Source organism: Rattus rattus, chromosome 11 (genome assembly GCF_011064425.1).
Source record: "Rattus rattus isolate New Zealand chromosome 11, Rrattus_CSIRO_v1, whole genome shotgun sequence".
In the NCBI taxonomy this organism is placed as follows: domain Eukaryota; kingdom Metazoa; phylum Chordata; class Mammalia; order Rodentia; family Muridae; genus Rattus; species Rattus rattus.
Genome location: NC_046164.1, coordinates 21,796,938 through 21,868,809, shown reverse-complemented (window position 1 = coordinate 21,868,809; position 71,872 = coordinate 21,796,938). Strand labels below are relative to the sequence as shown.

The window sequence follows — 71,872 nt, the reverse complement described above, 5'->3', positions numbered from 1 at the left end:
CAAACCCATAAAAGAGTATACATGTGGGTGATATATTTCAGCCTTGGGAAGAAATATATCTTACCCAGAAATCAATAAAAGGCTCCTGCATCATCACAGTTAAGTTTTAATGTTTTTCTTTTACACCAGCCATCTGGCTTTACATAACACAACCAGCCTTTCCAAATAGTGACCTGGTTTACATGGCATTTTTCACTAAGGGGTCTTTTTTTTTAATATTAGAGTCAGGGTGTGTTCCTGTCTAGTCTGTTCAGTTCTAAGGATCCATTTGCCTCCACTACCCCTGTATATTATGAACAAAAACCTAGCTACACGGAAGTTGAGTGAATCATCACTCTTATGAAAAAAATTAAACAAAAACAATAAACAAAACAACTCAACAAAAACAAGACAAACTGAAGGCAAATCAAATAATAAACCTAGCAATAAAACCAACTCAGGACATTTAACACCTTTGTGACATTTCTGAGTCAGAACAAGGCATTTTCCCTCAATGATAGCTCTTGAGTGTCTGAGAGGAAAAGGGGGGACTTTGGAATAAAGAAGAAATCTTTCCTCTTCTCCTTCCTCCTCCTCCTCCTCCTCCTCCTCCTCCCCCTCCTCCTCCTTCTCTTCCTTCTCCTCTTCCTCCTTCTCCTCCTCCTCTTCCTCCTCCTCTTCTTCTTGCAAAGAGACTGTGGGCTGCCTGGCATGCAAACCTGGTGACCTGAGTCCTATCCCCAGAACCCATTTAAAGGTAGAAGGAAAGAATCATTTCCGTAGATCTGTCCTATAACAGGCACAGGGTGCACTCCTCAGCAGGTCATCACACACTCTCTCATAACAAACAAAATAAGATTTAAAATAAAAATTTTAAAAGTATTTGTCAGCTTGAAAAGAAATTGAGAAGCTAGACTTTGGGCAAGACCAACCATGAGGAAGCCACAGAACAGAAAACAGTATGATAAAAAGGAAGACATTTTATTGTTTTGAATACTGACTTTCATTGTGTAACTTTACTAAATGTGTTTATCAACCTTAAAATCTGTTTTGATGGCATAGTTAGTATCACACATTACTTTTTTAAGTATAAAATTATGTTATTTACAAACATGGATAATTTTACTCCTTCATTTCTGTCTTAGTTAGGGTTTCTATTGCTATGAAAAGACACCATGAACATAGCAACTCTTCTACAGGAAAACATTTAATCGAGGCTTACAATTCAGAGATATAGCATCATGGTGGGAAGCATGGTGGCATGCATGGTTGAGGAAAGGTAACTGAGAATTCTACATTTGGAACTATAGGCAGCAGGAAGAGATTGCCACACCAAGTATGACTTGAGTAAGTGACACACTTGCTCCAACTAGGTCACACCCACTAGCAAGGCCACACCTTCTGGTAGTGCTACTCCCTATAAGTCTATGGGGGACATTTTATTCAAACTATCACATTTTCCAAGTTGAATATTTTTCATTTCTTTCTCATGACCTTCCAGGGCTTCTAGTATTCATAAATAAGAATACCGAGTATATACCATCTTGTTTTGTTTCCAATCTTAGATAAGAGGCATTCTTTTGCTGTTAGCTAAATTCATAATAGTCTTCTTTATGTTCTCATACAATCCTTCTATATAAGTATTTTTCAAGGCTTTTATCACACAGATAAGTTGAATTTTATCAAATTGTTCTTTGTTTTATTGAGATGTTCATATGGTTTTTGTCTATCATTCTGTTGGTATAATGTATAACATTTATTAATTTACATATTATGCTGATTAGATTTTTGTCAACTTGACAAAGACCAGGGTCATCTGGAAAAAAAATCTTTAAAGGAGAAAATACTTCCATGAGATTGGCCTGTAGGCAAGTTTGTGATGCATTTTGTTGATTAATGATTGTTTTGGAAGAGTCCAGCCTGCTGTTGACAGTGCTGGTTGAGAAGTAGTCCTGGATTGTATAAAAAAGCAGACTAAGGAAGCCATTAAGCATTACTCCTTCATGGTCTCCTGCCTCTAGGTTCTTGCTTGAGTTCCTTCCCTGATTTTTCTTCATGATAGACTGTGATCAGGATATATAAACCAAATAAAATCCCTTTTACCCATGGTGGTTTAAATAATATGGTTCTTGTCCCACATATTCTTAGGCATTTGTATTCCTGTTCCCTAGTTAGTGACACAATTTGGAGAGGCTTACGAGGTGTGCCCTTGGGTAGTGGTTTGAATAGGTATGTCCCCCATAGACTCATGTGTTTGAATGCTTGGCCCAAAGTGAATGACTGTTAGGTCTTGTTAGAGTAGGTGTGGCCTTGCTAGAGGAAGTGAATGACTGTTAGGTCTTGTTAGAGTAGGTGTGGCCTTGCTAGAGGAAGTGAATGACTGTTAGGTCTTGTTAGAGTAGGTGTGGCCTTGCTAGAGGAAGTGAATGACTGTTAGGTCTTGTTAGAGTAGGTGTGGCCTTGCTAGAGGAAGTGAATGACTGTTAGGCCTTGTTAGAGTAGGTGTGGCCTTGCTAGAGGAAGTGAATGACTGTTAGGTCTTGTTGGAGTAGGTGTGGCCTTGCTAGAGGAAGTGAATGACTGTTAGGTCTTGTTGGAGTAGGTGTGGCCTTGCTAGAGGAAGTGAATGACTGTTAGGTCTTGTTGGAGTAGGTGTGGCCTTGCTAGAGGAAGTGAATGACTGTTAGGTCTTGTTGGAGTAGGTGTGGCCTTGCTAGAGGAAGTGAATGACTGTTAGGTCTTGTTGGAGTAGGTGTGGCCTTGCTAGAGGAAGTGAATGACTGTTAGGTCTTGTTGGAGTAGGTGTGGCCTTGCTAGAGGAAGTGAATGACAGGTCTTGTTGGAGTAGGTGTGGCCTTGCTAGAGGAAGTGAATGACTGTTAGGTCTTGTTAGAGTAGGTGTGGCCTTGCTAGAGGTAGTGAATGACTGTTAGGTCTTGTTAGAGTAGGTGTGGCCTTGCTAGAGGAAGTGTGTCACTGTCAGGTGGACTTTGGGGTCTCAAATGCTTGAGCTCAGGCTCAATGGCACACAGTTCTTGTCCACCTGCCCATGGATCAGGATGTAGAACTCCTAGCTACTTCTACAGCGCTGTGTCTGCACGCTGCCATGCTTCCTGCCATGACAATAATTCACTAAACCCCTGAACCTGTTTTTTATTTGTTTTGTTTTTATAAAAGTTGCTGTGGTCATGGAGTTTCTTCACAGCAATAGAAACCCTAAGACATACCAGCAACTGGGGTTTTGCTCTAATAGGCCTGGCCATGCTTTTTTTTTGGAGGGAAGTAGGTTTTGAGACTTTGGATGAGTAAAGTAATTGAATGCTTTAAGTGGGGCTTAATGGACCATACTAATAGGAATGTGGAAGACAGTGGTGTTGAGAGTTGTATGAGTTGTGGTATCCCAGCTCAAGAAGTTTTGGAGGAGAGGAATGTTAGTATATTGGCTCCTAGAAACTGTTCTTATGATATTTTAGCTAACAACGTGGCTGCTTTTTGCCTTAAAAAGTCTGCCTATGACAAAATTGAAGAGTTTTGGATTAACTCTGTTGGCAAAAGAAATCTCAAAACAGCCTAGCATTGACTCTGCCCTGTGGTTATTAGTGTTTACTCTGATGAAGATCTATAATCAAAAGGATGAACAAGGGAAAATACAAGATGTACAATTTGAGAAGAAAATGGGTACCAGGAAGTATAATAGAGCTAAATCCTCTGTTCGAGGGGATAAACAGATTAAAGAAAAGCCTGATATTAAATGGAACAATAGGAGTGGTGATCTCAGGGAAAGACCACACTTGGTTAAGCTTCCACCGTGTGAAAAGGAACTAAGGACAGCTAAGGTCCAGGTGTGGCAGTACATGCCTTTAATCCTATCACTCAGAAGGCAGAGGCTAGTGAATCTCTAAGTTCAACCCCAGCCTGTTCCTCAGAGTGACAACTGTTTGCAGTGAAGACGACCATCAAAACCAGAAAGCTGATGAAGATGTAGTTGAACAAGGGACCATGCTCCAGCCCCAGCAAGCAACAGAACTTGGCAGCTTTGGCCACATGGTTCTGGCTTTAGAATCAGGAAGAGAAGAAAGGGGTTATGTAATCCCTCTCAGCAACTAAAGAAAGCTATTGAGGTCAGGTGTGTGTCAGGGGTGTCCCTGCATGGAGCCCTATATATTCCATTGTGTGAAACCATGATGGTGAAGCCTGAATTGCCTTGGAGAGCCCAAGCATTTGGAGATGCCAGAATCGTGGGATTCCTGCCGAGGAAACCTGCTAACAGGGATTGAATCCAGCTGAAGAGAAACAAGTGTGTTTCAGTCAACAAAGGATAAAGGAATTGGAGATGTGAAAACCATTGGGACACCAGAGGTGGAGAGTCTGGCATTTGCCCAACTGGCTTGTGGTCCCTTTTTAGTACAGTATTTCTTCTCTATGCTTCCTTTCCTTCCTATGTTTACTTTCCTCCCTAATAAAATGGTAATGTATATTGTATGTTGGGAGTATGTGATCTCCTTTTTATTTTGATTTTATAGGAGATTACAGTTAAGAGATTGCCATGAGTCTCAGAAGAGACATTAACAAGGTAGAAACTGTTACAGACCATGGGTACTTTTGAAGTTGGACTAAAGGCATTTCTTCATTATGTCCTGGTTACAAGCCTATTGGGGCCAGGGAGTAGAATGTGGTGGTTTGAGTAAGTATGGTCCCCATAGATTCATGTGCTTGAAGGCTTAGGCCGTAGGGAATGCCACTATTAGGAGCTATGGTCTTGTTGCAGTAGAAATGACCTTGTTGGAGGAAGTGTGTCACTATAGTGGTGAGCTTAGGCAAAAGCCCAGGCCAGTGGCTCTTGGTCTTTTCCCTGATGCCTGTTGAGCATCTTAAACCTACTTGTGCTTTCAGATGTGAACAGCTATCTTGGTGCTCCAGTTTCCATGATTGTCTGCTGTCACATTTCCCAGCTGTGATGATGTTGGACTCTTACCCCACCTGAACAGTGAGCCTAAATAAACCCTCCCTCGTATGAGTTGCCTTAGTCATGGTGCTTTTTCTCAGCAATAGAAAACTAAGACAGAAGTGTTACTGTGAGTAGGAATGCTTCTTTGAAAAACCTGATTATGTAGTTAGTGGAGGAATGGAGAAGACTTTGTGAGTTTAGACAAGGAAGTGATTGAAGGCTATATGAGGAACATAAAGGTACATCCTGGTGGAAGCTCAGGAGACAGTAGTGCTGAGAGCTGTATAGAATGTGAAGATGAAGAGGTTTCAGAGGGAACAATATTAACATCTGGGCTAGAGACCATTCTGTGAATGTGGTTGCTTTCTGCCCTTGTCCTAAGAAATTGCTTGAGGCTACATTTAAAAGTAAATAACTAATTTCTTTGGAAGAGGAGATTTCAAGATAGCCTAAAATCACCTCTGTTACATGGTTATTAGTAATCACTCTTATGCAGATCTACCACAAAAATTTTAAAAAGTGGCACAAAAAGAAATACAAAATTTACAATAATTTGAAGAAGAAAAAGCATCAGGAAATCCAATGTTGTCGCCAAGGCTTGTGATGAAAGAGATAAAAAGATAAAGGAGAGGCCTGATCTGCAGTGGAATAAGGAATGCCTTCAGGGCAAGATCCCATCCAGATCAACTTTCAACTTCTGAAAGAAAAAGATGCAAGGACCTTTTCGCTTCTAGAAAGGAGCAACAAAAGCATCTGAAGGTGACTCCAGCAGACTAGGGTCTATCCCAAGCAGCAGAACTTGGCCATGTCTTCTACATGGTATTAGTCTTATCGTCATAAAGGATGTAAAAGTTAAGAGGTTGTGAAATTTTCCCCAAGGTTTTAGAGAGCCATTAAAACCGGGCAGCACGTGACAGGGGAGTCCATACATGAAGGCCCTAAGAGGGAAAGAGGCCACTGTATGAAACTATGGAAGTGAAGTCTGGGTTGTGTTGGAGACTCCAAGGTACCAGAGATGCCAGCTGTAAGACATCTGTCAAGGAGAATGACTCAGGGAGTGGGATTATCCCCCAAAAACAAGAGTATGCAACAGGCAGCAAAACTGGGAGACTGGCTCTATCCAAGCCCTTCACTATCAGACATAAAGTTATAGTCTACTCAGTTTCAGTCTTGCTTTGGTCCAGTATTTCCTCACTAAATCCTCACTTCTCCTCTTTAGAATATTCTGGGCCATTATATTTTGAAAGTATTTTGAAAAAAATTTCTTTTTTGGTTTTATAGGGAGTTATACTTTAAGAGATTGTCTTGAGTTTCAGAAGAGACTGGCTTGAACTTTTCAAAAAACTTTTTATTGATTCTTTGTGAATTTCATGTCATGTACCCCAATCCCACTCATCTCCCTGTCCTTTCTTACCTGCCCTCCACCCTTGTGACCTCCCCACCCCAGTATAAAATAAAATAAGGTAGAATTAAACACACACACACACACACACACACACAAATAAAAGCATCTTGTTGTGAAAGCTGTACTTTCACAGTGTAACACAGTATAACCCTTTTGTCCACACATCTTCACTTACAAATGTTCATTGCAATGAGTCATTGGTCTGTTTCAAGGCCTCTGGCTTCTGCTACTCTATCTATACTGGATTCCCACCAGGATTTGTCTTGGATATTTTGTTGTTGCCATGTATCATGGAGACCGTGCAGCTTCGGATCTGCAGGACCAACCCTTTCACTCACTTCAGTAGTTCACAGATGCAATAGATATTAATTTGAACCAAATCAAAACTCTGGATCTGGGTCTGGGAGGTAGCTAAGTTGGTCAGCCTGCCAGCACTCCTGTGTCTGTACCACCAGGATTACCCTAGTTAGCTCACCCAGTGCAACAGCCTGCAAGGGGCAGGGTTAGTTCTCCTGTCCTCACGCTCTCAGGGCTGGCTCCTTCACCACGAGGACCAACTCTACTGTGCTGTTCAGAAGAGGTGCAGGGCCCACTCTCCCAATTGTGGTGGCTTGTGATGGGCAGAGCTAGCTTAGCACAGTACCTCAGGTGGTAGTACAGACCAAGGGCATCTGTATGGCCTTTGATGGTAACATGGCCCTGAGACATAACATAGACCCTGGTTGCCATAGGACCACAGGCCCAGGCATGGCTCCAGCAACAGCATGGACAAGGATGTCTCCATGGCCTCAGGTGGCAGCCCCGGCTGTGGACATCCGCTAGGCCTTTGGTGGTAATTCAGGCCACAAACTTTGACACAGACCCCAGCTGCAGCAGGACCTATAACTTTAGTTTTTTTTTTTTTTCAAAATCTATTTTTAATGATGGTTCTTAAACACTTTAACCTCCCTTCTTTAACCTCCCTTCTTGCCCACCACCCACCAGAGGTAGTGGGGAAGGAAGGGTACAGGGAAGTAGACCTATTTAGAAATGGTTCTTTGGAACAACTTCCATCTATGCTGTTAGGAAATCAGCAGTTCAGTTCACAAGTCAGTAGGAGCGGCTAGATCCACTAGAAAACACTTCATGGATACACCAGCAGTCTAGTTTGGTAGTCTCAGGGCAAACACAAATCAGCAGTGGTGGCACTACCTAGCAGAGACAGCCAGGCCTTAGCCTCAGCACAAGTCAGCAGGAGGGAGGAATTCAGACCAGCAAGAATGCCAGGAAAACTCTGAGCTGTCTTTCTCAGTGAAGCAAAAACCATTGAAGATGAGAGATCAACAAGCATTTAGTTATGCAAGCAAACAGCTCTGCCGCTGTCAGTGTCCATGGAGCCTATTGATTCTCCCCTCCGAACATCTCATGTCATCCACGGGACTTGCCCCAGCACTTGTCTTGCCTTAGCACACAAGTCTGCCTTAGCTGACATCATTCTGTCAATCGTCCAAGTCCCTGGAAGCTGCAAGAAGCCACAGCACACCGCCAGAATTTTTTAGGTGCACTTCTCATTTCTCTCTATGGAGTCTTGTCTTAGTTAGGGTTTTACTGTTGTGAACAGACACTATGACCAAGGCAAGTCTTATAAAGAACAACATTTAATTGGGGCTGGTTTACTGGTTCAGAGATTTAATCCAGTATCGTCAAGGTAGCAGCATGGCAGCATCCAAGCAGGCAAGGTACAGGCAGAGCTTAGGGTTCTACATCTTCATCTGAAGCTGCTGGTGGAAGACTGATTTCCAGGGAGCTAGGGTGAGGGTCTTAAGCCCATGCCCACAGTGACACACCTACTCCAGTAAGGCCACACCTCCAAATAGTGCCATTCCCTGGGCCAAGCATATTCAAACCATGACAAGTCCCAACAAATGGAGCTCAACTATGCAATATTAAGCAGACCAATAACATGCATGTTGATAACGAGGAACCCTTCACTATGTGTCCTTTCACGTCTGCTTAGGAAGACATCCTCTCACTTGTGTCTGCTTCAGGTACACACTCCCACATGTGTCTGCCCCATCTGACACAACTGACTTTCCCAAGAACACTTAAGTTTCCACTTCAAGGACCCTTGGCAGCAACTGAGGCCAGGACTTCCTTATGGCCTCCTCATATCTGCCTGCTCTTCACCACCTTTCTCCACAGCATCCTTCTCTAGCCTCCCCAGGCCACCAGGACCTGGGTGTCTTTCTTCAGGCGGTCCCAAACCGTTAGGGGAGACCCTGGGCTGGACTTTTAAACAGTGTTGTGATTATGAAAGAGTTTGGAACTTTGAAAGTGGACAAAATGAATTATGCTAGTATCTGAAGATTATAGGGACAGTCAGTAGAACATGGACATTGGAATGAAGTGTCTTTTACATTCTTGGCCATTTGAATATTTGGTCTCCAGTTATTGACACTGTTTTTAGGGAGACTAGAGGTGTGGGCTTGCTAGAGGAAATGTGTCACTAGGCGTGGGTATGATGTGAGGCTTCAAAGTCTCTCACCACTGCTGGGCTGCTCTTTGGTTCCTGCCTGTGGTTTAATATGTGAACTCTCGGTCTGCTGCTCCAGCCTCCGCACTTGCCTCCTGCCATACCTCCCAGCTGTGAAGGAGGTGGTAGATTCCTATTCCTCTGGCCCATAAGCCTAAACCAGCACTTCCTTCTGTAAGTTGTCTTGGTCACAGAAAAGTAGCTAAGACACTTCCCAAGTTGGCTTTGGTTGTGGTCTTTGTCACAGCAACAAATTGAAACTAAGACACACATACTGAGCCTGCACACCCTTGAGATTCAGCCAACTTGATCATGGCAAATTCTCTTTTTAATGAGCTATTGGATTTAACCTGGCGATGTTTTGTTGAGACGTTTCACCCCTGTGTTTATCAAGCTTTACGGGGCTTTCCTTTGCTGTGATGCCTTCATTTTCATTTGCTGCCAGACTTTAACACTAGTAGGATGAAATGAGTTGGGAAAGCCATGAACCACTGTTAAGCCACCGTTAACATTAGCGTTAAGCTTTTAGTACAATCACATCTTTCCGTGTTTATTTTCCCTTTTAAACAGACAAACACACTGGGGACTGGAGCGGTGTGATTCCCTAACAGCTGTCAGACCCTTCCCTGGTGCCCCAGCTGCTTTGACGACATGACTGTTAGGCAGGCAGCCAGCTGAGCTGCCCTCTTTGCAAGGCAGCCCTGTTGGACACTTCACAGTCACTCTGAGGACACTCCAACAGCTGCAGCGGACCACTACAAGCCACAGCTGAAGATACGTTCCAGACAGCCTGCACTGGCCAAGCTGGGGGCCTTATTGAACTTTGGATGACCCTCAGCCATTTTTATCCAGGCCAGAGAGGGGAGCACTCCATAAAGAGACTCAACAGTAATTCTGTAACTTACACCAAAGGCCCCTGCTTCACATGGAAGACAGTGCCATGATTGCTTCAACTACATGAAAGCTCCTATGATTGGCGCAAGCACATTTGCCCCACTTTTCTTTTAGAATACAAGCAACTCGTTTGGTGCATTGTGTGTGGTACCGCCATGGTTGTCAGGTCTATAAGAAAGTGTGCTGAGCCAGGGGGAGCAAGTCCCTTTTCTGGCTGCCTCAGTATCAGGCATGTACCTGGTGCACAAACAAATAGGCAAGCAAAATACTCACATACACAACATAAAAAATAATAAACAATTTTTAATGCAGGTCCCAATGGTGATGTGAGAGAAGCTGATTTGAGTGACGGTTGGGAGAATGGGTTAAGATGATGTGCTATAGTGCGTTCTCCCTAAGCTTGCTATTTAAGGCCAGCTATTGGCTTTTGAAGCAGGATGTAGGTCTTCTCAGGAGCAGACAAGCATGGCTTGCAAGCAAGCTCCCAAGAGCTCCATATCAGAGTTCTTCGCATGCAGGACACTGGGTTGACAGAGGTTCTGAGTGCTCAGAGAAGAAAGGAACATTGGATACAGTGAATGTGTATAGTACGAAGGACATAGTCTGGCAACAGATGTGTGCATGTGTCTCAGGGCATTTGATCACACTATGAACCTCAAGATTATGTTATTTATTGAAAAAAAACCTCAGTCCTAGCACACAGCTTTTATCTAAGCGCTAAATAAAGTCAACCCTAGGTTAAGGGGTGGATCAAGCAACCAAGCTGATGGGGAGTGCACATAAGTAAACAGAAAGGAGGGTCTTTGAAAGGAAGAGCATTTAGGATATTGTGGAGAAGGAGCTTTCTTTTTCCTTCCGGAAGTTGGTGGAGTAGGAAGGTCAGCTGGGTGCTTTCTCTGCCTTTCTGAGCTAGCAGACTTTCAGCACAGTACCTGAGTCTACAATGGTAAATCTTGAACGTTTGGGATTTTGTTTTTCTTTAAACAATATGCACACATACATACCATGACATAGGTATCCATCCCTACCTTCCACTTATAGTTTCTCTTTTGCTGCTGCCTATTCTGGGCTAGCTGGCTTGTGGACTTCTGGGAACTGTCCTTCCCTCCTTCCATCTTGCCCGAGGATCATTAGGATTACAGAAGTACTCAAAGCCATTGTGTCCAGACTCAATGTGACTCCATCCACCAAAGGTTATACATTGCACAATAACTCTCATTTTCAGCAGGTAATTATCAGCTGGGACTGTGGTCTGTACCTGGTCTTTTATCCATCTTAACATGGATGGACTCATGGAGCTGGAAAGATAACTCAGTGGTTAAGAACACTGGCTGTTCTTACAGAGGACTTAGGTTCAATCCCTAGCATCCACATTATGGCTCACAACTGTCTTCCTATTAGAATGGGACATCTATAAGAAATACAGTGGGAAGACTTCAGCCATTCTTCTGAACTCATCTAAGCAAACACTCCACTAAAATTTAGCAGTCTTATCCAAATACCTTGAACTTGAAGTCAACTACCCCAGCTTAGAGCACAGAGAAGTTCTCTGGAAAAAAACACAAAACAAAACAAAACAAAACAAAACAAAACACAGCGGAGAGAGTTCTAAAGACTGGACTCAATATTCTTCCAATATCATTCCAGCCTCTAAAGGAGTCCTCTGGTAGGTGGCGACTAGATATTGTATGTTTTTGTAAGAAGTAGTCTGGGCTGTAGGTAACTGCTGGTATCTAACAAGGTAATATCTTACTTTTATTTATTGTTATGGTTTAATTCGGCAATGACCCTTATAAACTCATGCTTTGAACCCTTTGAGTTGTATTTTGTGAGACTCTTGAACTTTTAGAAGTTGGGGCCTAGCTAGTGGAAGTGAGTGACCAGAGGCAAGACTTTGAAGGTTAGACACACCTTCTGGTTCTAGCCTTTCTCTGTTTCCTGGTCCACTGTGATGATAGTACATGTCTGCTGTTATGAACTCTAGTATTTCTTCCTCATTATAGTGGACCCAAACCTTCTGGATTCATAAGTCAAAAGGAATCATTCATCTTAATGTTTTTCCTACCAGGTAATTTCATCAGCAATACAGTAACCAATAAAGAAAATGGTACCAGGGAATACAGTCATTGCTGTGATAAGCCTGGCCATGTGATTCTTAAGCCTTTGGGACTGTTTTCAAGATGAATGAATAGAGTTTGGCGGTATGGGCTAGAGGTGCCCATATGTTAGCTTAAAGTGTAATTTTGGTGAGAGTTTGGAAGACTCCAATTTGTCTCCATTTAGCAACTAGGCCATAGACCATTTGCTACTCATCTTAAATGTAAGGTACTTTGCTTCTGCAGCTGATTGGGCTGTCTGGGTTGCTTTGAGGTGGAGAAGCTGTGGTCTCTGGTTTAGCATTTCATAGTAAAACAGCAGGCCTTTGTTCTATCTCTGCAGGGAATTGTGGTTCTCTAAGTCTCTGTAATAAAAGGGGAGGGAAGCCTGTCTCTGCCCTTTGCTCTCAGCGCTTGTATGACTTTCAGAGTGTGTGTTCACATAGCAAAAAGTTCACTACAAGTTTGCACATAAATTCAGGTCATAAATTGAATAAGAGGTTTATAACAGAGAATGTCTACATACATGTCTACTAGGAGTAATTACCTGGCTCAATAATCATCATTTGTTACTAGCTTACAGGTTCATGAAAGTTAAAAACATAACTAAACTGTCCTTGAAATTTTGTATAGATAAACCCAGTCAATACCCCACCTCCCCAGTCAATATTTTATCTTCTGTTTTTGCACCTGTGGTGTAGACCTTCTTTATGACCTTCAGTTAATGGTTTTAGAATGTGTTCTAAGTTTTAGAAGTCTGTTGTTATCTCAGAAGCAATTAAGCAGTTCTGTTATAAAAAGGGCTCAAATGTCTTTGTCTATGTTGCCACTCTGAAATGATGGTGTCCCTATCATGCTAGTTGTTTCTGCAGAATAAACTATCTTTGTTTTTGCATATCTGAGTCTGGTGTCTTCCTTAAGTGATTTTTGGACCCTTACAGTATTATACAGTGAAAGTATATAACTTCTTCATTTTATAGCAGTTCACAATTAAAAACTTCCTCTGAGTATCAAAAGATATTTTTGGACTTTTCTGACTGTTGAAACTGTTAGGATGCCAAGACCTCTTAGAAGTTGGATTAAATATCTCATGTATTATGAGATGGTCATGAGCCTTTAAAGATGAATGGTTTGAATCTGTTATACCTCACAGGTTCATGTTTTCAACATGTATTTTTTATTTGGTAGCCTTATTTTGGGAGGCAATAGAATCTTCAGGTAGTATAGCCTAGCTGGAAAGATTCAGTTACCAGGCATCAGCCTTCAGAGTTTATACTTGAGTTCCTATTCTAGCTTACCCTGCTTCCTTCTCCCATCCATCTTGTGATAAGCTTCTGCTACAAGCTTTTACCTACATGAACTGTCATGCCTTCCCCATGAAAAAAGAACTGAAACCCTTGAAACCATGATCTAAAAGAAACCTGTCTTCCCCTCGGTCAAGTACCCTACAATGACACATAAGTAACCAATTCATTTGCTGTGAAGAGAATGGGAGAAGGTGGGAGTTATTATATTTTGTCTTGAACAAAAAGAACTCTAGGGCTGGCATGGTGGCCCAGTGCTGACAATCCTGACAGCCTGAGTCCTCTGGATCCACATAGTGGAAAGAGATCCAACTCCTTTAAGTTGTCTTTTGATCTCCACAAGTTCTCCATTGCATAAGTGTATGCATACAATAAAACATACAATAAAAAAAAGTTTTAAAGAGCTCTAACCCCTCGTCAGAAACCATCTGTTGTTCTTATGGCATGACCACTGAAAACTTGAAAAATCATGTTTATTCAGATTTATGTACTTCTATGAAGCTCTTACTGTCTGCTCCTGACATGCTAAGGTATGGACCCTATTTAATTGTAGATAAAAAACTTAGGGCAGGTGAGATGGCTCAATGGGTAAAGGAATTTGCCACCAAACCCAGTTGCCTTGAGTTTGATCCACATTGTAGAAGAAGAAAACCAACTCCTGCAAGTTGTCCTGGCACCTCCACATGTGAGCATTGTCATGTATATTTACATACACAAATACATATATGCACATTAACAAAATATTTTGCAACAACTTTTCTTTTATTTTGGAGATTATAATTATTCAAATCATCATTCCCCCCCCCCATTTCCTTCTTCCAAATAAATTTATTTTTTAGAAAGTCCTAGTTTCATTTTCTGTTGACACAACACAATTCCTGGGTCTGGGTTTATAGTTTATAGAATCAAAATTTAGTCTCACAGTTCTGGAGGCTGGGAAGTCCAAGATAAAGTGAGGGCCATGTGCAGCCTCTTAACATGGTGCCGAGTTGAAAGAGGAAGAGAAATGAACCTTTGTAAAATACAAAAATAAATAAATAAATATAAAAAAAAATCCAAGGGATTGTTTCAGGTTGTAACCTCTCAAGATAACCAATCCTGCCCTGCAAGAACTAACCCAACACACAAGAAAGGCATTTATGGGGGAATCCGACTTCATGACCCAAGTATTTCCCATTATGGCCCATCTCCAACACTGTTGTATTGAAGAATTGTTCTCTAGCACAAGAACTGTCTGGGGAACACACTGATAGTGTGTTGGCTAGTTTTTTTGTCAACTTGACACAACCTTGAGTCGTCTGAGAAGAGGAAACCTCAACTGAGAAAATGCATCCCCACCAGATTACTTGTAGGCAAATCTGTAGGGCATTTTCATGATTGACAGTTACTAGGGGGTAGGATGTTGGGGAAGGGGAGGAGTTAATTCATTGTGAACAGTGCTGCCTCTGGGCAGGTGGTGCTAGATGGTAAAAAAAAAAAAAAGCAGGCTGGGGCTGGAGAGATGGCTCAGTGGTTAAGAGCACTGACTGCTCTTCCAGAGGCCCTGAGTTCAATTCCCAGCAACCACATGGTGGCTCACAATCATCTGTAGTGAAATCTGAAACCCTCTTCTGGTGTGTCTTAAGTCAATGACAGTGTACAGTGTACTTACATTAAAAAATAAATAAATCTTAAGAAAATAAAAGTAACCTTAAAAAAAAAAGTAGGCTGAACAAGTCATGGGACATGAAGCCTGTATGGCATTCCTGTCTTTTGCATTGGGTCCTACCTCTAGGTTCCCACCTGCTTGAGTTCCTGTCCTGACTTCCTTCAGTGATAGACTAGGATATGGAAGCATAAGTAAGACAAACCTTCCCTCCAAACTGTTTATGGTCACGGTGTTTCATCACAGCACTAGAAACTTGAAGACAGAAATTGGTATCAGGAGTAGGGTGTTACTGTGACAGACCTGACAATGGGTTTTTGGGAGGACTATGATGGCACTTGTACTTGGGGCTGGAGAAGCCATTGAGTACTCAGGGATGAGAGGAATGTTGTGTGGAAGCTTGGGAGAGAATGTTAAAAGAGCAAGGCCTGGCTTATGGGAGTTTCAGAGGGAAGTTTGAGAGTCCCATAAAGACTCCGTTGGGGTCCTTTGTGCAATGTTTAATGAAATTTGTGGTCTCTGGTTAATTCTTAACCAGAATTAGCTGTGATTGGGAAGAGGCCAATATTACTGGAGTGAAAAGTCTGCTTTACTGGGACAATGAAGCTGGAGGATGAGCTATGATTAAGAAAAAGGAGAATTATAGAAGCAGACTCTTCTGGGAAGTTTCCTCAGGACCAACACTACACAGCAAGGAGGCATTGTAGTTAGGGTGGAGAAACAAAGCTCTTCTAAAATGCACTAGATGTATTTACAGATGAATGTCTGCAGTTCTATGGCTTAAACTCAGCCTTCCTCTTCCTGGACGTTACTGGGCTGCTTTAAGGCTCCTGAGGTGTACACCTACTGGCTAGATGGACTTCCTTTTCTAACCATATTGCTCATCGGTGACTTACTTTGAAATTTTACACCTCTCACATCTTTGTTCCTGGTGAATACTCCCTACAGTAATCACATGATCATGTGTAATATTCAGATGGTTTTATTAACAAGTATATAATACATATATTGCATACTGTATATAGTATATGAGGACTGTACAGTACAAATTTATGTTCACAGTTTGACATGACAAAATGTCATTACTGAATTCCCATTGGACTACAGGGTAGAAACAGAGAAGGTACATTAAACATTCACATCTTTAGTAAGAAAGATTACCAAAATGTTTCAGTATTTGCAAGTATACTAAGCATGCTAAAAACCTTTACCCATTCAGTCTTATTAGCTTATAAAATATATTACACTTTATTAAAAATTTCTGCATAGTTTATACAAGTATTAAAGTACTGTAAATGCAGTAAGCCTGCTATGCTTGCAGGTAGGGTTTAAGAGATGCCAAGCAGAAAGGTTATTCTGACCCTCTAACACTAGGTACATAACAGGAAAAAAAAGTGCTAGTATTTGTAAAACACATTGTAGCCCTCTTTTAATGCATGTAAAATGGCTTTGTAAATGTATTACTTAAGTGAATTTGCAATCATTTAGAAACTGTTAACCTTGACCAGGAAGAGAATAAAGAAAACTCAAGTGACTTCATGTACGTTAGCAACTCCTTCAAGACAATTCTAGTTTCAAACCAAATGACTTTAAAACCTCTGATCTGAGATTGTCTTTGTAACAATCTAAGGAATGGTGTGCAGACTGAAGTATCAGCAACAGTCTCTCGAACTCCACATTAGTGCAGTACTGGTAGTGCAGGTGGGTGTTTAATAAAACATACATATACACATATTACTCCCCTGTAATTGTTCCAAGGCTCTTGCAACGTCTGCATATCTAGTATCTTCTTAGTTGAACAAAGCTATGCTACACACAGTCTCCAAACCAAGTGACTTTAGAGCGCAAAATGCCCATTGAATGATGCACCCTCCCACCATGAAACTCGAAAACATAAGATTCTGATTATTTTTGGAACTTCCCCAAGATGACACTTGAGCAGTACTTGAATGAACTCTGTAACGATTTACACAGTGCTGGTTTCATGTTTACAGCTGGTTCTCATCAATTTAGGGCAGCTGAGCTACCACTGACAGTGACGTAGTACACCATCAAAAATGGAAGATCCAGGGCATCTTACGTCTTCCACAAAAATAGATTAAAAAAAAAAAGCCAACCAACCAACCAACCAAACAAATAAACAAACACTAAAAAGAGACTAAATTTCTCAACTATCATAGTAAAATACAAATACATACATACATACATTATATATATATATATATATATAAGGAAATTTGGTAAGGGCCAATTAACTAAAAGTATATCAGACTAGCGTGGGAATAGAGAATGGCTTTTCTGGGTTACTTCAGAGTTAAAATGGATCTTTCTGTTAACATGATCTAAGCAAGCTAAAGAGTAATGTAATAAAGACTTCTGAACAAAATTTAAATACATCATGGAGCTCCTAAATACTCTGGTTTGAAGCGGAAGCAAAGCTAACTGTCCTTCCTTGCACACCCCCGCCCCCACTTCACTAGGTTGGAGCACACAAACTGGACTCTTCAGTGCTCTGCAGAAGAACCATTTCAAGACAGGATGGTGTTGGCATACATGCAACGGAAACTGACAAGGGAGACCCTGCTTTCCCAAGAGACAATCCACTCCTCGATTCATGTCATAGTTGCAAACAATAGAGAAAGGCAAGAGCCTAATTGGCGTACTTTAATAGCCTGAACAGATTTTCCCCCCCAGTGCTAAAAAAGGAAGGAAAGGAACCCAAGAGCCAAGATAACATTTCTTTGCAGTTTTCACCCACAGTCCCCCTCAGATGGTTCACAGGGCCGAGCAGGACCTCCTGAATGCAGTCCCTGCAAATGTGAACACAGCGCCATCGAAGCAAGCTGCCTGCAAGTACAAGCCTCCAAGGCCTCCAAGGTCTCTCATTCACTGGTCATTCAAGAACAATCAGGTAGGGTGATGTTCCGCCCAGTTCGGGTGGTGTTGGATCCTGAGTTGTGGCTGGGATGAATGATTCCTCTCTTCTCTTCTCCTCCACCCCCCCCGTAAGAGGATGCAGGGACTATTGGTCACAGGTAGCCGTATCTGACCATTGTGCCCATTTGTAACCAGTGGCCTTTCTGCATGTGAACTGTTTTTGTTGGCATTGAGACTGTGGTGTTCAAAAGCCTGCTTTTGAAAAAACAAATACTCCCCCCACCGCCCACCCCCAATAATGGTGCTATTTATCTGCAACATCAGCACAAGTCATTGCTTTTCGTTTGTCCTAACAGGGTACCTGGTAGCCAACAGGAAATTGCTAGCTCTGGGAGAAACTTGTGGGAATCTTCAAGCTACATATACAAATCCCTGAATTGTGGTTTTCTCTATTTAAAAAAAAAATGTCACCAAAATAAAGATCTATGTGCTTCACACTAGGAGTATTTACAGATAGTGTCACCCAGGTCTTAATTGAATGACTTTACTCAAGCTTAGTGGATGCTCTTGTATACTGTGTTGTGTGTCACAGACACAAATGATAGCTGGTTTGGCACCATACAGCTCACACAGAACAGCTTCGTATGAAAGCTATGTGACTAATTGGCTATGGGGATATAAGTACCACGCAACGTTTTCCTGTTTGCAAAAACACTCTTAGTAGGTTGGGGGGTAGGGGTAAGAGACCATTTTATACTCTATCTCAAAAGTTTTTGCTTTTTTTTTTTTTTTAACATTACTGCGCAAATGTTTCTGTGGATTCCTTACTCTCAATGCCTCACGATCGATAATGAAGGAACCTGCAGGAACGGAGGTGGTGGCTTGGATAACCCTCTCGGTATCCAGCTTTGCAGCAAAGGTGTGCTTGGTTGAGTTACGCCTGGGGATGCACAGTTAACAAATGCACTGCACAGCTAATGTGAGTGGCCCAGACACTGTGGATGGTCCAGCCACTCCTAGCCAGGAATGGCTGACTTCCTCCTCCATTCCAACATCTTCTGCTTCTTCCTCACACTATAGGAGCACACGGCCCATCTACGCCAACAGCTCCTGCTCAGCTCCCAGGGATGTCAAAGCCTCCACATGAGCTTCAGGTGCCACAGCAGGCAAAGGGCTTGATTTAGCTGAGTTGGTAAGACAGGCCAACGAGCAAACCGTGGGAAGGGTAATGGTGAGAGGGTGGGACCAGCTTGACATCTCGACGTCTTGCTAGCTGGTAAAAGGGACCGCATTCTTTCTGTCGTCAAACACAAAATGAGGCAGAAGTACGAAGGTCTCTGGCAAGGACTAGCAGGCTGGATACACTGTATTTCTAATACATTTACTTTGACATTCTTTTGAGGAATACATGGAGAAACCGACAAATTGGTCGTTAGTTTACATGTTCCCTTGTTCTCATTACATTAAATGTATCTGTAAGGAGGGTTTGCTTAGCATCCCCGGAAAAAATGTTCACATTCTTTAGGTCTGACCCGTGGTAAGGAGAGGGAGGGTTAGAGTATCAACTACTGACCATATGGAAGTCTTGAATGATATAAATTCAGGGATCCAGACCAGCTGAATCGAAATTAAAATGTACATATAAAAATGAGTTAGAAAACGGGCAGGAGGAGAGGGAGGGGGAGAGAGAGAGAGAGAGAGAGAGAGAGAGAGAGAGAGAGAGAGAGAGAGAGAGGGGTGTGTGCCAGGAAGAGTGGGGAATCACACTGAGCTGGAGACAGGCTTTCAGACTAGCATGTGACGTTTCCTATGTAGGGCAAGGTGGTCGGAGCGAGAGAAGCTTCGGTCACAGTCTGGACACTGGAAAGGTTTGATTCCAGTGTGTTTTCGGAAATGTCTCGTCAGTTCATCAGACCGAGCAAACTTCCACGTGCAGCCTTCCCAGGTGCATTTGTACGGCTTTTCCCCTGCAAAGAGGCAAGGAGGAGTTTAATCATTTTTGTCCTTGGGAATAAAAAGAGAATCTACGGTTTTTGAACTAACGCCTTTGGAAAATACAACTTTCGAGGTAACATCATACACAACTCTCAATTAACACGGTGCTGGAAGAAACAAACATTCTCTCCACAGAAAATCAACAAAAAAGAGAGAGAGCTCTTATAGCAGGAAGAGCCATTCTGAGGGACAAGCACGGAGCACGTGGATTCTGCTTGTGTAGGCCTGACAGCCTTAGGCCTCCCTGTGCACTTTGTGGTTCCACTGAAAGCTTGTGGGTTTCTCTTATGCTTTGGCATCGTTTTCTAAAACTGTAATACCTGTTAAAGAATTCAACAAGCCGTTTCCTTATTTACTCCCTGACAGGGATGCCAAGGACAGTGCTTTGAGCCCCTATGTTCTAAAAACAGAAGTTCCCTCCGCCTCTCTCAAACCAGACCTCTACACACCCCTTCCTGTAGGCTAACCATCACTCACATGCGAGGAACAGAAGGCCCTTGTGGGGAAATGCTAGGGAGAGCCAGTGTGGATACCTTCACAGCTACACAGTGCTTAGTGCTGCTCTTATTTTATTGTCAGTAATACAAGCTGGCCGCCCCAACACAGAATTTAGAACACTAAGACATTCTCAACCTGTGGGTTGCAACCCCACCAGGGATTGTCAAATGATCCTTTCACGGGGTCGCCCAAGACCAGAGACATTTACATTACAATTCGTAACAGTAGCAAAATTAGTTATGAAATAGAAACAAAAATAATCTTATGGCTGGGGCGGGGGGTGTCAGCATAACATGAGGAACCATAGGGCAGCCTTTGGGAGGTTGAGAACCACAGCTCTAAAATCTGAAACTTGGTGAGTCTCCTATTGCGGCAGATGCTCTCCTGCGGCACTGTGTCAACGCTCATTGTTAGAAAAACTGTTGTATAACTAAAGTGACCTTCTGGCTGTGTGTAGAACGCACACATGAAACAACAATGTTTGTGCTTGGGCTCACCTTTTCCTCAAGATGCCTCACTACACTTCTGCATGACATATCCATGCGAATCTGAAACAGTTCTAGCCCAGAGTACTTCAGGACACCTGGCCTAGCACAGGTGACAGATTAGTCCCTGCTTAGTGAGTGATCAGTCTCTATATCCTTGGAGTCAGTATTGGGATTTCTGTGTTGTGTCTTTCTCCTCAGCCCATGCACACCTATATCTGGATCCAAAGACTCAACACCACTTGAATTTAAAGCTGATGACACAGATTAAGCTCCAAGCCTTGGCCATGCCTGGTAGATGATTTATGGCCAGTGCTTTCTGGGAGCCTCTCTCATACAGTTCCTCTGCCTCTCCCTTCTTTCCTGGATTCACCAAAAACTACTGCTATTTTTCTGTACTGAATCCCAGACTTCTCTCTGAGGATATTCCCAGAAAAGAAAGACCCAACCAACTCAGAAAAAACAGCCTACGCTCTGGGCTCTAGACAAAGGTCACACAACACAGCCAATCACTGTTAAGCTCTAGTGTCCACTGAAGGGCCTGAGACAAGAGCGGCCTCAGCCCACAAAGGAAGCACAGGTCCTGGCAGCCGCTGGAAACATCTGTATGATTCTTTAAGGTGCCACTCTAGCAAGCCTTTGGGAGCACTGGGGGTGGGGTGGGGCTGCATATTTTTCTACTGAGAGAAAAATGTTGACATGACCTGGCAGGTGACTCTAGGCTCAACCCTGGCCAATATGGAGCACACCCTTGAAGAGCTAGGGTAGACAGTGACGCAGGAATTCTCTCCATTTTAAAAGGCATCAAGTGTATCCACATTCCTCTCTTCAGAGCCGATCTGCCCTGACAGCAGCATGTTTCTGTTCTGCATAAAAAACAGTCCTCTACTATCAACAATCTTATCTCAGAGGCTGGGCTGCAGGCCTCAGTTGGTAAAGTGCTTTCCTTGCTAGCTCCCTGAGGCCCATCCTCAGAGCCTAGATGAAAATACTGGGTATGGTGGTATAGTGGGGTAGGTGGATCTCTACTGGAACTCCCGACAAATAATTCCCTGATCGTAAAAGGTGGATGGTACTCTGGAGGAACAACACCCAAGGCTATCCTCACCCCTAGACATACTGCAGCAGAGACTTTTGGGAGGGCCCCACCCCTGGCAGTGAGTGCTTCTTTCTCATCCCCCACACACCCCAACTCCTTAGGACAGACTTAGGGAACGAGGAACCTGAGCGAGGGACTGCTTTGGTTCTAAACTACCTAATAATTATCCATGTTAGATCATTACAAAGATGGGACTCACAAAGACATCAATATGTTCACTTTCAAGATTAGAGACTTGGCATTATCCAAGCAGCGTCCCTCACCTGCTATGCTTAAGAGCGGACATGTTTCAGATTTCAGACTTTCAATATGAAAGTCTGAAACCCATGTGAAGGTCGAAGAGAACTAACTTCACAAAACTGTCCTTTAGCCTTCATTTTCACCCAACGGCATGTGTGCCATACCCTGCCTCCCAATAATAATAAGAAAATAAAGTAAAAAGCTTCTGGTCTCGGGGTGTTTGGAATGCTGATGCGCCAACTTTACCGCACACACCTAGCATTCGGCGCTGATGCGTCTCTTACCTGTATGGGTTCTTCTGTGTGCTTTCAAGTGCGAGCTCTTAGTGTAGACCTTATTGCATCCATCATAGTCGCATCTGTGTATCCTGCGCTTCCTTTGGGTATCCGGGGATTCCACAGGTAGAGGTCTCTTCCCAGGCTGCACAATGACGGAAGGGTGGTTCCTATTGAAGTCAAGATCAAATGCAAAACATTGAGTGAAGGTGCTTCGCTTCCCTCAGTCTACAAAAAATAAAAAGCATTTACAACATCGGGCAAAAACAAACAAAAACCCCCCAATGAAATAAAAAGAATAAGACCAATTAAAAAAAAAGAATTAGCTGCTCAACCCAAGAAGCGCTGCTTTTATATTCATTCAACAAACATGTAGCGAGCACCTACCATGAGCCAGGCACTGTGCTTGGCACCGGGACACAAAGATGAATAAAAACAGGGTTCCTGCCCTCGAGGAGCTCACACTCTAGGGGGAGACAGACATGGAGATAAGTAATGACAGCAAGAAGGTTAGGTGCTACGCTGAGGGCGGTGCCGCGTGCAGGGAGAGGCTCTCGGCGCGTGTCCGGTATTTCTCAGCATTGCACAGGTTTTCCCACGGGCTAACTCTCTGACTTTAATTTTTCTCGAAGGAAACATGTGAACAGTCAAATCCCTACTTCTTAGGGAAGCACGCTGCTCTACAGATCTATATTCTATCCTTCCTTTCAATTCACTTTTAAGGACCACTGACTGACATTCAGTTTTCGTTGGCTCTTTCAAAGGGAGTCCGTCATTGCTGTTAGACATCACCATCTTTCAGCACCAGCGTGGCTCTCGCATGAGGAAGGGTTCCAGCACTCCTTAGTAAAGTGGGGGAGGGCGGTGACAAGGACACTGGCTCCCGGGGGAGGGTGGGAACACCGGATGCCCTCCCCACCTTCTCTCACATTTGTCACAAGGGTTCTTAAGCCACACCCGAGAGAGCAAGGGCAGATGGGAAAAAGTGTGGCTTTTTTTTTTTTTGGCAAACCCCTTCCCCCGCTGTCTACCAAGTCACTGAAGAGTTCTAGTTTGCCCATGTCTCTGGGAGCAAAGGCGCTGCTTTGAATCTCTGGGCCCTCAAATATTCTCAATGATGCAAGGATGTTTTCTGTGTGGAAGCGTATTGAAAATAATAATGGTTCTGAAATTAACGTAAGTGAAGTTACATAAGGGCATTAAGTGCATGTCATAAAATATTTTAGGTTCAAAAAATTTTCACTTTTTTTTTCTTGGCTTGAGGTGACCAGTTAAATAATAAAACGTGGGTTCATTTTATGTGGTCTCTTACTTCTGTCAGATAAACTAAATCAGGATTCAGAGACACAGAAAAGTGAACAGGAACAGCGGGGGCATGGTCAGGTGACTGGAGCTTCCATCACACATGCACATAGTTTTTATTTTAAATTTGAAAAGAAAACAACCACAATGAGAATAAGATTTTTGTTGTTGTTGTTGTTAAGACTGAGTAAGTCACTAAAAACCCTTCAGTAAAAGTGAAATCATCTAGGGAAGATTTGGTGGCCTATGTCTGACACAGGCAGACAGTCAATGCCAAGTGGCTTTAGAAATCTTGTCCAACAACTGGATTTTCTGTAGGTTGAGAATCTAAATCATTTCATCATGGTAATTACAACTGCATTTCCCAGGGTCCGCTCTGTCACTGACCGTCTCTGTGCCTTGAAACTCTGTGAGGTGGGGGTGTTAATGCTACCAAGACTGCTGTGGATGCGAACAGTGTGGGGACGGCTCCTGCTGGTGACTTAGTGCTCAGAGAACCACGGGATGGCAGCGTTTGTGCCAGAGGTCAAATGACTAGCACTCTGTGCTCAGAAGTACCCTGATGCACATCACAGTTGTCCAATTCACCCAGACTTTTCTGGATGTTCTAAAGCCAGTCTAAAAAAATCTATCAAGCCAATGTCTAATTAGAAAAGGTGACAGTGTGGTTGTGCAGGGTAAAGTCAGACAGAGATTAAGGGTCTTGGCAATTTTGGTTTTCAGCCTTTGTCACTCATGCCTAAAGAGATCCCTTGGGATCATACAGGCATAGACCAGCTACCACGTAGCAGATACCTGCTCTGAGTTAAACTGGCCCTTCCAACGTCGGTATCCTCACACCCTCTCCTGTTTTTCTGTTCTCCCACTTTTCAGTTCTGAATGCAGCCTAACAAAGGTAAAACAAAGGTAAAGGCATTCTGTATTTTATATTTTGCTATACCTTTGAATGCACTTTAAAACGGTCCTAAAGCTGTAATTCTGGATCAAGCAAATGGGTTTCCAAGCTGTGAAGCCCACGCCTAGGCAGCAGGGTTTCGGGGTTGGTGTTGCTGGGGGCTAGGCTCACCGCAATGTTCTAGGTACTTGGCTTCAAGCAATTCTTTCCTGGCTAATGTGTTCTATGTGGGCTGCTACTGGGCCCACTCCAAGACATTACTCAATCCCATCTGCGAAAGAATTACATAGAGTGCATGTTCCACTGTGGCTAATCTACAGGGTTTTTTTTTTTTTTTTTTTTTTTGAGAAGAAAAATGCATCTTAGGTCAGCATTAAAGGAGCACATTACTCATTAGGCATTTAAAAATCTCTAGCAGTGAGATCACTAAAGGAATATTACTTGAAACAGGAATATATACATATAGTTATATTATATAACATACACACAGAGAGAATGATTCAAAGAAAATGTGTATGTGTGTGTGTGCGTGTGCGTGTGTGTGTGTGTGTGTGTGTGTGTGTGTGTCCAGGTCTCATGTAGGTCAGGCTGGCTTAAATGCCTGATCCTCCTACCTCTGCCTCCCCCATGCTGGGATCATAGGCATATCCTACTACACCTAGCTAGAAACAGTATTTTCTTTTAAGCAGTATTTAAAGAATGGGAGACTGCTTGCAAATACTTTCCCACGATGTCTCACATTTTAATTAGTAACGTAAGGCTAGCCCTCTGCTACCTACTGGCTAACTACACAAGGAGAACACCCAAAGAGATGAAGGCTCTCAAAGCAGGTTCCCTGGGTCGAGAGTGGGACTGTGGGTGGACCGGGTACTGTAACTGATGTGTTGTCTCTTCAGTTCTCTATCTGTTCTGAATAAAAGAACTCACTTGAAACTGGGCATGCTGATTCCTGCTTACAACCCTTATAATCAGGAGGCAGACGGGTCTGGAATATGAGGTCAGCCTAGGCTGCACACCAAGACCCTGTCTTTAAATCGAAACAGACAAAAACCCAAAACAGAACTTTTAAGAGGAAGTACTATGCAACTGTGAAAAATGAAAGCTCATGCCAAGATCCTTCCCTTGCCTGAGGCTGCAGATGGGATGGAGAGTCACCCTCCTCAGCTACTAGGGAAAACACATGATGCCACATATCTGCCATCATCCCTAGACCAAAAGCTCAGTGTGGTGGCGTGGTCACACATGAGCCGCTGTGAAAGCCACACAAACCAGAGGTGGGTGTGACTGCAGTGGATCTGAAGACACCCGAAACGGCTCCTGTAAAGCTGGAGAAGCCACACTCTATTGTTGAGCTGTGTGACAGGAGAGGAGAAGGTAGGACGGGAAAGGTAGGCAGAACATTTCCTGAAGCTGGAGAGAAGGTGGTGTGGGAGAGGGATGGTGGGAGGGACCCCGCAGAGGCAGTGGCTGTGGATGCTGAGGCTGTCCCAGTGCACTGGCTGGACCTGATGCAGAAGCACTGTAGCAGAGTCGGTACAAGAGTAATTACAATAAAAAACAAAAACAGAGGACGTGGGCAGTGAAGGATGAGCTTAGCCCTCTCGCACTGAGACACAGCACCTGGGTCGAAGCCATCTTCCCAGAGACTGCTCTCCCCAGTGGTCAAACCATGAATTGTGACTTAAGCTCGTGAGGTACCATCCTGCCCAAGCAGAGGCTCAGATGCTGGCCAAGGCCAAGCATCCTTCCTGCCGGCTTAAAGGTCTGCAAGTGAGGAGAGGCTCGGAGGGCCGCCAGTATTAAAGACTCAATGTAAAGATTTCTTTCAGCACCGAGCTTCTCTGAGTGCGTGGGAAGCTTCTGTGGCCAACACTGTTGTTAGCCTGAAGATTTCAATAAAAGATACTTTCAATAATAAACACACTCTACTGCGTTAAAAGTGACAACCATGGGTGGGGTGGGGCAGCTTCTGTTTGACAAGTGACAACTTTTGGTTGTTCAAGCTGATCAGCCCAACCTTCATGAAAACACCAGAGATCCCAGATGGATGGCGAACACCAAAACAAAAGAAAACGAAAGATTCATGAGGTCACCTTGGGGGACCCATTAGGTGAAGTTGACATAACTGTTGTAGATATGGTTCATGTTGCTCTTGGAGACTGTCTTGGTCACGTTTAACGGAGGCACCACCCAGGGATGCCACACAAAAGAGGATGTCCCTGGTCATCCACAGCCATCCCATGTTTGCAACTCCACGCTTTAGTCCGGGTCCCCAGGTGCACGCCACGACTAAAACACCAGGTCCACCTAAGTATACTTACTCTTGCAACAACGCTTGCGGGGGGGACACTGAGTTCATTAAAGGGGGAGACATTTCTTCAGGGTAATAGTCAGTCCTCTGTGGTTCGATTCCAGGTTCTATTTTAATTTTTTTCTGTAATATGGGCTTCTCATAGGATTCAATTACGGGTACTAAAAAATAAAAATAGAAAAATCATTCTACACACAATGTATCAATCTCAGCTTGTGAAGGCTCAGCTCAGGGCTTTTAGCGACTACGTTTTTGTATGTGTATTTCTTCTTCTCTGGCAAAGGGTATAGCAGCACTCAACTTGTGAGTGATCCTCACTTCTGAAGTAGACAGAGGGCCCAACAGCTCAAGGTGGCTCTCTATTACAAAATCTGGCTATCCCATGGTCCCCTCTCTATGGTTGATAAAAAGGTGGCTTTTAAGAGCCATTAGCAGTACGATCAGAGAGTACTTAAGTCTCTTTTGTGTTCAGGACCGTATTGGTACTCAGTAAATCAAAGTATAAAATACACTGTGAAAGTAACTAATTGTTGGACGCTCTCCCAATATCAACACTTCAAAACAAAAACAGAAGAACTGCCCGGACAGGCCAGGATGTCCTTTTGAGGAAATAACAGCTCTGCCTAGTGTCCTCACCAGACTTCTGGCAGAGATGCCATCTACTAAGCAGGTGCTGGGTGGAGGGGCATGGCACAATTTACCTGGCATGCCGCTGTTTGAACTGTCCATCTCCTCTGACAAGGAGACCATGAGAGGCTGCTGCAGGTGGCTGGTGTACATGAAGGGGACAGGTTGTACCACGACGGGCTGGATGACAGGGAGGATGCCTGGGCTCCGGATCCCATGTCTGGTCAGTGCAGCGGCCATCACAGGTGGCATGGACAGTGGTACTCCAAAGGGTTGCACACCAGGAGAGGGGGGTGAGTATTTCTTAATGGGCGGGCTGGAGGAAGGCATGCTGAGCCCCGGGGACGCTCTCCGGTGTGACGGAAACTTCAGAGAGGAAGGAGAGCCGGCAGCAGAAGGCGGGGAACCCCGCTTGTTCACAGTGAGGTCCACTGGCTCCATCTGTATCCCGTGAGTGAGGCCTTCCGGGGTCTGGAAGAACTTGTCAGGCAATGGTGTAGAGTAAATGACCCCATATTTATTGGGCTTCATTGATTCTATGTAATTTGATGGGTAGGACTATGAGAAACAAGAGGGAAAAAATGGGTAAGTATAAGGAGACATACTCTAGATCGAGAGGTGTGTGCTCCCCCAAAAAGCTATGAGAGAAGGTTGGCAAATGCTAGAAAATAAGGTTGCTGGGCCCCAAGAAAAACTGGAAATTGAATTCACGACTTTCATATTCAGTGAGAAGGCTAATACTGTCAGGCTTCTCAAGCTGTGCATCACGGAGGGCTTGGGGCCTTCATTAGGAGTCAGCAGTGAGTTCGAGAGCAGGTCAAGCTATATAAGCTGAGGGGTTTTTTGTTTTGTTTTGGAGACAGAGTCCAGATGTACTCCACAGCTGTAAGACTTCAAACTCTAAGATCACAGCAAACCCAAAGATGGCTAGGCACACTGTTAGGAATGCTGATTGAGTGACTAGGAGAGCAGCAGCCTCAGATGACAAAGACTTCTGTCACCTTTCTAGCAAAGTCTTCAGTGACAGGGATAAAGAGTAAAAAGACAAATGTAAAAAAAAAAAAAAAAGACTTCTAATCCTGTGCAGAAATATGCAAAGGAATGAGACCAGAAGGTACGAGACGAGGTTTTGAGGTCAGCTGTCAGCAGGGATGGAAGGGTGAATAACGACAACCCTAGATTTCCTCCCTCCTCTTAATTAATTACAGAATCTAACTCCACAGCCCAGGCTGGCTTTGAACTTGTAGCAATCCTCCTGCCTCTGCCTCCAAGTGTTGGTCTGCACCAGCATGCGCCACTCTGCCTTCCGCCAGAACTAGCCAAACCCACCCAAGTCTACCACAAGGCAAGAGTTCATACAGCAGCATGGACATTAAGCCTATTTAATTAAAACAGGTGTTATTAAAAGAAAAGGCTCACTTAAAGAGGGTCTCAATAATTAACTCCAGGGAGAAGCTTACACGCTTAAAGGACATAGTTCTGATGGGAGGCCCGACTTCCTGAGATGGATGGAGGGCAGCAGTGTGTAGTGCAGCACCTTCCTCTGTCAGCCCTGTTCTTCTGAGACCTCCCACTGACCTAGATGTTGATGCCCAGTTACTGGCAGCTGAACAGGAAGCAGAATGAGGACTTCCATGGCAGCCACCGCTGGATTTTTCAACCCGTGGCACAAATTTAAGATTAAGTGGGAATTCAAATCCTGGGGAATTTGCAAATTTAATAATATCCTCAGGGTTCTCAAAGTCACCAAGGAAGAAAAGGGCCACACATCAAGCTGAGTTTAAGACACACTGTGCATCTACTGTATCTACTTAGTGCAAACGGATGTCCCTCTCCTCTGTACTGCCTTCAAGTCTCCTTCAAAGACTCAGGCTAGGTGTAGGGAGGTCCTCTGGGACGGACACTCTACCCCGGGTACAGAATTAACTATTTCCAGTCCAACTGCTTCACAAAAGAGTGAAGAAATATAGTCCTTCCTTGGCTCACCAGAAGTCTGAGAATCTTCTTTAAGCCAGGTTTAAGTATTTGGGTAGAGCACACAGCCTACAATAGCGGCTGGCACCCATCCGAAGGCAGGCGCTGTATAAAACCTGATGCATACAGGTGTGACTTGTGATGCAAATTCCACTAAGCTACCTCCCTCCTCTAGACCACTCCTGTCTTCTAAGTACACAGGTATTCCTGAACAGGTCTCAAATATACACCAGAAGCAAATGTTGGATGGAAAATTTCTCTGGGCATTGACAGGTGTGGATGGACCCCGCAATGGCCTCCACTGTGCCTTCTGCGACATAGCTGTCCAAAGACAAGACACAGACAAAGGCCTACCAGCTCCACCCCAGCCCTTTCCTTTCTTCTTTTGAGATGTGCACTGAGTGTCCCCAGCTCTGCTGTGTGTGTATATGTGCTGACTGCTGCTTGTCATCAGAATGCGAGGCAAGAGCTTCATAAGTTCTCGATGAATGTCTGGGATGAATTAACCTGCTTTCTGCAGGTCCTCGATCCTGGCAAGGTTAGGTAGGGGCAGTAACAATACTTTTGATTCTTGAAGACATGAGGATTGGGTGGGGAGGGAGGCTTGGACACTCTCCCAGAGGTCTCACCATTACTTTATAAAGTGAGACTTTCCAGTCTCGTATTTTTATTAGGAGCAGCTTTGAAGGGTTCTCTTCACAAGACAGTAAGTGGGTGGGACAACTGACACGAACAGGAAGTCTCTACTGCTGATGAACATGAAAACAAGGGGCATCTGTGACGGGCTGCTTAGGAGTCCTCTGACCACAGGTGGGGCTGTGTGCACAGGAAGGCGGAAGGCGTGGCACATTCATAAACACTTGCTCTGGGCTCAGCAAACGCTCTGAGGCAAACAGAAGGCTTTCTGTCCACCTGGCCCAGGAAAACCACCAAGGGTTCTGTTGGGACAGAGCAGGGGAAATGACTGGTTTTAAATACTTCTCAAAGTACAAGGAGTCTGCTGGGTGACAAGATTCACCAGAAAAAGAAAAGAAAAGGAGAAAAAAAAAGGGAATTTATAGAAGGATTAAAAAGTATTTTGGGGTTTATTTTTTTCCTCCTTCAATTTTTTTTTTCTTTCTGATTGCCTGAGTCAATCAGAACCCTAGATTTCAATCTTTTCTGTAAGGCCCTTCAATCACTTGTCCAGAGCTTAACACAGTTTGTATTTCAGTAAAGGAATGGTGTTTCTTCACTTTTTCTATTGCACTGCTAGGATTTCCTTTTAAAAAGAAAAAGGTGGTAGTGGGGACTGACAACAGACATAAGTCACAAGAGCCTTGTCATTTTTTTTGTGTTGGGATTTAAAAGAAAACTCTTGAGGCTGGAGAAATGGCTCAGTGGCATCCTCAAGACACCGCATGTATTGACACATATACACGCATGAAATCCTAGCATGCAGAGGGCTGAGGCAGGAGGACTGCCTTGAGTTAAGGACAGTATGGGATATACAGCAAGACTCTGTCTCAAATGAAAAAACAAACCGACAAATGTCCTAGGCTGCCATTAACATGTGCTTTCTGACTCCTCCAGTTCTTCCTGTCAGAATGAGGGAGAGGAAATTTGTAGAGCTGACAGCACAAACTGGAGGTCTTTTTACTCCCTGCACAGTAAGGACTAAAGCTGACTTTTGGAACTAGAATCAAATGCTGTGTCAAGTGGACTGACCACTGGCACATGAAGGAGGTAATGTATTACAAAAAATATTTTTACATATTTCAACTTTGTGCGTGTGCTGTCTTTGTTTTAGTTTTGTTTTATTGGTCAACTAGACCCACGTTTGGGGTGCCTAGGAAGAGGGAGGTCAACTGAGAAACAATTGTCTCTATTAGACTGGCCTGTAGGCAAATCTGGGGCATTTTCTTGACTAATGATTAATGTGAGAGGAATCACCCTTGGGCCAGTGGTTCTCGGTTCCATTAGAATTTGCTCTTGAGCAAGCCAGTGAGGAGAGCTCTTCCAAGGTCTCCGCCTCAGGCTCCTACCCAGATTTTCTCAGGGATGGAGTGTGACCTGGAGCTGTGAGCTGAAATAAACCATTTCCTCCCCAAGCTGCTTCTGGTCATGGCGTTAACTGCAGCAGTAGAGGCAAAGTTACAGTGGTCCTAATGTATAAAATAAAATTTTCTTTTTTTCCCCCTCCAGTGAAGCACATGTTCCTGGTACTTGGTACTCTCATACCCCCATAATGTCGGGGTCCTTGCCTTAACTGCAACTGGGTTTGTGAGCTTGTTTTCATCCCTGATTAAGACACTGGATGTACATTAGTTAAATATATCACTGACGGCCACGTGACATTCATAAACATTATAATTTCCATTTACAAAAATACCGATGTGGCTATCTTTTAACTTTCATACTTCCAGAAGATCATGATGTAACAGTCGAGAGAAAGGATAGTGTAGTGAAGCCTTAGCCCAGTGTCCTCCACCTTCCTAAGGCTGCGACCTTTTAATACAGCTCCTCATGTTATGGTAACCCCCAACCGTAACATTATTTTGTTGCTACTTCATAACTGTAATTTTTACTGTTATGTGAGGTATGTAATTGTAATGTAAATATCTGATATACAGGATATCTGATCCTCAGCCCCACAAAGGGGTCAAGACCCAAAGGTTGAGAATCACTGCCTTAGAAGAAAAGTCTATTTTTTTAAAATGAATATAATTTTAATTGTTCAGCTATTACACTCAGGCACATGATAGCTGCATTATTGTGCTAGGATGTAAGTGCTATTTCTTTAAAGATGCTCTCACTGACTTTTTGTTGCAGATGACAGTAAATACATCACCCTTAGTAGTGGCCACGGTCACTGAGTTCCAAGCACCTTGGAGTGACCCTGGTCTTGTATAAGTATTTCTGGCAGGAACTTCTATAGCCAGTGCATTCAGGATGATCTAATTTTGCAAGTGTGTCATTCCCAACCTTCAGATACACATCCAGGCCAAGATTTTTTTCCCCTTGTGAATATTTTCCGAACCCGTGGAGGAAAAGAGCAGGGCAGGCTGGGAAAGCTGCCTTGTTAGTCAGTGGCTACTAAACCACATCCTTGTGTCTAAGCGGCTCCTGCCTTGAAAAGTCGGGCACCTCCTTGTCACCTGTGTCTCATCTCTGTGGCCCTACACAAACACCTGGACCAAGTCTTAGTCTCCCGGTGTCTGAGTCTCACTATGGCCTGACTCCCAAGAGGGGATGACTTAGCACTAAGGCTTAGAAAGAGACCGTAGATGTAATTCCCACCCAGCCACACACTCTTCCAAGTGAAATACGATCTGGTCTCCCTGCCAAGTCCCCTCTCTGGCTGGCTTCTCCTCAAGCCATCCCTCCTAGAGCCGCAGCCCCATATGGCTTCTGTCAATGCTTTCTGTCTTTCTCTTGAAAAAAAAAAATCACTTTATTCTCAAAGCGTTTTACACACACATTTGTGAACCTACTTTCACTATGAACAGATCGGCCTACGGCTGACCCTATCTCGGGGTGTGGGGGTAGTGGCACCTCGTTTATTACCGGGGGCTTTGAGAAACACCACCTGTCAAACGCCTGTCAAACAAGAAGCACTTTAGGAAACAAACAGGACACACAATGTTATATCAGTTAAGAGAGCTGATCAGTTTAGGGAAGCTTACCACCGAGACGGGGTCCATGGCCTCTTGCTTGACAGGGACTGGGTCAAACATGAGCATTCTTTTGGTTAAGCCTTCTAGGGTGTTCTGATGTCTGGCCTAGAAAACAAAACAGCATGCCTGGTCTTAATTCTGAGGTCACATAAACTAAGAAAAAGAAAACATCCCTTTACCTCCTAGTTTCACTCGTCTTCTCTCTCACTTCCCATACGTACTATGAAGAAGATGGCCTTTCGCATAATTAAAACCAGGCCTCGAAGGCAGGACTAAGTGGAAGAGGCATTTCTAATACAGCTACACAAACCCTGACATTTCTGGAACAATATGTACAGCCTCTTCTGCCAGGAAACCTTGCATGGCATCCCTGGGCAGCTCAGCAGAAGGTCCGCCCCATCCCCGTGCTTGTCAGAAGAAAACAGTGAGGAAGAAACCCAGGAGCAGCCACCGCTGACACCCCGGTTTTAACTTCCAAACCTGTTTAAGCGAGCATGTGGCACACACACTGTTCGGTACCTGTATGGTCACTCATTGATGTACAGACTCAGACCATCAAACCACACTGCTCTGTGACAAGATCAGTTTAAATCGTCACCTTCGGCTGGGGGTGGTGGTGCACACCTTTTACATCAGCACTCCGGGAGGCAAAGGCAGGTGAGTTTGAGGCCTGCCTGACCTACAATGTAAATTGAGGACAGCCGTGGCTACACAGAGAAACCCTGCCTCAAAACAAAACTAAACAAAATGTGTCACCTTTCATTAGAAACAGGGGCTAATGAGATTGCCGGCAGACCAGTGTGTCTGCTAAGCCTGACTACCAGTTACCACACAGATCGTGAGTAAGCTGCCCTCTATTTTGTGCGTGTACACACACACACACACACACACACACACACACACACACACACACACACACGAATAAAACAAGAAAAACATTGTTGCACCCTTGTGCTTCCAACAGTTTCCAAACTGTTCACTACTAGAAATAGCCCAACACTCTGCACTTGTATCCTACACAGTTTAATTTTTAAGACAAAGTCTCTAAAGGGGAATTCTTTGCTTTTCATTTTGATTGATGGTCTCCCCATGATACATCGTTTCTTTTGGAGTTACTAATGCTGAACATTTTCATCTTTCTTTGTCATTTACATTTCTTTGAGAAAAATCCACTTGGATCTTGAGACACACCCTCGCCCACAACAGTTTTCTAGACCCCTTTCCTATAAGAGCTTGCAGTCACTCCAGTGAAGGCAGTGCCCACCTAGAGCTTGTCCTGCTCTGTAATTAGAAACCCGCTGCACAGACCCACCGGCCAGCTGCTACAGACTTCACACAACGGCAGAGCCTTACTATCCCAACTTGGTTTATGTGCTTAGCGCTTTGACTCAAGCCAAGGTCTTTACAGGCCCCTCTGGTTCGAGTGGCTAAATGAGCAAGTTTCTCCTGAGAAAGTGGCCCACTGGTAAACACAAACACTATGAAGACTGAGAGAGGGGGACTCCCACAAGCATGAGGCTAGCCTGGGCTACATATCAAGACCCTATCTTAAAAAAACTAAAAACTCTGTAGAGATGGCTCAGTAGTTAATACATAACTGCTCTTGCATCAGAGTGGCTCACAGTCATCTACATCCTCAGTCCTAGGGGACCCATGGGCAGCATGGGCACCCTCTCCTGACCTCCATGGCACCCTCTCCTGACCTCCATGGGCACTTGCATTCACCTGCATATAGATCACAGACACATAATTTCAAATAAAAACACAATCTTTAAAAGAAGTTCCAAGTTCTAGTGTCTCTGCACCTTCTGCCTCAGTGTGGAGAACTCAGTGCTCAAGGCTACTTACTATACGTGTGTTCTAGCAGTTGCGTTAAGAGACACTGGCATACAAGTGTGAATGTGGTACCGGGTGGCTCTTGTCCTTCAGCGTGTCAATGGGACCTCTCTAATTTTCATGGCAACATGTAAATTCTACCCACCAACACGAGGCCCTGACTTCATAATTACTTGTCCTATAATCTTGTGACACCAGGCTCAACTCCATGGTGCCATCACCCTCTCAGGTGTCCCAGCAAAAGATAAAATGACACCAAAACAAAACAAAACAAAACAAAAACTTTGTTTATCTTATTAGGAAGAAAGAAAACATGTTGTGTCTTGGCATCTAATAACTGGTCCTAATTGAGCAACTACACACACAGGTAAGGGCTCTAAGACCTGTCCGTGCCTTAGAGAAGAAAGGGGTATCTTCTGGTAGCTTTAGAGACCGTAAAGCTAGCTGACACTTCTGCTCCCGTTGATAAGGTCAGAGAGTTTAGCGGCTTCCCACCAACATCTCAGTCTTTTGCCTGGAGTCTGCTCTCGGAATCTATCCCACCAGATGCTTATCTTGGCTCTCACATTTCCAGGTGTGGAAGGAAAGAGACCCGAGGCTTTGAGGCCTCAGACTACAGCCTAGCCCAGCCCCAGGGAGGCAACACTTGACACAAGACGGATACGGACCACACTCCTTTCCCAAGTTACAGGATCCTTTTCCTCTGACTTACCCATCTCAACAGATATGCAGATTTGGTTGTGGTATGTACTACACACACACACACACACACACACACACACACACACACACACACACACACACGACTACATTTATTGGTTTCAAACCCCAGAGCAATATAGAAAGCAGGATAAATGATGCCTGAAACCCACAACTGTTAATAAGAAGTTTCTAGGGGAAGCAAGTGAGGTGGGAGGTGGTCTATGCTTGGATCTCAGCCCTCAGGATAAAGCTGATGCAAGAGAATGCCACAAGTTCAAGGCCATTCTGGGCTCACAGCAGAGTTGGGAGCAGAGGCTGGCCTCGCATATCTGTGTGATGGTGTTTCAGTTCTTTAAGTCTGTAGGTAAACGTTTAAACAATTGGGAAAGACACAGAAAGGGACAGCAAGAAAATGGGAGTGCACCAATGCACATCAGACTGCCTATTCAAGATGACAGCAGCAATCGTTCTGTACCAATTGCCTTGGCCACTGCTTTAGGCTTGATGGGTTCTGGTGAGGAACCAGGGAAGAGGGGGTACAACTCTTGGCAGAATGCGTACCTAGCACCACAAGGCCCTGGATTCAATCCCTCAGGCTGGAATTAAAGTTAATATTCAAACCAGGAAATAATGAGTATGGCACTAGCAGTGTGTCTTCCACGTAACTAAAACGTAAGCTGAGACCTGTAAGAGTCTAGATCTTTAAACTTGGTTGGCAGCCGCTGTTACCCAGGGGCAGTGCTCTGCACTTTTATCCTTCTCTGAGAGCTCGTTTTTTTTCTTTTGAAAGAGTCTCACTATACAGCCTCGGCTGACCTAGAGCTCCACCTGCCTCCCAAGTGCTAGAGTGACAGATGCATACTACCACACCTTCATTTTTAAAAGGGGATTCTGAAGCCATGACACTTACACACTGGCAGCGATTCTAAAGAGAACCAGTAGGTGGCGCACAAGAACAGGCTATGGAGCCTTAAGAGGCTGGCAGAAGATTGGCGTGTACCAGCCTCAGGGTCTTTAAAACCTTGTGGGTTTTAACCAAGCTGAGGAATTCTACTAACCACTTTATGTAGGCACTGCAGAGATGAGAAAGCCTCAAATGTGGTTGTTTCTTTACATCTTAGTTCTGGTTTGGCTAAACACTCTCAACCTGAATTAAGCAATGGCAGGGGGAGAAACAGCATGGTGTGGGGGCAAAACTTATTTTTGTTTCCAAAAGTTACTGAAGTGCTTAAAAACCAACAAATAGGGAAATCACTTTTCCCCCAAATAACTTCCCATAATGGAACAACTGGGTCATTTTGTGGGGAAGAGTCTGTAAAACCGAATTTTCATTTAACAGTGACGTCCCTCTGTGAGCCCTCCCCTCTTCTACTTTTGACTGCAGATTATCAAACCGAGGGTCAGATTTCTGTCAGCATGTTACTGTAGAATTATATATTAGAAGCCTGGAGAATCATTTAGGTGACTTCTAGAAATGATAGCGCTCCTGCGATCTGTGAGGCTCACGGCACAGCTGCTTCATAAGGGAGGCAAAGAAAGGGGGTGGGGGGCACTGAATAGAGTCAAGCGTTCTCAGTTTGTTGAGGACAAAGTAAGACCTGCTGCTCTTTTCTCTTCCTAGCCTGACCCTAAGTCTTGTCCCAATTACCTGCTTCCTGCAAAGGGGAACTCAGCCAGGTGTCCAGAGAACAGATACTAGACAAGCAACAATCAGTGAGTACCTTTTTCACTCCCGGAGAGTTCCAATTCTCAAAAGAGGAAGTAAGCACGTTACTGGTCCCCACCCTCTCTCCAAAGGAACTGACAGGGCAAAGATCGGAGCTCACTGTGTATCTTGGCCAGGAGGGCCAGCACCGGCCCTGGAGCTGAACTTCCTTTCTCAAGAAACCTTTCTGTACATTTCCCCAGCAAACTCTGAGTGCTCCCAGTGACGAGTACTACAGGAAGTACCATGCAATGGCCAGAAAGGCAGAGGGGCAGGCACCCTAAGCCAGGTTTGCTTTGTGGTGCTGGCACCTACCTTGGAAGGGTGTCCCGTTTTCACACCATCCAAGGACTCACCCACCTCGCTCTTCCACTGTCGACCTGAACAGAATCCCACTCGGTGTCTCCGAGTCTTTGCCTCTCGGCACTTATTTCTGCATTAACGTTGTTTTGTAAAAGGGAGAAGTTCACTATTTCGTGTCAGATGGGATGCAGTGACCCAAGGAGCCAGTGATCCGCCCTCCCCTCTCTGAAAGAGCCACCCAATTTTACTTTTCTGCCTCCACCCATCGGCTCCACCCCATGGAGAGTTGCCAGGGCGAGTCCAACTTGTCCAAACAGGACACAGCTTCAGATAAGATTCTGCCCACACCCTGTACTTCGGAAAGACCGAGTGAAGCAATTGATTTTACATGTAAATAAGGACAGGTGGAAAGGCAGCCACCGAACACAGTCCCTCCAGCTCTCCAAGCTAGTCTAAGGGCTGCGGAGACCCAAACCTGTATCTATCCTTCACGCCAGCTCTCAAGTTCAAGGGCACCTGGTTAGTGCTTGGGTTACACATTTGTTTTCCTCCTTACGCTCGCTGACAATTTTGTGTTTTAGTTTTAAGGGCAAGCAACCCAGGATAAATTGAAAAATACCCGCAATGTCTTAATCCTGCTGTGTACCCGGCAAAAAAAAAAAAAAAAAAAGCCTCGCCTAAGCCCTCACGGTTCTCCTCGGTGAGGCGTTATATAATCAAATCCAGAAAGGCTGTGTGAGGCCACAGGGCCTCTCATCTGCCTGGCTCACTAGGTGCCCTCCCTATCACTGGAGACCCACCTCACTCCACCCTGCTAGGCCTCCACCCATGGGGCCCCACCCTGCAGGGAGTGGGAAGACAGGGAGGGACCTGACTGGCTCCAGGCTGCAGCCAGTTCCTGGAAATTCCACCCTGAACCAAGGATGGCTGGAACCTTAAAAATAACCAGAAAGAACTGTCAGAGTGTAGTTCCCAGTGCCTGGAGTCCCACAGAACTTTACCTAAGGACTGCACCTTCCATACAAAACTGTGCAGGGGGAAGGTGCCCTCCCCTTCAGGAGTAAACACAAACCAGAAAGCACTTGCAAACCTTTACTGGGCAACGTGGCTCCAGTCCAGACCAACCCTCCCCCTCTCCAACCCCCCTCCTCCCCAACCCCCAGTCCCTGCTCTAGGAGGTTGCCCCTCCTTAACTCCCATTGGCCTTATTTTCCCGTCTTTCACCATGGAAACCTAAGGTCATCCGTGAAGTCTGCCCCACCCCTTTTCTCTCCAATTCCACCACAGCCACAGGGGGCCAGGTCCTCGGGCCTCCCGCTGGAGTCCTGGGGGACGGGAGGGGAGGCAGCTATGCAGCCCAGCCCTTTAGCCAGCAGCCTCATCTAGCCCCTCCTCCAAGGTAGCTTGGGGCTGCCAGGGTGAGGTTGGCTGCTTGTGCCCGTCACCAGCTTCCTAACCAGTCCAAGCTCCCCAAGCGGCCGACTCCCCCTCCCCAACACCAAGCTTTTGTTCATTTTTGGCCCTGGCGCTGAGCAACAGTGTGGTACGCCCCCTCCCCTTCCGGCTTATCTAAATCCTTCTAATTCTTCAAAGACCTGCTCGAGGCTCTCCCCACCCTATGTGGCCAGCTGACTGCTCCCCACTACATCCAGGTTGGCCTCCTCTTACCTCACCAAGCTAGAAGGGTGTGTCTCCTACCCCTACCAGTGGGGTCCAGGCAGGTCTCTTCCCTGACACCTTAGAAGGCTTTCTTACTCAGAAGGAATAGCAAAAACAAAGATGTTTCTATGCTAGGCCCAGGGGAGTAACAACAAAACAAGCAACCCCTCCCCACCAATAATAATAATTAATTATGTGACCAAGCCTTGAGAAGGACTTCCCAAGTCATCTCCTCCTGAACACACTTGAAATGTTCCTTAAACAGGTTCCAAGGGGGAGGGAGGGCGGGCCCAGACCTACAGGAAATTAGTGATCAAAACTTCCTTTAAAAAGTTACTGCCCTTACCCTTAGCCTGGCCTACATAGCCGCTGGAGTTCTTCCCACTGTCATCTTCCAACACTTTTTTTCCCATATCCACCCTGTGGGACTTTTAAATAAGCCTAGTTTCAAGGGCTCTGAAACCTACAAGAACAGTAAGAGGGCAGGGGACAGGAGCCAGCTGTAGCTGGTGGGTTTTTCTTGTTTTGTAATGATGATACTTCTGCCTGGTGTGGGGGACACATGCTGGTATTCCCAATCCTCTGGAGGGATACACAGGACTGCTACAACTCTGACACTAGCCTGGGCTACATGGAGATACCCAGACTCAATAACAACAGAGATGTCAGTCCGGCTGGTTACCACCACCTTCATGACGAATGTCCTGTTCTCTATCCATCTGTGTCATTTCGTGCCTTGAGTGGGAACTGCCTTCTCATTTCACAACGACAACACTTCAAAGGGCGGGGCCTAACAAGCTGCCACGTTCACACAGCTGGAGAGCCAGGATTCGAACCCAAGTCTGCCGTCTGACTTCAAGGCTGAGGACCTGGCACACCACTGGTAACTCAGAGAGGACTACACTCTGAAGGGCCTTCTGTGAAAAGACCGGTCCTCGCAGGGAAATGAATGAGGCTCAGTGGTCATCTCACAGTAGCCAACAGGGATGATTTTTAACCTGCCCCTTCTTCCCAAGCCTCTCTGGACACAAGATCAAAAGTTACATTCTGAAGGCTCCAATTAGGGTACTAGTCTTGCTAGCCAATGCACCTGCAATTGGTCCATAAAACCGCTGAGAAAAATTGGCAGCTTTTACCCGAGTAAATACGGAAATCCTCACAGTTAACTGTACAAAGGCGGAGGGGTCAGATCTTCGTCCCCATTTTAGAAATGAGGAAACAGAGGGACTTGTCCACATTCGTGGAGCTGCAGCCAAGAACCAGAGTGTGCCGGTTGGCAGACCAGAGCTTTTCTGTGCTGCACACCCTGGGTGGAAGGAGCCGTTTTTGTGGGTGGAATCACCTCACCCCGGGGTCACTCCCCAACCCCAGAGGGTGTGGTGCGTACACTGGTCCATGGTAAGCTGTAAGCAGTGCCACGGGAGCTTCCAAGAGCAATTAAGATTTCAAAATGCCTTTCCAGGTTAGATCACTCAGTGCAGCTCCTCTCTGTCCTGTGGCATAACTCAGAAAGATTGCACACAACGTGAGATTACCCATAATGACTAGGTGCTCAATAAATACCTGTGAGATGAACAAATGTATATGGATGTCAAACTACACTTCTCATGTTAAGATAAACATGAAGGGCAAGAACCCGGGGTGAGCATCGGTCCGAGGTCTAAAATACAAAATGTGAACCCTTGAAGGGATGAGGGGAGACTAAAGCGCCAGGTTTGGAGAAGCGGGACAGGAAACTGATCTTACTAATCAGAGTATTCGGGAGTGCAAAGCTTCGAAGGTTCCAGGGTATAAAGTACAAGCACAGGTAAAGAGTGGATGGCACTGATTAGACTCACTCCAACAGTAAGCAGTTCTTGGAAAGAATGGCAGAGGCCCCGGGAGACAACCCCAGGCTGCTCTCCAGGGTAGAGGCTGACTTCAACCATCTCCATTCCCTCTATCCTGTCCGGACTGGACTAAGCTCCGTGGATGGGGCTTGATTCCTGCTCCAAGCCATCTCTTGCATGATCCCTAAACCTTCAAAGACCCGGCAACTAAAGTAAGTCCCAGTTCTGAGAGGGAGAAAGCTAGACCAGGAGGGTGAACTGAGTGCGCAGGCGCAGAGGGCCAGAAACCTGCCGTTCCTCAGTTGTTGCTCTATCTTCGCGCCACCCCCCTTAACAATTAGCTGGGGAAATGATAATGTATTCAGCCTGCCAACACAATGGAAATGAGTTTCAAAAACCTCAAGGAACCAGTTTTGCCAAAGAGCTTGACTGAAAACATGCAGAACAAGGCACAGAACAGTTTTGTTAACTAGCGCACCGAAGATAGTCACAGTCCACATTCGGTGAATCATAAAGTATCTACAGTGCCCTGTTTCCCTACTAACTTTCAAGGAAGGAGTGTTTGGGGGAGGGGGGCAGGGCTACCTCCTTTAGACAATACTCTCCCTTATCAGGGCAGACTCTGTCTGGTTTCCTGTCTCCGAGCTCTGGCATGACTGTCTAAGATGAGAAGCAGGGTCTGGACAGCGGAGCCTGAAACGAGAGTCCTGTAGGCTCCTCTCCCAGCTCACTCTGAGAGAAATTACCTCTCAGCAAACCAGGTGGTACTTGGTCTAAGATTCTAGGGACTTCTCTCCCCATAACAGCTAGGACCAATGCTAACTAGCCACTTCAGAAACCAGTCCAACTTGTGTGTGTGTGCGCGCACGCAAGTGGGTGTAAAACCAGAATTTGGAAAAAGAACTCAGAGACAATGAAGCTAAATTAGGCATGATGAGTTATATGAAGAGATAAAATTATTGTCCCCATGTCTAATAAATATAGCAACTGCCAAATGATACAACTTCCCCAACAATTTAACACAGCATTTAAAAGCTTGCTACACTCCTAATAGAGTAGACCAGATCCTAATCAAACCTATTAGCCACCTCCCTGTCCCCACCCAAGCAGAAAGGAGGATCTGGTCACCAAGACTGTCTACCCAATCTAGTTGGATTGTTACTAACTTTGTATTTCAATTTAAATAATTTATGAACTTCAGCTTAAAGGTCTCTTGTTCTCTGTGCAGCTTAATATTTCAAGCTGCTTTGTTCTAAGAAAGAAAAAAGAAAACAAATCAAACCACTACTGGGGATTTCTAAGACTCCCATGATTTTTTTCAAGGAAAGTATTGCTAGCCTACAGTTTGACCTTAGTAACTTTCATAGATGAGGCAGCTGGAATATTTATTTATACTACTTATATCATACTACTTATAACTATTAGCAGGATGAGATATTTAAAGCAACTGGCTATTCTGAATACTGGCCACTCAGGACTGCTTGTGTTCAGTCAACTTGAATAAAGTCCATCTCTATACCTCATTCCTTTAGGTCTTAAAGAAAATCCCCAAGTAAATTTGAAAAAGACACATAAAAGTCCCCACCCCAACTCTTTCTTTTTTAAAAAAATTTTTTTTCAAGAGCAGAGAGAGAGAGAGAGAGAGAGAGAGAGAGAGAGAGAGAGAGAGAGAGAGACTTACTAACAGTTTATCCAGACTGTCGAGGCCACAAGCTAGAGATTGAAAAACTGATATTATGAGGAAGATAAGCATCCCTCTGTTTTCAAAACAGAAGATTACAATTTTCCAAACCATCATTCAAGAAAACCAAGCAGCACTTACCTCTCCCTTTCCTTAAGTTTTTTATTCTTAAAGTGGGCTAGAAATCACCTCTAGGGTATAGTGATCTTTGCCCTTAAAAATATAATTCTGCTGGTTTAATCTTTAGCCCCCCCCCCCAAAAAAAACTGGATTTTTTTTTCCTTCTTGATACATATCATGCTTTGCTTGAAATTTTTTTTCTAGACATTTCTCCTTTAAAACAGTGGAGACTTTGCAGCTCAGCCCAGGTGGCCAAGTTATTCAAATTCTCCATCCCCCTGGGCCTACCTTGGGCAGTCTGAGTGAAAATGAGCAAGGGTGGGCCAAAGCTGTCGCACAATGCCAGATCTTTAACTCTAAGGTGTTAATCCTGATCTAAATTTGACAGCTTCAGGGCAATGTGCCTATCTCAAAACAATGGCTGTATCCATCTTCACAGGAAAACTGCAAAAACAACTTCCTTTAGATTTGCTGATACGCCCGTGAAATTCCCTAACATCGCAACAGTAAGGATAACTTTTAAGAGGGAAAAGTATTGATTTGCCCTTATAAACAGAGGGGCAAAGGGTGTGTGTAAAAAGGTTAACTGACTTCTCATTATGACATAACACAGGCATCTTAAGCAATCACAGTGTAGAGACATGATAACTCCCCGGGTGGTGGGTGGGGATACAAAGTTTAGGGGCAGGGACCATGGCCTGGTTTAGGCTACTGATCGACCAGAAAACAGCCTGAAACAGGAAAGAGCACACATATGCCACTTGGAATGTATGACGCAAACCCCAGCCTTGAAACAAAGAACAGGAAACAGCCCGGCCGGCAGTGCTGGAGAGAGAGCACAGAGAAACATTTAGCCAGCCCTCCCTGACCCTATATTCATGAGCAGCTGGAGTTTTTTAAGACAACAACAGGGGGGTGGAGGTGTTTGTTCTATGGGTGTGAATAATAACACCAACTTTATACAAGGGGACCTGCCCTATTTACAAACAGGAGCTGCCACACACAGAAAACATCCAAGTACACACGTGATTTGGTCATCTTCAAGCTGCAGAGACCCGGAACGAATTACCTAGTACCAGCCTCCTTTCTGATTTCTTTTGTCCCTTTAGGCCAGGTCCCAAGGGCTAGCAGCCCGGTGCCCTGACCAAACTCTACACTGGAATAATGATTTGATCCAGTCACTGTGCACATTGAGGAAAATCTAGAGAATGCACAGCTGTAAGAATTAAGGCTACAACTGAGTTAGCCCACAGAACCAAAGCTGGACCGAGTTCAAGTTTCTTTTGGTCCCAGCTAAATTTGAAGACAGATTTTGCTTATTTATTTCATTTGAAAATCTCATTCTTCTTCAAATATAGCCAAAGACATGGCTACTCACTGGTTCTCAGAATAAACCTATCGAAAGTCGCCTTTTAGGGAATGTTATTCTTACTCCAAAACTGATATGCAATTCATAAACTTCGGCACCAATTTTACCAGATAATCTATCAATGACTCTTTTTTTCCCTGAGGTAATCTAAGGCAGCAGGGTCCATTTAAAGTCCCAGCCACAGTACTGTTTCTTTATACTTTGTTAGCCAAGATGGTTCACAGGTTTCCATTATCAGAGACCTCAGGATTTGTTATGTAGACATAACTACAGGTTAAAGAGGGAAAAAGAGGAGGGGGGAAAGGCATCGCTGTACCCATAGCAGCAAGATTGGATTTTAATACAGAAACTTTGCAGCAAAGAGACAATAGCTATTCCCACAACTATGTAGTTTTGTACGCAGAAGGGGTTACAACCCAAGCAGCTACTGTCATTCCTACACTTTGATACTCTCCTACATTTCACCCAAATGGTCTCTACAGAGCACCTTCACAGGACTTGGACCGTGGGGACGGCCTGCAGCAAACCTCACTGATGAGAAAACTGATTTTTCTCAAGGGGTTTTAAATTAATCAAACATCTTCTTTCAGGTTTCTATTAACAGCCTAAGGTCAGAACACACTTTTGACCCAAGGAATAAGTCAGGGTGCTCTTTCGTCATAAAGGCTAACATAAAATTATGAAGATGTTCGTGTTACATGCCTAGGATGAAGCAAGTTATCATGCAAGCAGAATTTCTTATAAAAAGTGTTCCTCAAATTTATGCATAAAATTCTCATTTAAGCTGGCCAATGCTCACTCAATATTAGTAACAAGATACCAACTCTAAATGAGTTCAGAATAACAATTCATACTTTCCCCCCCATACACCAGACTCTTGAGAATAAAGTATCTTCAACAATATTTGAGGAAAAAATAAGTTCTTAGAATAAAATCTCAATGACTCCGTGTAAAGTGTTTATTTTGAAGAATACAAGGTGAACAATATCCAGTGTCCATTTAACCTGAATTATTCAAAGGCTTATTCATATTCAACTAGCATTATTGTAAAATACTATTGTAAGAACTGCAGTAAAATTTTACACAAGTGTTTCTGTTATCCGCCAAAGACATGGATATGACAATTCCAACTCTTATTTGCCACCTCCAAGCTATTCAAAGGTCCACACCACAGTCCCGTGGTCCCTACGGGGCTCCGCTTCCCTAACACCGAAGGCGCTCTGCACAGCTAGCCACGCTGCAATCCTTTGCTTCAGGCACTGCGGCAGGTTCTCTCCACGTCCCCAAAGGCAGACTCTCCAAACCTCGGTGGTTCTTTTCCTCCCCCTGCCTTCCCCCACAAGCCAAATGACCCAGCAGTTAGCGCGCTCCGGGTAAGGAAAAGGGGATGCTCCTTCAGTCCCAATCGCCCCCAAGTTTCTCGCCAGGGGCGCTGGAGGCTGGGCTCCAAGTTTGCTGGGCGGCAGCTGGGGGCGCGGGTGGGGGGCGGGAGCCCCGAGTCTGGACGGGAGGGGGCAGGAGCAGGCGCGCGGCCTCGCTGCTACCTGACTCCCTCCAACGCGGTCGCTCGGGGGGTGCGCCGGGGTCTCCGATGGGAACCGAGCGCGGGGGGCCCGGGACCACACAGGTGAGCCCCGCCCGCGGGCTCCCGTTCCACCGAGTTCCCCTATCCCACGATCCCGCCCGCCATCCCCCCCTCCCCCTCGCTCCTCCACCCCAGCTCCGATGCACTTTCCCAAGCCCGAAGGAGCCCTCGCTGCACCCCGAACTCGTTATCCGCGCCCTGCTTTCTCCAAGGGGGAAAAAAGAGAGAAGCAAGCAGATGCGGCGCAAAACGGGGCGCAGGACGGCAAGGTGAGGGCGCGGGGACTTACTCTGCCAAGCGCGGTGCGGAGCACAGCGGCCAAGAAACCCAGGCCCGGCTCCCTGGCGCCCGGAACCCCGCGGGCCGGCAGGTCAAGCGCCTCCGGCCGGACGGCGTCGGGGACAGGGACAGCGACCGCACGGACGCGCGGGTGGGGTCGGCTCGGGTGGCGCTCGCACTGCGCTCCGGCCGCGGCTCCGCGCGGCTCCGCTCCCGGCTCCCCTCTGGCTCCTTGGCACCAACTCCGGGCAGTCACATGACGCCGGCGCCGCTCGCTCTGCGAGCCTCCCCGGGGCTGGCGGGGTAAGTAGAGGCTGGGAGCCGGGGTGGGAGGGTCAGGGAGGGGCAGCGGGAGCCGCCACAGCCGCCTGGGCTGGGAGGGGTCCCCACCCACTTGGGTGGAGGCAGCCGCCGGAGGGGTCGGCGAGTCACTGGCAAACACGCACCCCGCCCTGCCCTTCCCCGCCCCCGCCTCCCGCGCCGCCCCCGCCCGCGCCCCGCCCAGTCACCCGGGGCCAGCCTGACAGACACTCATTATTCCCCCGAGCCGGGCGCCGCCCCGCCGGCTCGACCTGTCCCGCGAGGCGCGGCGCGGCCTCGGGGCTGGGCGTGAGCAGCCCCCGCCCGGCTCTCCACCCTGGGCCTCCACCCGGCTGAGCGCTCCGCCCCGCGCCCTGCTCCCAGAGCCTGCGGCCCCGCCCTGGCCGTCCCGGCCTCCTTGCTGCGGCCGGAGCCCCGGGGGGGAAGGAAGGGCGGCGTTGGCCGCTCCGGGCGTCACACGCTCACGGCCCGTAGCGCCGCTTCCAAAACACACAGCCCGGGTTCGCTGGCGAGCCGAGGAAGGGGGAGCGGGGCCGTCAATCACCCGCTCCCGCGAGAAGGGCCGCCCCTCCCGGGCGGAGGGCAATGGAGCGGGTGTAGCGGCCGAGGACGTGCGTCCCGGCGCCGGGGAGCGCGGTGGCAACCGGCGCGATCGCTGCTCGGTGCACAGGGTCGCGCTGCTGCCTGTGCGCTGGCTGGCGCTCTGTGTTCCGAGACTCCAGGTCGCCCCTGTTCTTTCGCCTACCCTGCAGAGGCGGCCCGGAAGCGCCTCCAGCCTGGAAGGACTTTGCTTGGAAAGGTGGAGACCCCGGGAGGAGTCCAACTCCCCAGGGCCCCTGCCCTGGAGCAAAAAGGCGGCCGCGGGTCAGCCTTGCTGCCAGAAAAATTTTGCAAACTGCGGCAGATTCTCCCACCTGGGGCGAGAGCTCTGGCTGGCCTGGGGCTCAGCCTCCGGACCTTTCGTTTCGCATTTTAAGAGAGATAGCAGCCTCAAGGCACTTTTTTCCCGGTTGAAACCAGGCCAGTCGCGGGGCTTGGTGCTAGGCTAGAATCTGATGCCTTTGAGTTTCTTTTAAAAACAGTATTAATGTAATAAACAACGCAATAAAAAGAACAAAGGACAAATTGGTTCAATTGTTTTAGTTCTGTGTAATGTTTTAAAACAACCCGGCTTCAGTCTATGGCGCGTTATTACTTCAAGATGTTTTAAAGGCCCTGTAAGTTCACCATTCTCACTTTGATGCTTCAGCGAGGCATGGTACTACTTAAAACATAGTGATACATAGATTCCCTGCTCCTTACTGTAACTGCATGGTACAATTAAACTAGAACCCGGTAACCTCCAGCAATGAAACTGCTTGTCCTGAGGAGACCCAGAATTCACTAGTTCATATTCCAATATAATGTTCTGTTTAAAATGTAAGTGATGAGGGTCTTGGGTGGGTTATTTCCAAATAAAGTAGTCAAAGAAGTTGGTGTGTGTGTGTGTGTGTGTGTGTGTGTGTGTGTGTGATTTGTTAATTGCTACTGATTGGTCACCAATCATTAGTAGTATCTTGAATGGCTTGGATTTAAATGGAGGTGGAAATGTGATGACTATGTAATTGTTTGCCAGGCTCATAGTAGGTGCATGTTTCACCCAAGATGACAGGGGATAATGGAAACTTGAATATCTGTCTTCTATTCGCTTTGCAAAAAAAAAAAAAAAAAAAAAAACAAATGTAAAGTAGATCTGATGGCTTGAAAAGTGGCCCAAGATGAGAAGGGAGTGTCTTTGATATGGTGGGGATGGGGGTGTGAGGGTTAACACCTTAGTGAGCACTCTGATTTGGATGGCTCCTGGGAGGAAGGTCAAAGCAAAAGCTGCATTAAAATTCTAATGTCCATGTAGTGCTGAGTAGCTCAGTGAGAGACATAGAAGCCCTTCCAGGTGGGCAAGTCGGAACTGCCAGGAATCATCCTGGATTCTTGCCCCTCCCTAGCAGATCACCAAACCATCTCCCTTCATTACAGATTCCTTGGCCACTACCCTGGACCGCCCTGTTGCAGCAGTGTCTCCCATTTGTAGCATGATTAAAGGTGTGGGAACAGAGTAGAAGCAATGGAATAAGAATGCCCTTTCTAAATAAAGTACAAACTTAAATGCCTCAGTTTCTTAGGTGACCCAGTTTAGGCTCAACCTTCCCATCTCCACCGAAGGGTTTCTTAGTTACTTTTCTGTTGCTGTGATAAAATGCCATGATCAAGCTAACTTCAAGAAGGGAGGGTTTGTTTGGGGCTTGTGGTTTTGTCATCACCATCACTGTCACCATAACTGTGGGAAAACATGGCCCCAGGTAGGTATGGTAGCAGGAACTGCTGAGGGCTTACAATCTGAACAGCAACAGCAGAGAACTAACTGGGGATGATGAGGGGAGGATTTGATACCTCAAGCCTATTCCCCAGTGAACCCCTTCCTCTAGCAAGGCATCTCCCAAACCTCCTGAAACAGAAAACCAAGTATTCAGGTGCCCAAGAACATCTCATTCAGACTACCACATTCTGCTCACTGGCATCTGTAGTCTGGCCATGTAGTAGTGCAAAACACATTTAGTACAGCTTCAGAAGTCCCCATAGTCTTTCAGCCTCAACCCTGACTTCCAAGTCTAAAGTCTCTTCCGAGCCTCAAGGCCATCTCTTAGTTGTAACTTTCTATAAAATTTAAAAGCAACTTACATACTTCCAACATACAATGGCACGGAATACACGTACTATTTCAAAACAGGGAGGAGTCGAGGTATAGAGAGGAAATACTGGACCAAAGCAAGTCTGAACCCCAGCAAGAAAAACTCCAAAATTCTCTACCTCTTTGATGCCAAAGGGTTTAGATGTCTCTGCCATTCCAGCTCTGTGCTGGGAACACACTCTTCTCTCTTAGGTTCATTCTACTCCTTATGGGCCGCTCTCCTTGGTAGGTATCGCACAGATCTGGCATCTTGAATATCTCAGGGTCTGCATTGCAACTGGGGCTTCACTTCCACAGCTTCACACAATAGCCTTTCATGTCCCTGGGGAAAGGACTCCTCTGCCATATCCCTGGGCTCAGTGGCTCTCTAGGACCATGGAGACTGTGCAGTCCCATTACTTATATATCCTTCATGACTAAAGTTGGCATCACATGGACAACACTGCCCAGTTTGGCTGCCAGTTTGAGATGGACCCTCTTCCCCTTGAATGCATTTGCAGCAGCTTTTGTGTTTGTTCCTTTCTAGGAGCAGAGAATTCTTTGGAAGGTTGCTGGGTGGGATTTTGCCCTTGGACTCCTCTCCCCTTTCTTCCAATGCAGATCAGGCTCATCCTTTATCTCCATATCTCTTTCTTCACAAGCCTTGTCTGCAAGCTCACAGTGTTCCTTTTTCTCTTCAAACTGTCCATCTTGTATTTCTTCCTGTACTTGTTGCTCTTTTTATTTTAGACCTATATAACCATACAACCATCATTATTAGGCTGTCTTGAAATGTCCTCCACCAAATAAATCAGATCATTGATTTTGAATTTAACCTCAGGCAAATTCTTAGGACAAAGGTGGAATGCAGACACCACTTTTGCTAAAGGTTTACAAGAACTGTCCCTAGCCCCATTGCTGTTAAAGTCCATACTTCCCTCTGAAGTCTTTGGAGCTGGTCCTCCAAGTTCCCAAGGCTTTCAGGGCTGTCTTCCAAGCTTCTACAATGCCATCCCAGTAAGTTCTGCTTACAAATTCAACTGTGTTCTAGTCCAGAGTTCCAAAGTTTTCTAGTTTCCTCATGGTTAGTCTGTCACAGTAATACCCCACTCCTGGTACAAATTCCAGCTTTAGTTCATTTTCTCTTGTTATAAGTAATATAACTTAGAAAAAGAAAGGTTTCTTTTGGGCTCATGGTTCAAGAAGGATGAAAGTCCATCACTGTCATGGTACGGACGCTTAGCAGCAGACAGGCATGGCCAGAAAGAACAGCTGAGAGCTCACATCTCAAATGGCAGGCAGCAGAAAGGTACTTTATAGGATATTTGAACCTATTTCTAGTTAGGGTGTGGCTCAGCCCTTAGCACACACCTTTCATTCCAAACAATAAAGGCAAAGTTAGTTGGTAGAAGGAAGCACCCATGTTTGAAAGTGATGTCTAATTGAGTGGCAGAAAAAGTGACAAATCAGAGAAAGATTTGACAGAATAGGCTATGCCCAACTCTTGCAAGGAGAGAGAGAAATGGGAAGTTACTCAAGGAAGAGAGAGACAATACAGGAGGAAGAGAGTACAGTACAGGATATAGTAGAGTTGTGAAGAGCAGTGCAGTAGAGTTGAGAGAGAGAGAGAGTAGAGCAGCAGAGAGGGAGAAGGAGGCAGTTTTACTGGGAGAAGGTCCCCAAATCTGGGGGACATCTCATTCAAACTAGCACAGCTCTCCACCTCTCATTTAAACCCTTTCCCTGGTTCTGCCTTCCCAACCTGCTCTGCTTTCTTCCCACCCACCCTGCTCCCCTGGCCATTGCACATGCTTGTTTTTCTAGGTCAGGGCTCTCAAATTGGGTCATGACTCCTTTGTGGGGTTGAATGACCCTTTCACAGGGGTCACATATCAGATGAGCTGCATATCAGATATTTACATTACGACTCATAATAACAAGTTTACAGTTAACCACACAACAGAATTTATACCAGACTGTTTTGAGACTTCCTTTTTCAAAGCAATTAATCTAAATCCCTTCACCTTAGCCTCTGGGCAGAATCTTCAGACAATGGCAAAAAGCAGCCACATTCGTCACCAAAATGCCACAAAACGTCTTTATGCCACATCCTGAAATTCTTCTCCACTGAAACCTCTTGGACCAGGTCTGCACAGTTCAAATCACTCTTAGCAAGAAAATCTTCCATATTCCTGCTAGGATAGCCAGTAAGTCCTACTTAAAGCATTCCGCTGCTCCCCAAGTTCAAAGTGCCAAAGTCCACATTTTTCCAAACAAAAACATGGTTAGTCCTATCACAGGAATACACCACTCCTGGTACCAACTTCTTAGCTGTGAACAGACACCATGACAAGGCAACTCTCATAAGGACAACATTTAATTGGGACTGGCTCACAGGTTGAGAGATCAGTCCATTATCACCAAGGTGGGAGCATGGCAGCATTGAGAGAGGCATAGGGTTCCACCTCTTGTTCTGAATGAGGCTAGGAGAAGACTCACTTCCAGGCAGCTAGGGAGAGGGTCTTAAAACCCACACCTATGTTGACACACCTACTCCGACAAGGCCACACCTCCAAATAGTGTCTCTCCCTGGGCCAAGCATATACAAACCATCACACATACCATGCCTGTCACATGGTTTTCTTTTTCTCCTCAATGCACAGAGTCTGACCACGGCTTAAGTGCTCAATGACTTCATGATAAATGCAGTCTCTCCAGCTGGCTTTGGGGATGTCTTGCTGACAAGACCTTGCTGACAAGAAGTTGGTCTGCTTCAGCCTCACATAGCCCAGGTTCAACACAGGCCATGCCTCTGCAGAGCCACAAGTGCTGCCAGCCAATTATTGCAACTCTACCCTCCTGGCTGAAGAGTTTGGACATGATGACAGGAAGGCAAATATTCTTAGAACCTTGTGGGAAATATTTTTTTTCCTCATAATAGGAAACCCCCAGACCTTCTTTGAAAATTGTGATGCGAGGTTGTGATATTTACATGCTGCAGCCATCTTGTCCCAATGACAAAGCTAGGATTTCGGATTTCCATATTGATGGCTCTTTTCTCCCCCCTTTCGTTTTTAGTTCAGTTTTACCTTCTTCACGGATAACTTCCATATTAGGTACATTTCTCATTTCTGTGACAAGGAAGGGAAGTTTTATTTGGCTCCTAGCTTGAGTCCATCCTGACAGGCTTGGGATGACACTGAGAGCAGCTACAGTTATGGTGACAGAAACGCATGGCAGCTGGACACAGCGCATCTGCAGTCAGGCCCCAGCACATCTGCCATCAGGAAGCATACAGACAAATGCTGGTGCTTGGCTCCTTTCTCAGTTTTCATTTTGTCTATTCTGGGGTCCACTCTGACCATGGGAAGGTCCTGCCCACATTCAGGAGGCTTCCGGAGGGGAATCTCCTACATGCTTCTAAGTCCAGTTGAGTTGACAGTGATGACCAACCATCACAGCTTTCTTCCCTGCAGCTTCTACCCTTTCCTGTTCTTCTCCCTTCGTGAATTTTGAATTTAATTTTTGTTTCTATTTATTTTTATTTTATGTGTATTGGTGTTTTCCCTGCATGTGCATGTCCATACGAGTGTGTCAGATTCCCTGGAACTGAAGCTATAGACTGCTATGAGCCACTATGTGGTTGCTGGGAATTGAACTCAGAACCTCTAGAAGAGAAGTCAGTGCTCTTAACCACTAAGCCATCTCTCTAGTCCCACATTTTAACTTTTTTTATTCCCTGGTTCACTTGTTTTTCTTAAGCATCAACTAAAATTAGCTGCTCTTTCCTCCTCCTCCTCCTCCTCCTCCTCCCCATCCTCCTCCTCCTCCTCCTCTCCCTCCTCCTCCTCCTCCTCCTCCTCCTCCTCCTCTCCTCTTCTTCCTCCTCCTCCTTCTTCCTCCTCCTCCTCCTCCTCCTCCTCCTCCTCTTCCTCCTCCTCTTCCTCCTCTTCTCCTCTTCCTCTTCTCCTCTTCCTCTTCTTCCTCTCCTCTTCCTCCTCCTCCTCCTCTTCCTCTTCTTCCTCCTCCTCTTCCTCTTCCTCCTCCTCCTCCTCTTCCTCTTCCTCTTCTTCTTCCTCCTCCTCCTCTTCCTCCTCCTCCTCCTCCTCCTCTCTTCTTTCTTCTCCTTCTTCTTCTTCTTCTTCTTCTTCTTCTTCTTCTTCTTCTTCTTCTTCTTCTTCCTTCTTCTTCTTCTTCTTCTTCTTCTTCTTCTTCCTCCTCCTCCTCTTCCTCTTCCTCCTCCTCTTCCTCCTTCCTCCTCCCTCCTCTTCCTCCTCTTCCTCCTCCCTCCTCTTCCTCTTCCTCCTCCTCTTCCTCCTCCTCCTCCTCCTCTTCCTCCTCTTCCTCCTCCTCTTCCTCCTCCTCTTCTTCTCTCCTCCTCCTCTTCTTCTTCCTCCTCTTCCTCCTCCTCTTCTTCTCCTCTTCCTTTTCTTCTCCTCCTCCTCCTCTTCTTCTTTTTCTTCTTCTCACGTGTGTGTGTGTGTGTGTGTGTGTGTGTGTGTGTGTGTGTGTGTAGAATCCTGGGGTCCATGAATCTTTGTCAATTCTCTTTTACTTAGTTCTTCTGAAGCAGCGTCTCAGTCAAGCTCAGAGCTGATTGTTTACTAGTCTTGCTAGCCAGCTTGCTCTGGGGACTCCCTCCCTACCTTCTACAGCTAGAATTACAGGCAAGCAGCCACACCTCACAGTATTCTCATGCAGGTTCTGTGAACCTCAACTCTTGGTCCTCTTGTTTGAGTGGTGAGTGCTTTAACCACTGAGCAATCTCCCCAGAATTATCTTACTCTTAAAAAGTTCATTCTAAGGAGACTATATACACATACACATACATGTACACATACATTCTCCTTAGAATGAAGGTTAGGGAATTATTAGTCTTTTCCATAAGCTCTTAAAGCAGCATCTAGCAACTGAGAGATATTCTGCAGGGATTTATGGGTTAATGAATGACAAGATGGTGACCACAGGATAACCCAGGCTGAACATGACTTAGGCTGATAGATCTGTGCCCACAGCGCCCGCTCCCCTCTGCTCTCGGCACATGTAGTCCCGGCTCAGGCAGTTGTTCTTATGCAAAAAATAAATGCCCCCGAGATTCCCTCTTTCCTGTTAGGGTTCAGAATGTTTCAGTTTCTTTCTCAGAAAAGTTTCTCCTCCTCTCTTGATGACAGGACAAGTGACAAGAGCAGGTGAGTGTCATGTGACTGTGAAATCATGAACTGAGTTGTTCATTGTTGTTATTTATTTTTTTATTTCTTTGGTTTTTCAAGATAGGGCTTCAGTGTATCCCTGGCTGTCCTGGAATTTGCTTTGTAGACCAGGCTGACCTTGAACTCAGAGAACTGCCTGCTTCTGCCTCCTGAGTGTTGGGATTAAAGGTGGGCACCACCATGCTCAGTATCATTGTGGTTATAATAATATGTCACATACTAAGCATTGTGGGTTTGATGTAGTGTGTCACCAAAGAAGCAATTATTGAGATGCTAAATAGGACCTTTAAAGAGGTAGGACCCTAGCAGGTCGTGGCAGTTTCTGCCTGTAATCCCAGTACTGAAGAGAGGTAAGTGCATCTCAAATTCTGTTTGGGCTACATGGGAACACCTTGTTTTTTGTTTTTTAAGTGTGTGTGTGTGTGTGTGTGTGTGTGTGTGTTGGGGGGTAACCAATGACTCAAAAGACTAAACAAGGAATCAAATGAATCAAATGACCAGCACAATAGATATGAACGGGCCTGGGGAGATGGCTCTGTGAGTATAGCACTTGGCATGAATACAAGAGCTCAAATCCCCAGCACACGTGCACACACCAGGCAAGTGTGACGGCTGCATGTGTTCCCAGTGCCTGGAAGGGAGAGCCAGGATCCCTGAAGCAAGCTGGCTCGGGAGACTAAGTTGCCATGCTCTGGTTTTAAACGAGAAACCCAGACTAAATACACAGGGTGGAGAGCAACCCCAGAAGAAACTGATATCAACCTCTGGCACCCACCCACACAAGACTGCATACTCACTCAGATACATACACAGAAACGTGCACCCAGCATGTGCACACACACACAGGACAGCAAAGAAGAAGAAAAGATACTGTGCCTGTTCTTTATAGTTATAAAGTTATAACATATATAGTTATATGTTATAGTGGCTCATGCCTGTAACCAAATACTCAGTAAATAGAGGAAATAGGCTACAGAGTTAAAGGCTAGCCTGGGTTACACAACTCTCAGAACCAACCAACAAGTAGACAAATGATTGGTGAGACAGCTCAACCGGTAAACAGTACTTGTGACACAAGTCTGATGACCTGAGTTCAATCTCTGAAAACCATAGTAGGAGAGAAAAAAGTCTCAAAGGTTGGCCTCTGACCTCTGAACATGTATCATGCACTGTGATCTGCATTAAATACACACACACACACACACACAATAATAATAATAATAATAATAATAATAATAATAATACACCATTGAATGAGCAGCAGCCATAGCTAACACAGATATCTCTTGACTCCCTATGAGGCTCCCACTCAATTAACCTATCTTTTTGCTTTGTTTTGTTTTTCAAGACAGGTTTTCTCTGTGTGGCCCTGCTGTCCTAGAATGCACTCTGTAGACCAGGCTGACTTGAATTCAGAGATTTACCTGCTTCTGCTTCCTGAGTGCTGGGATTAAAGATGCGTTCCATCACCACCTAGCTTTCAATAAAGCCACAGTAAGCTGAAGGAGCAGCAAATTCTCCTAACCTGCCAAACACAGAGAAGAAAACACAGTCCTCTAGGAACTGCCTAGTCACTGCATAGCAGGGCAGAGAAGATCCTATGGCCTGTCGCCAGCACCAGCTGAGGTTAAAAATCTGAAATGTACACTCTCACTGAATGTACATCCTATCACACCACTGTAAAGTGTATTATTAGTCATGGTTCTCCAGAGTCATAGAACGAACGTATAGAATGAATCTCTTTATGTACAGAAAGGGGATTTATCAGAGTGACTTACAGGCTTCAGAAAGTCTGAGAATCCAGTAGTTGTTCAGTTCATGTGGCTGGATGTCTCAGCTGGTCTTCAGTATACACTGGAATCCTGAATGCTGTAATGCCAGTCAAGGTGAGGAGAGCACAAGCCGGCGAAAGAGCGAACCAAAGCTTCCGTCTTCCATGTTATTATATTGACAGCCAGCAGAAGCTGTGGCCTACATTAGATATGAATTAAAGAATTAAAAGTGAATCTGAATTAAAAGTGTATCTACCTAACTCCAAGATCTATATTAGAATTGGCTCGTCCTACTTCAAATTAAGCAAAAATCCCCCCTACTTTTAGGTTTTAGTTCTAGATATAGTCAACCAAGAATAGACCCCACAGGTCCACTTTGTGGACCTGGCACACAATCATGTCTCCTTATGCTTCAGGATGGTGGAAAACATGGTAAGACTAGTGGGCTACATGATCATGGGCCACATTTCTCTGGTTGTCAGAAGCAATAGTGTGTGGAATACCAGGATGGTGATTAAGGCATTCTCTAAGTCCATGGATGGTGGTTTTGGCAGAAATATTATGTGCAGAAAAGGTAAATCTATAATCAGAATAAGTATCTACTTTAGTAAGGACAAAGTGTTGTCCTTTCTACAGAGGAAGTGGTCCAATGTAGAGTCAACCTGCCGCCGGGTCACTGGCTGGTCACCTTGGGGAATGGTGGCATATCTTGGGCTCAGTGTGGGTCTCTGCTGTTGTCAAATATGGCATTCAGCAGCAGCTGCAGCCAGGTTAGCCTTGGTGAGTGGAAATTCATGTTGTCAAGCACAACCCTACCTGCTAACATAGCCACTTTGTTCGTTCGTGTGCCCATTGAGCAATGGCAGGAATGACTGGGGAAAGAGACTGACTGTCCACAGAATGGGTCATCATATCTACTTGATTATTTCCTCAGCTGAAGTCACCTTTTGGTGATCATTTATATGGGGGCACAAGTAAATCTCACATCCTTCACCCATTTGGAGAGATCTATCCACATATTTCTTCCTCAGATGTCTTTCTCACCAATTTCCCAATCATGCCATTTCTAAGTCCCTGACCATCCAGCCAATCCATTGACTACAGCTAATGAATTAGTGAACATTCCTACATCTGGCCGTTTCTCATTCTAAATAAAATGTATATTGCCCAAAGTTCTGCCCACTGTGAAGATTCCCTTTGCCAGAGTCTCTCAGGGTTGTCCCAGAAAAGGTTGCATTGCTGCAGCTGTCCACTTCTGTGTGGTGCCTGCACATCATGCAGAACCCTCAATAAACTGGGTCCTAGTCTTCTCTTTCTCAGTTACTCAATCATAGTGCATACGAGGCTGTAGATGCACAATAGGCAGCAGATGGCATTGTAATGGGAGTAGAAACCATAGACATTTAGCCAACTTCTTCACGTACCTTACTTTATGCTTTAAAGACCTGCTTGGGCCCAATTGTGTATACACCAATAACATTTGATAATGGTTGTTGCTGTGCACATCCTGCTTTAGGACTTGGTGGGCAGCTCAGGCCACATAACTTGGTGGCCCACTGAAGTGAAAACTTGTTGTTTCTTTGGAAAGTTAGCTATGTCAAATATTTTGCTGAGGCACACAAGCGAAAGGATGTTTTGCTGGAGCAGACATGGGAAAGAATGTTTTCCTGAAGCAGACACAGATAAAAGGATGTTTTGATATAGCAAACGCATGAAAGGACCCATGATAAAGGAGTATAAATATGACTTCACAGAGAGTGGGAGACAAGCATTGAGCATTGGTTTGGTTTGTTCTGCCTCACAGTTCTTTGCTAAGAACATGCATGTATCAGTTTGCCTTACATAGCATTTACTGTTGATCTCCACTAGTGGTGACACCGGGGAGAAACTCGCCAAAGAGCTGCTCACGAGGTTACTGCAGCAGCTTGCTGCTTCTGTGACCTCTCCTTGGGCCAGTTGGCAAGCCTTTAGATTTCTTCAGGATTGAACTACAGCTGCTGCTTTGTGCCTGGTGTCTGCCTTCCTAGAGGACTGGTCTGCCTGCAGCTGCCAAATCATGTTTGGTGTTTGCTGAACTGCTCCTAAAGAAGATTAAGCTCACTCCCAAAGAACTATTGCTAAACAGGTCCTCTTACCCCATATCCATATCCTAATAACTTTTCTTTTCACTAACTCTGGTGGGAGTAGAGGTTGAATGTTTATTAAAAAGTAGGTTGCAAAATTTTTCTGCCTACAGCCCATTGTCAAAATTCACTTTCTACTAAGGCCCAAGAGAGCCAAGCGCTCTCTTTCAAAGGGAGAATACTTATCTACACATGATGGCAGAGCCTTGCTCCAAAACTCGAAAGGTCTCTTCTGTGATTAACCTACAGCATCCTTGTCTGTCACAGGCACCTCAGGTACCTTTGGGTCTGTTGGACCATAAGGTCCGAGTGGTAGAGCAGCCTGCACAGGAGCCTGGAGCTGTTGAAGGGCCATCTCTGTTCCAGGCCCCACCCAAAGCTAGCAGCTTTCTGGATCACTTGGTATATGGGCCAAATAACACACACAAGTGAGGAAATGTGCTGCCTCCAGAATCCAAATAGGCCCTTTAAATGTTGTCCTTCTTTCTTGGTGGTGGGAGGGGCCAAGTGCAATAACTTATCCTTCACTTTTGAAAGAATGCCTCTGCATAACCCACACCACTGACTCCTAAGAATTTCACCGAGGTAGAAGGCCCTTGAACGTTGGTTGGATTTATTTCCTATCCTCTGATATGCATATGAATTACCAATGAGTTCAAGCTCCTTCCGGCTTACTTAATCCAATCAGCATATGCAAATGTGATGTTTTTGTGGAAGAAACAATCAAGGTCCCTTCTAACTAAGTTATGACACAGAGCTGAAACGTTACTATATCCTTGAGGTAAAACCATGAAGGTATACTGCTGGCCTTGCCAACTGAAAGTAATTCTTCTGGTGGCCCTTATGGACAGGTACTGAGAAAAAGGCATTTGCTAGATCAATAGCTGCACACGAAGTACCAGGAGCCATGCTAATTTGCTCAAGTAAGGATACAACGTCTGATATAGCAGCTGCGATCAGAGTCGGCTGACTGAATTTTCAGTGGTCAACTGTCATTCTCCAAGATCCGTTTGTCTTTTCACAGGCCGGATATGAGAATTAAAGAGACTTATGGTAAGAACCGCCTTGCCTGCATCTTTCAAGTCCTTGATGGTGGCAATAATCTGCAGTTCCTTCAGAATTTCAATATTATTTCTGATTCACTAATTTCTTTGGAAGAGGCAACTCTACAGGTGTCCATTTAGCCTTTCCAACCATAATAGCCATTGATCTACAGGTCATGGAAACAGTGTGAGAATTCTGCCAACTTCTTAGTATATCTATACTGATTATGTATTCTGGGATTCCTGGGATAATTGAGGCTGGTCAGCTGGAGCTAAGAAATTAACAGTGATTAAGAAGAGACCATTGATGTGAAATCTTCTGGGAAATGTTTTCTGAGAACACAAAGAGTCTGTGTTCCAGAGATAGCCAAGGTTGTACCTCATGCTTCAGCTGCACTGGTAATGTGTAAGAATCACCAAGATGGTACTGGTTTGACAACATGAAGGGGTCATGGACAGCAGCTGAGGCTTGGCACTGTGAGTGACCAGGGAAGGCCATCGGTGACGGTTATAGTTATAGCCTCAGTTATAGTTGACTGCCCAGGACTGAAAGGATCATACAAAGGAGTTGAGACTTGGCATCATGAAGAAAGCCTATGAGAGTCTGTTGGTGAAGCCTAGTTGCAATGGAGGACCCCTGTGTATTGGAGATGCCAGTATCGTGGGATGGTCACCAAGAACAGCAGCAGCAGTGTGGTGGAGTCAACAAGAGCCTAGAGTGCTACAGAGGGCAGAGTGGGAGAAATGAGCCAAGCCCCTTGGATGAGCCCAAAAGATCATGTGAGGATTCCAGACCAGCTCGTTGTGAACAGAAAGTTCAAGAATCTAGTAGTTAAAGTAAATAAATACAATCATTATGTCAAACCACCATTTCAGGGAATGTCTTATGTGCATGTATTTATACATATAGCATCTTCGTTATTTTGAGGGGCACATACATATTTTTCTCCCTCTGTGATTCAGCTAGCAGAATGTAGAATATGTTTGATGTATTGACATGGTGTTGCTGTCTTCCCTTTTTCTCTTTGTTCCCAAAGGACTGCATGCCTGGCCTCCCTACATCTTTGCATCTAAGGCAAGTGACACTGCACAGGTTTCCAGGTGGTTGGAAGGATGTTGGCCTTTTATTCCTGGGTCTCCCGACTTGGCACACTCACAAGTGCTTTGGGAGTTTTACTCTGTTCTCTATGGGAAAGACTCAGCCTGTGGTTGTCCTTCAGAATGGTGCAGAGGTCTTCAGGGAAGGAAGATTTGCTGAAAAAGAAAATATGAAAATGTTTTGGAGTAGTTGTCTCATTGGCTGGTAGGAGGGTGGCTTTTTTTTTTCTTTACATTTTAATACTCTGATGTAGTTTTTCTTAACACACTTTTCAGAAGCACAGAAAAGTGTGTTAAAAAAATAGCTAGAGATAAGTGGGTAAGTTGTGTCTAATGAAATGCAAAATTGGCTTCTTGGAAGCACCTCAGACTCAGGAGCCTGGAAAGGGGCAAGAAAGAGGGGCCAAGGTGGGAGGTGGGCAGCCTGGAGGGATGCAGGCTGCTCTGAGGGTCTCAGGGGCCGCTCGAGTGGTTGGGCCTGCTCAGCTTCTCAAAACCAGATCTCTTCCTCAAAATCTATCTGTTCAAAAGCATCACCAAGCAGAAAAAGTTGGCACCCAGAGGAGCTGGCAACTTAGACTGAACAGAGTCCAGGTTCCTATTTTTAAAGGCATGTACTTCCTGGGGCCCAGGGTCCACTCTTCCGGTCCACAGTGCTTTGCCAGGATCTGTCTAGTCCATTCCGAGCCCAGCAACAGAAGAGTCAGTGATCTGTTATGTGACCTACAGCTCCCCCAGCACCAGATACCTGCTGTGGATCTCCTCCCCTGGAAGGCCTCTCTTCCAGCTTCTTCCTTTTCAGCATTTTTGTCTGTTATTGTTCTGAAGGGTTTCTGGGCAACTATAAGCAACAGATCTTGTTAGTTCCTCTTAAAGACTCCTCACTACTCCCCACCCTCATTTCTTACCTCCCAGCATCCCGTTTGTCTCCCTGACTCAGTTCCCCTGCCCCACCCCCAGCCCCTCCCTACCCAGACGCCAGTCCCTTAAGCCATGTTTTTCTTCCCTCAGTTAATACACTTTCACTTTTTTCCGTTTGATTATGTGTACTCAGACCAAACACACCAGGCGTGCATCTCCTCGATTTTTAGTTCACTGAACCCCGCCCCCCCCTCATGAAAACATTTAAAACAGATCTGATGTTTGTCTCTTCCCTTCCTTTGAGATAATGGAAGGGAATAAGAGGGAAAAATGTATTTATAAAGCATGAAAATGGAGGGAAATAAGAGGAAAGTGAGAAAACGTGGGCAGTTATGGTTGAGAGATACAGTCTCTCAAAGGCTTCAGGGAAGACTTGGTGTCCGGGCTGGTCAGGCCAGTGACTGAGAAGGCGAGTGGGTCATGGATGCCCTGCTCTGTCACCCCATCACCTGCCACTGTCACCCCTTCACTCAGTTTTGATGCAGATCCAAAGTGTCCTTGGATGTTCTGTCTCTTAGGCATTTGATGCATTTATGTTTTTCTTTCTTTCTTTTTTTTTTTTTTTTTTTTTTTTTTTTTTTGGATGTGGGGGCCGAACCCCGGGCCTTGCGCTTGTTAGGCAAGCGCTCTACCACTGAGCTAAATCCCCAACCCCTGATGCATTTATAAGAAGCCGACTAACGTGGAGAAATTTGAACTAGGCATAGGATTTTTTTTTAGCAGTTTTGCCTGTTTAACGTTGCTTGGTGGGCTGGAGAGATGGCTCAGTGGTTAAGAGCACTGGCTGCTCTTCTGGAGGTCCTGAGTTCAATTCCCAGCAACCACATGGTGGCCCACAACTATCTGTAATGGGATCTGATGGCCTCTTCTGGTGTGTCTGAAGACAGCTATAGTATATTCATGTGAATAAAATAAATCTTTTTTAAAAGAGTTGTTTGGTTACGATGGGGCAAGAACTGTGCAATACACAGTTTGGTCATGTTCACATCAGTATGGTATTTACTTCATTAGATTTTTAATTAATTAATTAGAGAGAGAGAGAGAGAGAGAGAGAGAGAGAGAGAGAGAGAGAGAGTGTGTGTGTGTATGTGTAGATGCCATGGTGGCCATGTGGAGGTCAGAGGACAACTTTATAACTTTTTTGGTGCTGTTTTTCTCCTTCCACTGTTTAGGTCTAAAGAACAAACCAGAGTTCATCAGGGTTAGCAGCAAGTGCCTGTGTGTACTGAGCCTGGTCATTCTCCAGTTTATCAGACTTTAAAGACTGTTTTAATAGGGTGCCTGGCACATACCTGTAACCTTACCACTAAGAGATTAATGCAGGAGGATTACCAGGAGTTCTGTTTAGCCAGCCAGTGAGTCCAAGGCAATCCCATGCTACACTGTGAGATCTTGTTTCAAAAACCACTGAAAAACCAAACCAAACCAGACAAACAAAACAACTACCAGTGTTCTACCCAGGCACCTTATATAAACTGTGTTGGTGCTTCCTGCACTGTCATGAAATGTCTGACATGATCAACATATGACGAGGAAATGCTGATTTCTGCTTAGTTTTGAAGGCCTCGGACTGATATTGATTGGGTCTTTCCTTTCAGACCCTTGTAAGGTGGCACACAAGAATTGCTTATTCAGGATTAAAAAGTCTTAGGAGCAAAGAAGGGCTGAGTATCCCACAATCCTCCTTAAAGGAATGCCCCAGTAACTTAAACACCTCCTACTAGTCTCTGCCTTTTAAAGGTGCCACCACCTCCAAATACTGCATTCTGGGGACTAGGCCTTTCAAGATCCAAAAACTATAACATGAACTGTGTGAACTTTGGCTTACTTACTTTTTACATCAATGTGGCAAATGGGTCTATTAGCTATATGGAACCTAGCTCTTCAAAGTTTTAGATTTATATGAAATCTAAATTATTTAATTTAATCAAATTTAATTGTGATTTAATGAAAGTGGCCCCCATAGGCTCATAGGGAGCGGCACTATTAGGAGGCGTGGCCTGGTTGAGGCAGTGTGCCATTGTGGGGGTTGGCTTTGAGGGTTCAAATGTGCAGGTCAGGCCCAGTTTCTCTGTCTCTGCCTCTCTGTCTCTCTCTTTCTCTCTCTCCCTCCCTCCCTGATGTCTGCTGACCCAAAGCTAGTAGAACTCTCTTTCTTCAGCACCATCATAAATGAAGACTTCCTCCAGATTTGTTGACTATCCATGTTTATTTGAGTGCTATAGTACAAAATATCCATCGCAATTCATATTCCTTCACTCAGTGCTGAGAAGGCCAGTCATCATGAGAAAGCTGCCCAGTCAGAAAGGAACAGGACAAACCTTGTTGGGGATTGCCACTATTTCCCAGGACAGAAACTCTTCACCCCACGTCTGCTCACTTTTTTCCCCTCACTTGTCTCTGGGCGTTCTCTCCGCTGTGCTGTTGGAAAGGATCTCTCCGAGGTCCATTCTTTGAGACTTTTCCACTACTAGGTTGTAGCCCTTTCTAGTAAGTGGTAGATGCAGATAAGGACATAATTAGCTATGCTTATTGTAGTTTTGGTTGTGATCCTAGCCTTTAATGGCTAAACTGTCTCTCCATCCCAAACCACACCACATAAGACACCTCTTTTCTTCTGTATGTGGAGGAAAAGTTAGTTGAGATGCTTTTTTAAAAATCCTAGTTGAGCTGGGCAGTGGTGGCGTAGGCCTTTAATCCCAGCACTCGGGAGGCAGAGGCAGGTGGATCTCTTGTGTTTGGGGCCAGCCTGGTCTACAGAGCAAGTGCCAGGATAGCTGTCAAAACAAAACAAAACAAAACAAATCCAGTCCTGGTGGATTTAATCAAGTCCATTTGGTCCAGATGACCTCCCAAGGCTGCACTGTGTAACTGGGGCCAGTGAAGGCTGTGTCTAACACCCTGGACAATGGCTGCTGATGCTGTTTATCGAAATCCCAGATAACGATCTTTTTATTCCACTGTCTTTAGAAACCAGGGAAGGAAAGCAAAGTTTACTTAGCTTATTTTAAAGAAAACTGTCCTGTGACACTGGTTTTCAAAAGTATATCAAATTTTCTTTTCCAATCTAAAATTGAAGGCATGTCCCTCAAAAGGTTTTACAATTTCTGTTAGACTTTAAGTTATGGCACTCCCTCAACTTGGGTTTTCCAACTAACTGGACCTCTAGCCATTGGTTATATTCTTATGAGGGCAAGGGCTCTGTCTTTAGCTTGGTTTGTGTTACGGCTTTTATATTTAACAGACAGTCTTATATTATTTCCTTAAGCATGGATTTGTTTTTTAAATTAGCCTTGCAATCACAAGGCCAAAAAGGGATGGGGATGGGGTGGGGGGGACTCAGAGTTGTTCTTCTCCATGGAAGTTTTTAATTTATTATTAATATGATTAATATGATCTGAAGAGATACTGGAGTATCTGAGCTGCCTTTTAGATGTAAGGGTCAGTGTCCACAGAAAGGATTTCTGTGTTACCACTGAGCCTGTGCTTTTCTAGGTATATATTTGATATATTGTATCTTTTCACTTGCTTTGTTATTGTTTTAATTACATTCCTGAAAATGCAAACTTTACTCTGCCAAGAGTACCACTGCCAGAGAAGAAGCCAGACTGTGACCTTGGTGCCTGGAAGGCCCGGGTTATCTGAAATTTTAGTTAGTGCTTGGATGCCATTCGATGTGAGGAAACTGTACCAAGTCTTCTCAGGGTCATGTGAAAGTGAAACCAAGTGGTCTGAAACCGTTTTTTTCTAAAAGCTCTGTCCTGAATCCAGAGATGAGAACTCTCCTGTGCTGGGGTCATGTCACTCACACAAAGTAAAGCAAGAAAGACTTCGTGGCAGGAACTAAAGGGAAGGAGGACACTCCACAGGAGTTACTTTCTTCCAGTATGCCCTCTACCCACAGCTACAGAGACATACTCTAGAGGATTGTTGAAGGCAGAGAAGCGGAGACCACACACATCTGCAGCCTACTGCTGATCTGGTTATCTGAGGCAGGTGCCCGTCAGTCAGAACTTGAGAGGAAAGAATGATGGGAAGTTTCTTGGCAAGGAAACTTCAAGAGTGATAGTTTGAATGAGATGTTGACCATAGTCTCAATATGGTCTCAAGCCTTTGAATACTCTGTCCCTAGTGCTCTTTGGGGAGGTTAGGAGGTGTGTGGTCTTGCTAGAGACGGATGTCACCAGAAGGCTTTGGAGTTATGAAGCCTCGCACCATTCCCAGCTTGCTCTCTCTGCTTCCTGATCATGTGTGAGAGATAAGAGTTCTCACCTTATTTCAGCATCCGGTCACCATGCCTGTCTGCTGCCATACTTCCCCATGATAATAGTTACAGATTCTTAGTCCTCTGGAAACGGAAGCTCAAATAAACAGTTCTAGAAGTTGCTTTGGTCAGGGTGTGTTATCATAGTAACATAAAAGTAGCTAATATGGAAGTTGGTACCAGAGAGTAGGCTATTGCTATGACAACCTGACTATGTGTTTTGATGTTGTTGAGGAATGCGGAAGAGTTTGAGATGTTAGACTAGAAACTAACTACTGTAAGTAAAGCTTAATGGGCCGTCCTAGTGGGGGTTTGGAAGACAGTAATGTGGAGAGGTATGAAGGCTGTGGAAGCCCAGCTCAGGGGATTTTTAGAAGGACCAACATTTGCAAATGGGATGGAGACCCATTTTGTGTTATGTTGTCAAACAGCATGGCTGCTTTCTGCCCTCATCCTAAGAACTGCTCTGAGGACAAATTAAAAGGTAACAGACTAATTTCTTTGGTGAGATTTTAAGACAGCTTAATATCGACTCTGTTGCATGTTCATTAATAATCAACACTTAATGTAAGTTTGGTTCATCTGTGATGGAAAAGAGAAAAGGGACAGATATGCTAATATACAGTTTGAAGAGAGAAACACCGGAAAGGATTGGCCAGATCTACAAAGGAATAAAGGGAAGGGCAAGAGTCTACCTAGCTTAACTTCTAACTTGTGAAAGGAAATCCCGCCCCTGTCCTGTAACAAAAAACAAAAGCTGCTGAAACAAGGAGGAGGAGGATGGGAGGAGACGAGGCCCATCCCAAGCTGGCAGCCATAAACTGCAGTGTCATCGTGCGATGGTGGCTGTAGAGTCACAAGAAAAGAGTTATGGGATCTTCCTCCATGGTTTCAGAGAGCTGCTGAGGCCGGGCATGTGGCAAGGTAGTCCCTGCCTGAAGGCCCTTAAAGGGCAAGAGGCCCTGGGAGGCCATCATGGGAAGCCGTCGATGTAACGCATGGTTATGTTAGGGACCACAGATGTTTAAGGTGCCAGAACCATGGGATATCTGCCAATGAGAGCTGAAAACTGGCAGTGGAGCCAGCCCAAGGGGAAAAAGTGTGTTTCACTCAACAGAGTTAGAATCAGGGTAAAATTAGAAGCTCTTTGACATCGTACATGAAGCTAGTAAAGTGGTATGACCTGTTGGGTTTTGCTCTTGCTTTATTCCACTGTATCCCCACTATGCCTCCATTCTTCCCTTTTAGAATGGTAATGTGTGTTCTGTGCCTTTATGTATTGTAAGTATAACATTTACTTTTTGATACTACAGGGGATTACCGTTGAGAGATTGCCTTGAATCTCAGAAAAGACTTTGGACTTTGAAACTGTGAGATTGTGAAAGACTATGAGCACTTTCAGAATTGGAAAAATATAATTTTGCGTTATGATATGGCCATGAGACTGTGGGGGCCAGGAAGTAGTAGTCCATGGTGGTTTGAATGAGATATCCCCCAGAGTGAAGGCATTTGAATACTTTGTCCCCAGCTGTTGGTCCTCTTTGGAGTTGAGGAGGCATGGCTGGAAGAAGTACGTCACTGAAGGAAGGTTCTGAAGTTATATAGTCCATGTACAATTCCTAAGTTGCTGTCTCCTGTGTGTAGAGATGTGAGCTCTCACTTTACAGTGATGGATTCTCCCCACTCCCCAGAACTGTAAGCCCAAATACAATTGTGTTTTATCTCAGCAATAGAAGAGTAATGATACGCTCAGTATGAATCAAGTAGGCGTCACTCAAAAGTAGACCCTAAGCTATCACATCGCTGATGTTAAGGGCAAGGCCATACTTCTTGGAGGCCTGCTGACTACACTAATTCAGTTCTGTCCTTCCCGTGTTTACTGTGACCTTAAAAATACTTGGATTTGTCAACACCTCTTAGGTTCTTCATTCAGTGTTGGCCACGATCCTACTGTATAGCTGAGGCTGGTGTTAACTCTGAATCCCCTACCTCTGAGTGCTAGGATTAAAGGTATGTGCCACATGCTTGGCATAATTAAGGTCATTTAAATGTCCTTTACTTTTAAAAAAAACTTTATTATTATTGTGTGAGTATATGTGTGCATGATGTCCTGTGCATGTGTGCAATGAAACATGAGTGGATGTTGGAGGACCGCTTTTAAGGGTCAGTTATTTTCTTCTATTGTGGGATCCAGGGATCAAACTCCAGTTTTTGTTTGTTTGCTTGCTTTGGGCTTTTTGTTTGTTTGTTTTTTGAAATAGTTTTTCTGTGTATCTCTGTATCTCTGGCTGTCCTGGAGCTCACTCTATAGACCAGGCTGGCCTCAAACTTTGAGATCTACTTGCCTCTCCCTCTGAGTGCTGGGATTAAAGGTGCGTGCCACCATCTCCTGGCCAAACTCAAGTTTTAAGGCTTTTGAGGTAAGTACGTTTACTCTCTAGGCCACCTCAAGGACCCTTAACGTTTGTAAGTTGACATAATTACAGTTTCAGATCATGTATCCTTCTTCAAACTATTTCCTGATTTGGTGTTGGGGAAATAAATTCCTCTATCCAATCATTATTTGCTAAATAGCAGTGTGAAGCTCAGGACTAGATATTCTTCACTTTGTATCAGATCCTAAGGGAAGAATGGTAACAATTAAAGGCATAACTCCTTACCACCTGGAACGTACAGTATAGCAAGGGAAAGACCCAAAAACCAAATCGCTAAGTAGAAAATGCTTTTTAATGTCATGATAGGCATTATCAAGGAAAAATAGAGAGAAAAAACCAGGTGAATTTAGATAATGTTTCTTTTATTATTTTTTTAATTTTGTTATATATATATATATATATATATATATACTAGAATTTCCTTTTATTTTTTTTTTTCTAAGACAGGGTATCTTAGTTAGGGTTTTATTGCTGTGCAGAGACACCATGACTAAAGTAATGCTTATAAAAGAAAACATTTCATTGGGACTGGCTTACAGTTTCAGATACTTGGTTCATTATCTTGGAGGGAAGCGTGGGAGGCAGACAGGGTGCTGAAAGAGCTGACAGTTCTATATCTTGATCCAAAGGCAGCAGCAGGAAACTTTCTTCCACACTGGGCAGAGCTGAACCCAAGAAGTCTCAAAGCCCACCTACATAGTGATTTACTTCCACCAACAAGGCCATACCTACTGCAACAAGGCCACACTTCCTGATAGTGCCACTTTCCACAGGTCAAGCATATGTAAACCACCACACAGGGTTACTCTGTGTAGCCCTGGCTGTCCTGGAGCTCACAGACATACATGACACACACATAAATGAGGGGAGACAGAAAGAGAGAGAGAGAGAGAGAGAGAGAGAGAGAGAGAGAGAGAGAGAGAGAGAGAGAGAGAGAATGAGAACACTGGTATGATTAGAGATGAACTCACAAGTTTAGAATTGCATAGTCTGCAATAAACTTCCTTTCATCCCTTTCTATAAAATCTCCTCTGCACCTTTGTCATACCTCCCTGAACATGAGGAATTCATATCATATTATCAGACATTTAGCTATCGCCCTAAGGAAGGGCTCTGCATTTGCCTGTGTAGCCCTACATAAGTCAGTCTAATGACACCAAGTTTCCTTTGGAAAGTCTGTAGACTCTTGAGTGCATCTTAGAAAATTCTACCTAAAAAAGATAAGTGGATAAATGTTCCCTTGTAGTCATGCTGTAGAGCAGACCTTAACTGTGTATTATAAATTATTAGAAAACAGAAGAAAATATGAAACCATTGTGCCCAGACATTAGACACTCTACACAGAACCCTGACCCCCTAAAAAGAGAGAAATGCCCAACATTATCTCCAAGCTTTCTTCATGAAGGCAGTTTCTGAATTTTAAACTCAGGAAGGAGCAACCAAGATGATAGTGGTAGCCTTGCTGAATAGATATGATGGAAAGAGATAAATAAGAGTGTAGGAAAGCTGAGGTGGCTGAAGATGGTTATGTAAAGTTCTAAGAAGTAAGAAGTTATGCAAAGTGGGGAAAAGCTCAGTCGATATGAACCATGCCTTTCAGTCTTTCCTGAGCACTAGTCCTAAATTTATAAAATGACACAGCACACTTAGGGGGAAAAGACTGGTAGGCTGTAAAATACATAAATCTCAGCACACACAGGAAATTGGCCAATGTATAGATCTGATTAGCTATGGAAAAGCCCTTGGGGTGGAGATTCTTGAGTGATGTGTTAGTATGGCAGAACTGTCTTAGGAGTAAAGTGTACTGTAGACCAAGGGGTGGAATATTTTTCAAGACGTATAGGGAACAAGTACACTATACTTGTAGTGTCATGTTGTCTCTGTCCTGCTCTTTAGAATGAAGGCAGCCATAGACATTACAGAAGAACTAGTTTGAGCAGAGTTCCTCTGATGTTTAATCTTGCCAGCTTGATTAAATTGAGAGGTACTTAGCATAGTAAACCACACCTCTGGGTGTGTCTGAGAGGCAGTTCCACAGAGGATTAACTGAGAAGGAACGACGTACCCTGGATGTGGCTATGGTTGTGGTACTTTGGAAGTAGAGTTCAAGCTCATCATTAGCCAAATAGTGACTACAGGAGAACCTATTAAAAAAAAAGTTAAAGGAAATTTCAGTCTTTGATCGTGATTTAATCACGATCGAAATGATAACTGGATGGAAGTATGAAACATAGTGTACCAGAAAAGGTGAACACGTGGGCCGAAAGAAAAGATTTTGTTCTGTTTTTTCAGTTTTACATTTCTTAGAAAAGTTAAATGATTGTGTAAAGTAAAATGAAAAATGTGCTTCTGAGGTTTATCAAACATGTAGCGAGGTAAAGTGATTGGTAATGTCTTGAAAGACAGGATGAAGAGAATAAGCCCTACAGCAGCAAGAGTCTGGCATTGTACATGAAATAGTACAGTATGATTTGACTACAGTGAGTTAAGTGGGTATCATAAAGGGTTGTTTATATATGCAATGCCCCTCACTTGGAGGAGCTGCATCCCAAAATATCATCAAGGTGAAAATTCTTAGGGACACAGTGCTCCCGTGCAGTATGAGTTATTCTGGCTGTGCAGCATTGTGTCTTGCAGCTGGTAAGCATCATGAGACAGTATTATACCACGTCACAGAAAAAAAGACCAGAGTCCCAACTGCAGTTGCTATTAATATATATGACTTTATCAACATTGTAAATTAAGAATGTAACTTGAACCATTGTAATTTGTGGGCTGCTTGTGCATAGCTGTGTGTATATCATGTACAAACACTGTGGAGATAAATTCAATGCTAAAAGGATCCAGCTAATTTGAAATAAGCAGGAAAAAGGGAAAGGATAATAATTACAGGTAAATCAAATAGAAAGCTGTTGGCAAGTAATTCATTTAAACCCAACCACAGTGGTAATTATATTAAATGTAAATGGTCTAAACACTACAATTAAGAGTCAGGTTGTCAGACTGTCAAAAAGCAGTTAAGATATAATGTAAACAAGAAAATCACTTTAAATGTACAGGCCAGATGCATCTGAAAGAAAGGCAAAAGATATGATATATATATAGATATAGATATAGATATAGATATAGATAGATAGATAGATAGATATAGATATGGATATATAACAAGAAAGCTGGACTGACTGTATTAGTATCAGAATGGATAATAGAAAAATAGAAATATTACTGGTAATAATGAGATTTTTCTTAATGGTTGAAGTGTAACTTCTATCTAAGAGATATGATATGCATATTTTTTGAGCATTCTAAACACAATATAGCTTTGAAATGTACATAGCAAAACCTCACAGTATCGAAGGATTTTTCTTTTTCTTCAGGGCTGGAATTGAATCTAGAACCTTGGAACTGTTATTTACCACTGAGCTACAAACACAGCTCTTCATGAGAGGAAGCCTTAACAATCTATAGTTACAGTTTCTGATTTCAACACTTTTCACTTAATAATCAACAAAGAAAGAAGACAAAACAAGAATTTGAGGTCATGAACATCGTCATCAATGAACTGGATCTAACTGGACTTGCCCCAAAGACATCTAAATACACATTCTTTTCAAGTTCATATGGGACAGTAACCAAATGAGACCATATGTTAATCATGAAACAAGTCTAACAAAATTGAAAGTATTTCAGTCATAGAGCATGTTCTTTGACCATAATTAATTAAATTAGAAATCAATAGTAGCTATTTGGAAAATCTCTAAATATTTGGGAACAAAACAGGACACTTCTAAACAAGACACAGATAAAGGAAACAAATAACATAGAAACAGAAAATATTTTGAACTAAGAGAAAATAAAAACACATGTACAGAAACTTTTGGGATTTAGCAAGCAGG

At 44.6% G+C, this 71,872-nt stretch overlaps 1 protein-coding gene across 2 annotated transcripts; it reads right to left on the bottom strand.

The window, feature by feature from the left end:
- Nucleotides 1-15,749: 15,749 nt before the first annotated feature.
- On the bottom strand, nucleotides 15,750-46,199 carry Klf3 (Kruppel like factor 3). 2 transcript variants are annotated; one of them, XM_032915967.1, is made up of 6 exons: nucleotides 46,096-46,199; nucleotides 33,027-33,122; nucleotides 27,462-27,945; nucleotides 26,771-26,921; nucleotides 22,262-22,422; nucleotides 15,750-19,627 (listed from the first exon to the last, which is right to left on the bottom strand). In XM_032915967.1, exons 2-6 carry the CDS (start codon nucleotides 33,081-33,083, stop codon nucleotides 19,446-19,448), a joined length of 1,035 nt encoding a protein of 344 aa, XP_032771858.1. In that variant the 5' UTR covers nucleotides 33,084-33,122; nucleotides 46,096-46,199; the 3' UTR covers nucleotides 15,750-19,445. The 2 variants fall into 2 exon arrangements, with proteins under 2 accessions (XP_032771858.1, XP_032771859.1); XM_032915968.1 differs by lacking the exon at nucleotides 46,096-46,199 and adding an exon at nucleotides 37,576-37,673.
- Between the last annotated feature and the right edge of the window lie 25,673 nt (nucleotides 46,200-71,872).

What these genes read in the sequence shown, in the direction of transcription:
- Klf3 (XM_032915967.1), bottom strand. Translation starts at nt 33,083, where the DNA reads ATGCTCATGTTTGACCCAGTCCCTGTCAAGCAAGAGGCCATGGACCCC. An exon ending in TTCAAACAGCGGCATGCCAG is followed by an intron (nt 26,922 to 27,461) that starts GTAAATTGTGCC and finishes TTTATTTTTTAG; the next exon opens with TACCCGTAATTGAATCCTAT. An exon ending in CCGCAAGCGTTGTTGCAAGA is followed by an intron (nt 22,423 to 26,770) that starts GTAAGTATACTT and finishes TGACTTCAATAG; the next exon opens with GAACCACCCTTCCGTCATTG.